The sequence below is a fragment of the Dicentrarchus labrax genome, unplaced genomic scaffold, assembly GCF_905237075.1.
Source record: "Dicentrarchus labrax unplaced genomic scaffold, dlabrax2021, whole genome shotgun sequence".
NCBI classification, from domain to species: Eukaryota; Metazoa; Chordata; class Actinopteri; family Moronidae; genus Dicentrarchus; species Dicentrarchus labrax.
The window spans coordinates 17281313-17353401 of NW_026136722.1; the positions used below are offsets into that span (position 1 = coordinate 17281313).

Below are 72089 nucleotides of genomic sequence, written 5' to 3' on the forward strand. Positions count from 1 at the left end.
TATATGGGAGGAAAGCCTGAGATAGATCAACACTTGCTCCCTGAATGCTAGACACTGCTTGATCCAGTTTAAAATTCTGCATAGGCTGCATTACTCAAGAGTAAAATTACATAGAATATCACCCATCTGTGAAAAATGTAACCATGCGGAGGCAAAACTACTTCACAGTCACACACTAGACTACATTAAGGCCAGATCCACTCTTGGTTGTACTAGGGACATCAGGGAGCGCTGGGAACCTGCAGCATATGCAACGCCGCCTTCTATCCTACGGTCTCCTCTGTGGGGGAGACACCAACTTTTAAAGCGTGGTTAACGGCACCGACTGCATCTTGAAAGGATTCGTTCTCTTAGTGACAGATTGGAGGACTTCAAAAGGATGTGGCAACCAATTATTTCTGTCTTGAAACAGGATGTAGGACAACCTGAGTAGTACTTGGTGGGCAGGACGGGGTGGGACAGGGAGGGAGTTATTTACTCATTTACTTTATTTTATTTATTTACTTGTTTTTGTATACTTTTCTATTTTTTCTCCCATCTATTGTTTATTTACTTACTTGTAGTACACCTTTGTTACTTATGTTACAAAACAACGGAGCATTGAATAAACCAAAGATGGTTGTATTTTTGATATACTGTTTGCTTCACGATAAAAATATTTGAAATATAAAATAATTATAAAATATATCAGGTTACTAAATCATAAAAAAACGGGTTGTAGTGTTGGGAACCACCATCTTACAACACCAAAAACTACCGTTTTCAGCTCAATCTTAACGTTTATACATTAAAGAGTAAAGAAATTCCTACACTCCCTGAAGGCAGCACCGTCGCAGAGGCGCTCGCCGCCGCTCTGCGCTCTGATTGGCCGGCGGCGGCAGCGGTGGGCGGGGCTGCCTGCGGAGTGCGGAGACAATAGAGAGCGGCTCCAGGGACGGTCAGTAGCGGGGAGACAGTGACACACAGACGGAAGGTTTCTGCCTCAGCACCGCGGAGGAGAAGAAAATACAACAACCGGGAGACCTGCGACATTTCCCCCCCGACGGAGAGTCAGCTGGTGTCCGGATGCACTGACGGACAGTGAATGCGGCACGTTGTGAAAGGTAATCAATCAACTGATCATTAATGTGTCTTTACATTGTGTTTTTATTCAGATTCTGCTGCTCATTAATTGATCTGTGTGTGTGTGTCTTTGTTGTAAATCCTCACACTGACCGGGACTCCTGTTGTGTTTACAATCAGGGTTATCGATCACAATCAATAACATTTAAACTGTTTTATTTCTTTAAACTGTGAATCATATTTTAAATTCTTACACACACACACACACACACACACACACACAACAACTTCCATCCAACTCAGCTCAGACTGAGCAGAACAAAAGAGCTGCAGTTTGTGTCCCAGCTGCACGTCTGAGACTGTTATCGATGAATTATTGGTGGATTTATTGATCCGCACATGATCAGGGTTTTATTCACATGTGCGGTGACTTCACATGTGCAGCAGGCTGTGATGGACATAATGAATGCTTTGTGTCTGCAGAGCGGATTCACATGTCTTTGTGCTGCAGGTTTTTTTTTAATGCTGGCAGACTGTAAACAGTGTTATTGATCTCTGATCGAATGCTTTGATACCTTTTGCTTTTATTATTTTGTGTTAATAGGGATTATCTTTATATTCTGGGGGAATTACATCCAACAGCTTTCAGGCTGCAGGGGTTTTTTGTCATCAGGGCTCTGATAGCTTAAATTATTTATTGATTTATTGATCAGTTTATTAATGGAACAATCATCAGCAATCGATGGGTCGTTTTAGGCATTTTTCAAGAAAAAACAGTAAAATATGGATTAAAATTATCTTATAAAATGAGACAATTTGCTGCTTTTTTATTGTCAAATTTCACTAAAAAACATTCAGATTTTAGAGTTTTAAGACGTAATCAATTGTATTTTCACAATAACCAATATGATCAATTGGACAAACAATAAGCAGATTAATAAAAAAAAAAAAATTGATGACAGGATCTTTTGTCTTTGATCACATTTAAAATAAGACTATTGAATATAAAATACATAAAATAAAACTTAAATGTTTAAATTGAACTTGTTGTGTATTTGTAGCATTATTACCGCCTGCAGTACCCCAAACTACCCCTCGGGGTACACGTACGTAGAGACTTTACATGACTGTAAATTATGTTTGTACAGTTACGTTACACCTTTATCTGTAACGGTTCAACCAACTAATTTATCTGTATCCGTATATGTACTCGGAGTGGGCGGGGCTTAAACAATAAGTGGGCGGTGCTTAAACAATAAGTGGGCGGGACTAGCTGGAAGCCTGAAACTGATACGAGTTCATTAGAAGTTGTTATATTTGTTAGAAAACTATTTACAGAATTGCTCAAACAATGTTTTTGATGACAAGAGTAAGATAACTTTTTATACAGAACGTGTTTTTAATAAAAGTTTGTATAATTTTACGAGTACGGATATTGATTTTACTCGTATTTAAACTCTACTGCTTCGTCTGAAATCAATGACCTGTTGCTTCAAAAATTTGTATTTTGAGAAGCAAATTTATGACTATTATCTTCAGGTTTTGGAATTTTATTTGAATATAACGAGACATTTAAGAGACGTCTCGTCTGATGCTGAGAAATTGTGTTTTTCATTAATTTTTTACATTTACAAACTTACTTTTTATCAATTAATTAAAAAAATAATCATATTAATTGATAATAATGAGTTGGTTGCCGCCCTGCAGCAGTTTGAGACGTCTGTCTGGTTTTCTTTGCACACCGACGTTCACACAGCAGACACTATTAACAGTGCGGAGCCAGAAAGAAAAGTCAGAGAAGGAGAGATTAAAAACAGACAAAAAGGCTGTAACCATACCTACTGTAGCGTGGGGATCACGGCGGCAGAAACAGGGTTGGCATTGAAGGAGAGCGCCCACCGATGTGCCGCCGAGCGTGCAGGCACAAAAGCCCCTGGCGTTCGCAGACGCCGGAGGCCGAGCCCGTTAAAGCCTCGCTTGCTTTGATGTGCTCCACAGCTCCGTGAGCGGGAGCGCCGTGGGAGCCAAGCCATCCCCCGCCCCCTCGCTGGAGGACCGAGCCGCGGGCCGCCACACAGGCGGAGAGGCCAGAGTTTGTGCCCGTGACGGCCGGCGGGATGGCGTTTTAGTTGTGCAAACATTTCTGGAGGGAAGAGCTGCTCGTCGGGGCGGAAATAATCTTCCCCTGGTTGTGTTATTTCTGCAGGAAGATTCAGCATTTCGACCACGTTAGTTCACTGGAGCTGATGTTGGTCAGAGGGAAGAACGAGAGCAGGAAGAAAATATGTTACTAAAAAATTTTGCATTATTTTACAAAAAGTTCCAAACAAGAAATGAAGCTAACGTTATCTCCGTTAGCTCGCTACAGCTACGGTTTTAGATTTCTGAAGACGACATCTCGGGCTGTGTGGAGACATTTCGTAGACTATATAATGATACCACATTATCAATCAATATGTGTATCATTTTCTTGATTAATCGATTTAGTTGCTTGGTCCATAAAATGGTGAAAAATTTCTATGAATTATGTCTGCACTTGAAAAACCTGAAACAAGACAGTCAGTGATTACATTTCTGTAGTTTTTGGGCTGAAAAAGTCATTTTCATTATCAATTATTTAATAATTAATTGTTGTTGTGTAAATATGGGAAAAATGTAGATTGCAGCACATTAGACCACAAACAGTTCTCCAATAACCTTATAGTCGCTCAGTGATCAACTGGGATCACTCTGAATTATAATCAATCAAATCGACCAACCCTATTTCTTTGTAAGTTTAACTATTATATTCCTCCTTTAGCTGGGGGACCCCCGACAACCCACTCAAGGACCCCTGTTGGGCCCCAAAACAATACCACGTCGTTTATTAACCCCCGAAATGGGAACCTGTCCCGTTCCCTATTGTTTGTTTACAGAAAACTTTACATTTGATAAAGAATATTTGACATTTTTTCACTATTATTGCTTAAAAAGTGATTAATCAATCATCAAGGTACTTGATATTTCACTGTCGATTAACCAATCACTTGATATATTGATCCAGCTGTAGTGAAGCTTTCCCTCCCCAGTTAAGTGTGTTTACGAGGCTCTTTTACTGGGTCCAGCAGGTCAACAGCTCAGGTAATCAAACAACCTGAATCAGCGACCCTTTATTTGTCTGTATTATTATACCGGAGCAACAATCACAGACAATTCATGTTCAATACTTCTGCTGCTCATTGTGTGAGTGAACAGAGGGGACGATAGGTCGACAGTTAATGCTGAGCAGGTCTATCCTCCACTGGAGTGAGATGTGCAGTTAGAGCTCATAAATCAACGCACTGATTTCATTTACGGCGTCCTGTCGTTATGTTTTGGACTCAGTGAAGCCGGGTTTGTTTTTTCTGCAGCGACGTAACAGCAGATTATTACTTCCACTCAGGATGTTTGTGCTCAGTTTCTGCTTGAAAAAAAACAAACATTTTTACATATTTAATGAAATCCAAAGCCGTGGATGAAGGATTTCTCATTTTTGTTGATTCTCATATATTACTTGAAAAGAAGAAAGAACACTAATCCACACTAGCCGCTAACAAAAGACTGCAGTTCCTCTAACGGCCACTAGAGGCTGGCTCCAGAAGTGAGTCAATCTCCATAAGGCTCCATATTAAAACGCCTGTGTGACAACTGTGCGGGGGTGAAAGTTTATATAACTCACCTGTTTAAATTATAGTAAGGCTTAAAGTTATGCATAACTAAGGCCGTGGCCGCTTGGAGTGACAGGTGAAGCGCACCTGAGACTGATGGGAAAATGATGAGTTTTGCAGGTTTTTAATCATAAACTGAAGTTTTCCTGTTGGTTGCGCGAGATAAAAAACACTTAAAGGATTAATAAAGATATTAGAATTCATTCTGAAGGGAACGAAATTACTTGTTTTAAATTTCATGATAATCCATCGATTAGTTGTTGATATATTTTACTCAAAACCACAAATATCAACCTCGTGGTGGCTCCAGAGGAAAAGTGTGAGGATTACCAAAGTGGGTAGGATTCGTCCTCTAGGTTTCACTAATGTGTGTCTACAATGTTGTAACAATCCATCCAGTAGTTGTTGAGATATTTCAGGACCTCCATAGAGCAAATCTGCTGCTAGCGAGGATAAAAGTGTTGTTTTCTCCTCTTTTTTTGAACCCTTCGGAGGTCTAAAATACTTTAGTTGGGGGGACAAATATGGCTCAAGATGGTAGCATTTGTTCATTAAGTATTTTTTTTAGTTGGCTGACGTATTGATTTAGCATTACAGATGATTAATTAGGTGCCAATGTTTTACAAGTCGATGTTGGCGTGAACACAAATGAGGTGGCAGAGGCAGTTTTTCTGCAGTACTTAATGTGCGTGGCGAATGAGCAGGCCATTACTCAGCACTTCTGTCAGGTCGGTCATGTTTGAATATGTGGTGATGAGATTCGGTAGTAAATCATTGGAGCTCCATTGGTGTTTCCTCGACTCTGAGATCGAAACATGCACAAGGAAGCTTCTCTGTGGAGTTTTTTTAAGGTCCCATCGAGCAGCAGCGAGTCAGCGGATCTGAGCTGATATCTTGGCAGCATATCAGCGATCGTCCGCGGCCCATGAATAGATTTATAAGCAAGTACTCTGATCTTTAAATCTATCCTGAAACCAACTGGAAGTCAGAGCAAGGACTTCAGAACGGGAACAATGAGATCTCCTCTGGCTGCATGGTAATTGATTTACTGACTGTTTGACGTGAGAGCATTGCAGTGGTTGTTTGCTGCTCCAAGTAAAAGCTCGCACAAGAAACGTACTGACCTTTTCATCATTCAGTCATGTTAATTTGCAGTGACTAGAAAATGAGTCAGTCACACATACATTTGTTGCCTATGATGTAATGTCTAGACTTTGTTCTCTCCCTCTTTTATTTACAGGCTTTTTATGTATGTGAGGGTGTAACAAGAGATGAAAAATTAACCGCTAACTACTTTTTTCTCTGTATACAAACAAATCAGAGAAGAAATCAATTAACAGAATGAGGGAACAGAACACAGCAGCAGACAATTAGACTGAAAAACAAGATAAGATTAAAAGAGACAATTGTGTAAACAGACGAGGAGCGCAGATGATGGATGGAAAGTCTTTGTATTCACTTTTTCAGTAGTGTTCAAGGACTTCAAGTAGTTGGCAAAATTACATGTGAACACGGTAAAAGAGGGGAGTACTGCCTTTCCACTTACAAGTATTTATGTGGTGTTCACCCAAAATAATCATGAGATTAACAGTCAAAGTTATCCTTAAAATAAATTATATCATTGTAAGTAAGAGACGGTATGTGATCCATTTGTTAAGACAACCAACAGGCGTGTGAACTTTTGAATTGTCCTTCATCACTCAAAGAAAATATAAGAAAATGTGCATTGTTTTGAACATTTATACCTTTTATAAAAGAGAAATAAAAAAGATTCTATTAGCAAATATTAGAGAAACAATATTTTGTAGACTTTTGTCCGAAATATAAAATAATCTTTTTCAGTCCTAATTGAATGGATAAATCGAGTATTGTGAATTGTATGTATTAATGTGAATGTCAATGTGAGTTCTGTTTAAGGACGTATTTTTAATATCTGTAAAAAGTAGTTTTATCCTATTTAATATTGAGTGTTTGTATGTCAGTTATTAAAAATAGTAAATCTCTGAATAAGAATGGATAGAGGAGACTGTCGGGGGTTACAGGAATATAAGAACCATGTTTATGCAAACTGAACTTTAATGTCAAAACATATTTTTATAGTGCAACATGAAAATAGTTAATTATATTTTATCTATTCTGTTGTACTTTTGTTCTAATTTGTGTGTTTTAACTTTAGTTCCCATAATGCTTTGGTGATGTAAACAGGAAGTATAATACTTACTTAAGCCGTCTGTTTCTTTGCCTATACTTTTCGGCAAATTGGCCTCGTTAAAAGTATGCTGAAACTATCACTGGATTACTTTTATACTGAAGAAAACCTTTCTTTTCTAAGTGTATTTATGGTCTATGTTTATTCTTGGAAGGACCAGGTCACACTGAATCTAAAGATATTGGCATCTTGTTTGTGTGACTTATGACTCCAAGAGGTGTGATTTTAAACTGTCACTGCGTGTCAGGGTTGTTAATTATAAACAAGTTTCTATTTTTGCCCTTTCGGACGAATAACTTGAACCTCAGCTTTATCCTGACGCATTTCAAGGATGGAGATGCCTTTTGCCTTTTTATAAAGAGTTTTTTAGCACCTACACCTTATATATATATATATATATATAGTTGTGAGTCATCAGCATAGCTGTGAACATCAGTACTGAGCTTGTGTAAGATGATCCCGAGTGGTAAAATATAGGGCTGCCCCCAAATAAAGTCGGCTAGTACTCGTTAGTTAAAGCCATTTGTTGGCTTATTATCCCACGTTTAAGATATTAATTTAACTATTTAAATACATATCTATATTTTATCAGCTGTCTGTTAAATGCTCACAGAAAAAGCAGTAATTATTCTGAATGTGTCGCAAAACAACCTTTTTAATTTATTTCAACACAGTATAACATTACACAAGTCTTGATGTTCAAAACACATCAGTGTTGTGTTACAAGGTCCAGGTTGCAACCATTAACTGATACTTTAGTTCCAGTGACATGGTGTTGTTTTTCTGCGGCTATCCGACTAATGTAAAGTGGGCCGACTAAGACTCTTCTCATCGACTAACAGTTTAGTCGAGCATAAGTGGGCAGCTCTACTAAAATACAAAAGAAAGCAGTGGACCTAGAATTGAGCCTTGTGGAACTCCATTTGGAACGTATTTTTGTATTTGGACCAGAACCAGCAGTATGATGAGAGAACAGCTCGAGAACAATACTAATTCTTTCCATATATCCATATAAGGTTATTCTTATAGTTCAAAGAAAGAAATATAGCATGGAATTGTGCATTTTACATCCAAATATGTCACGGTTATTTTCTTATATCAAAGCTAACACACATTTTATTGATAAGCAGTGGACCCATTATTGAGCCTTGTGGTACTCCATTTTGATGTTTAATCAAAACAAGAAGCTGCAAACTGATTTTTAAGGCAAATACTGAGTTTTATATATTTGATTACGATACATAACCTTTCATAAACACATAATAATAATCTTTACACTGATTCCTTCGATTTTGTTTGTCGAATTGTGACCAAGATACATCATAAGTGGGATATTTTATAATGAACAGGTGTTCTTCTACGGTCCACAGGAAGCATTTAGTCTACAAGGAACGGCTGAACACACAAACGAGATTAACCAACAGCCGTTGCAGTCTTGACAAACTGCTGCTGTCGACGCAGGCAGATGAGTAAAAGGTCATTAACGTTGTGAGCTCGTCACCTCTGCGCTATTCCCTGCAGCCTGTTGTTCTCCCAACAGGTGTTCTCCCACGGTGAGCGCGCACCTCCTCCCTCCTGTTTCAGTGTTAACAGGCAGGTAACATTAGCGTGGAGCTACAGACGGAGAGAAAAGCATCAGTGACACAAGTCAGACTGGCTGAGCTCCAGCTGTGTTTCCAGACGTGAGCAGATCATTTCACCGAAGAGAAAGACAGAAAGACGGTCTCACCCCCCTCTCGCCGGGTAGGCAAACGGGTCTTTGGCGCTCCTCGAGGTCCTCCGGGGAGCGGCCTTGGCACCGTTACCCTGAGAAGGAGCACTGGTGCTGCATTGAACAGAAGATGCTCCTAATTAGTGCTGGTTGTGACTTCTTTCATCTCCAGGCTCTTTGATATGACAGGAACGCGAGTGCGCGCGCACACACACACACACACACACACACAGAACTGTCTGCTGATGCTCACGAGGTTATATGGTTGAGAGAAAGGAACTGAGCGTGAAACTGTACATACTGCATGCAGACGTGTCAAGGTTATTATGATTAAGTGAAGCTAAGAATAAAACAGAGCAGCAGTAAACACGTTGTTGCACTCAGATGTTGGAGCTCTCTTCACTGACACCAAAATGCTTTGTTTTGAGCTTTAGTTGCAGCTGTGGCTTTCAGAAATATTCAGAAAGTAAGTTTGAGATACTTCAGATCACAGACTTATTGTTGTTTAATGGTGACGCTTTATTTTAATAGTTCGCCTACGGATGGTTTAACGTATTAGTTGAGATTCAACGACTCTTTTCTGATAGTTCACCACTGTGGTTAAAGGTTTGGTTATGTTAAGCATAAAAAACAACTTGGGTAGGGTATGTTCACAAAATTTCACATATAATGTAACTAAGCTATATATTAATTAACACCTACAGACAAAGTGGAACAGTTGAACGGTTACAAGCACTCAAGGCCGACTATCCAAATAAAGTGCTACCAGTTTAATCATTTTAAGAAACAAAAACATTTTTTATTAATCTATGTTGTTTTTGTACAAAAATTTTTATAAAAGTGCACAAATTGTAGTTGAATTTCCAGAAAATGCTAATTAATAGCATTTCCATCCACGACTGTAATGCGAATATTAGTTGTTAGTCCATCGAGCAGTTTCAGTGGACGTCTGGGCTGCGTCCAACTTTTCGACTAGTAGTCGCACATTTATGATATTAATTTAATTATTTAAATACACACACACATATATATATATATATATATATATATATATATATATATATATATATATTATAACAGAAAAAGCGGTGATGATCCTGAAAGTGTTGGGGAAAAAAACACAAGGAGACCGAACATTAAGTTAATTTAATTTAACATCACACAAGTCTTGTTGTTCAAAACACAGAATAAATATCTTCCAACTAAACGAGAACAAACACTCACAGACTTAACGATATGATGGATGCTTCAACCCGGGAGTCAGAGTCCTGGTTGGAGCCACATTAAATCATCAGTAAAAAACGTTGAATTTTCTTTAAAAACTTTGATGAACAAATTTTACACGTGCATAAAAATATGAGAATGGAAACCAAGTTTTATCAAGTTTTCTAAACAAACATTTTAATTATCAATTAATGGTCTAGATAAATCATTCAGTCTATAAAAAAAAAGAAAATTGTTCATCCCAGTCTCTCTAAGCCCAAGGTGATATTTTAAATGTCTTATTTTGTTTGTTAAAGAAAAGATATTGAGTTTAATTCTTATGTATAAATACCAGAATGTATTTGCTGTGTTTGGATGTCTATTTTGTGTTAATGTTGTGTGTATGAGATTATGTGTGTAAAGACTGTGACAACAAATATCCTGGAAAGGACAATAAATCTTCTAAATCTTATTTTATCAGGTTAAAACCCAAAAATATTCAATTTAATATGATATAAAACAGAACTAAAGCAAATAAATCTCCATATTTGAGAGGTTGAAAACACAATTTTTGTATTAAAAATGACATTAACAATGAATCGATTATCAAAATAGTGCCAATTCTGTTGTCGACTAATCGTTGCAGCTCAACTAAAATGTACAACTTTAATGTGCGGGGACATAAAATCCGTCTCCCTGTGAACGGCGAGCCTTGTGCGTCACATGTGAACAAAGGAAATGGGCTTTAAAGTGCTGCTCTCTGTCGGACCTGTCGCTGTTACTTCAAAGCGCTGACTGCAGAGGTGAGATGCATCATTCTCGGAGGCTGAGTCAGATCCAATCAGAGGTGTCGGTGCAGCGGCGGCTCTTCATTCATGTGGACACAAAACCCATTTTCATTTATTGTGCTGATGATGTGGCCACTTTGACACCGTAGCTGAGGCTTTAAGGCGGCTGTGCCCGTTCACCGGACAAAAACAGGTCATTATTTAGAAAAAGGAGCTCGAATTTTAATTAATCTACAATGAGTGTGTGTGTGTGTGTGTGTGTGTGTGTGTGTTTGCTGCTTTCTCTTCCACTGTGTGTTTTATTGACCTTGTCGGAGGGATGCTGAGAGGACCGGTGATGGACAGCCAGTTGGCTCCTTGGTGGGCGCCGGCTGACTCCTCATTTTTTATCGTCTTGTCGTTCTTTTTATGCTCCCCGCACGCTGTTTGTTTCCGGATGTTTTTGTGGCAGAGGACGGGTAAAAGTCATATGTTGATCTGTAATCATTAAGGTTTTCAGACACCCGTGGTTACCGTGGTAACAGCAACACTTATTGAGCAGCTAATTTGACTCGAGGAACACGTGGTGTGTCTGTTTGTAGACAAACTAACCAGTGTTTTTTTTTATTATTTATTAATCTGTCAGTTATTTTCTCAGTTAATGAAGTTGTTCCATGAAAATGTTGATCACAAAGCACAAGTTGACGTCCTCAAGTGTGTTGTTTTGTCCACAACCCAAAGATATTCAGTTTACTGTCGTAGAGGATTAAAGAAACCAGAAAATATTCACATTTCAGGAGCTGAAACAAGAGAATTTAGTTTTTTTTTTCTCAAAACAATTAATAGATTATCAAAATAATTGGTAATTAATCGATTCTTTGTTGCAGCTAATGTTTACAGTGCAGCCAAACAAACCTGTTTAGATAAAAAACTGATTAAATCTATTTTTAGTTTATTGTTTTATTTTACAAATATATTGATATGTTGGCAATAAACCAGAAACCAAGCAGCAGATCTCAGTAAAGTTGGATACTTTGCTCAGGAGTTGGACAGGAAGAGATAAGATTTTATGGAGACCATAATCAATTCTGCTTATCGGTCCAAGTCTTTGTCTATTCCCTTATTGATTCCTGATCCATTTTCTGTGTGGAAAAAGTAGGACTACACGGGTTTAACCACAGTGTAGGAAAAGAGTAGCGTTATAGTAGTTTGAGTTACTGTTTCCACCTGAACATGAACCTGGTGCTGGTTCTGGTTCAGGGTTGGTTCAATTTGAGAACCTTCTCAGAACCAGTTTGCCGCCATAAAGCCACGTTGTTACTTTATACGTCTCCAACGTTAGCTGTTGTTACCATGGTGAAAAATACTAAAAACACAACCATTGTCTGGTTTTGTCAATGCAACACTGATAAAGAGTTGATATCCACCACAAGCAACTGCAGCACAGAAAGCATAAAAAGGTTTGGTCATCCCCTGTGTCACCATTACTGTGTGTAGTTTGTATATATAGTTATTTATGTTACTGTCCAGTATCAATATCAGTATCAGCCTTTAAAATCTGCATTAAATAGCATCAAAAACAACATCTGATCTCATTAAAACCTTTATAAGTTATATTATAACTATAACGAACGACACAAATCACAGTTGTACTGTCACTGCGACCCGTTCTACTGGAACATACTGTATGTTTTTGTTTGCTTTTATTGTTTTCACACGCTTTACTGGAGTTTTGTGCACACATTTCCCCGTCATGCACACTCACACTGTAGACGGGAGCTGTCTCTGAGGCCGGCGCAGATGGACTCGATGCACAGGACGAGGCGAGCATCCTGTCTCATTCAACACTTTCTCATCCCCGTTAATGAGAGATGGTACAATTCTGCAGCGCCATCAGGGCCGCGAAGTCTCTCCAGTCATTCAGAGATCTTGGCTGTCGTGGATGACGAGCAGCGGTGGACACAGCAGACGAGTGTTGCTTGGCTTTCTCGTGGTAGCAGAAGGAGGAAGGCGAGACAGATTTGCTGAGAGTGGAAGGCGGCAGGCGCGACGGAGCAGAAACACATCGGATCAGAATTAGACGTTTGTTAATGCCGGAGGCTCATTAATCAGCTGCAGAGGATCGGCTCAACAAATAGAAATACGTTTCTCTGCTCAGATCAATTTGACTCGTGTGCACTTTTAATTAATTTCCTTTACCTGCTCAGTTTGTGCCTGTGCATGAAAGGCAAAGGGAACATCCTCGCGTTGTATTTACTGTCTACGTGAGCTTCTGTGTGCCTCTGGAAGCTCACTACAATGTTTAAACTCAATCTAAAGTGAAGACAGATTCAGCAACTGTGTGAATAATTTCTTGCTTAAAATGTTTTCAGACACATATTTGAACAATTTTCCAGAAGCAGCAACAGTTTCTCCAATCAGTTGCAGTCTCTATTGCAAATCATTCAAATAATTTGAATTAATTATCAATAAACACGCAGTACAAACACCATAACTATACTATAGTATAAGACATTCACTCTTAGCACACTAATGGGCCACATATCCTTACATAGAAATCTTGCTTTCTTATCAGCGATGGCAAATCTGATCCAAAAAAACATCACTGGGTATCAAAACACGTGATTATTCTACTGCTAGTGTTTGTTCTCTTTGTAATGAAGCCCTGAGATCTTTAAAAAACCCTGAACACAAACTCACAGCACCATTAAAAGGTTGTATAACAGTTAATTCTGGTTCCAGTTCGTACATGTGTACATACAATACAGTGTGTGCTCTGTTTACAGGGGGGGGGGGGGAGACCTGGGTGGATACTGGTCACATAGTGAACTTTGCTTTCCTTCCTGCTCCTCCCGTTTCCACAGGAACATTCGTCTCCAGACCCGTCCTCGGCCCCGGCCCGTCCCCTCCGCAACAATGAACTCCTCCTCGCCACACGGCTCCCGCGCCTCCATCGACATCCTGGAGGAACTCCAGCTGATTGCGGCGCAGAACCTGGAAAAACTGGACATCAACAAATACTATGAGGTCGTCTGTGAACTGGGGAAGGGCACCTACGGGAAGGTGGACCTGGTCATCCACAAAATCAGAGGTAACTACTGGGGGTCTCAGCTGGATTCGTCTGCACGGGGTTGAAGTAAAAAGCAATATCTGGTGTTTCAAGAGCAATTTAACACCCAGTTTGAAGCTCCTGCTGAACCGATGGGTTTCAGACCGGCTCAGATCTCCCCAGAATTCATAGAACCACGGGGACATAATTATATAACTCTCACTTTAATGTTCTGACCAGTAATGGCTGAAATTTAAAGCAGTGACTTCAATCCCTTTAAACTCTTCATCTTCGCTGACGACCAAAATCGTGGTTCAGAGCCTTTTTTAAACTGCTAGTTTAGCCTAGCAACGATGCAGCAGGAGGTATTGGTTGAATGTGGCGTCGCCTCTTAGTTTTGGTGTCCCGGTCTGATTGTTTTGGGGTCAAGTGGGACAGATTTACTGAGATTTCTCTGTCAAAAGGAAAAAAAAACTTGTAATGGAGACTTTAAGGAACTGAGATTAATAGTGTTAGAAAGTGACTGTACGTGACATGACTCAGCATTTGATTTGCAAAAATGTTAATAAAGCGACAGTGTCTGAAATCATTGTTTTAAAAAGTTAGCTTAGCAAGCTGTCAGTTAAAAGCCCCAGAAATAATGTGAACTGTCAGGAAACCGCACACAGTTAACGTTCTCCAGCCGGCCTGCTGCTTAATTTCAAAATGCACTTTAGGTAAAAGAAAAACCAAAAGAGGGAACGGGGTTGTTGTCCTCTTTTGTGTCTCTACGTTGGGATTCAGACTGATAACGGGGTCATTTGTTCGTAATAAAAGTGCAGCTTTAAAACGCCTCACTGTGGCATCACAGCGGCGTCCACTGAGAGAACGAGAAACATGTAATGGTTGCACAGGTAGAGCGCTTTCATCCGTCTCTCGAGTGTTTACTTAACCAAATCTGTGGTAATGTAGGCCACCACTTAATGGAAAATCTGTCGAACCTCTTCACATTAAAAGCCCAAATGTTAACCATCTGCTCCGAGCTCGTTAATAGTCTCTTGTACGGCTGAGGTCTGTCACTGAGATAAATTCTGACCTTTTCCAGCCTGTAAAGAGCTCGGTCGAAGGATGTCGACCACGTGTACCTGGTGGTTTCATTATCTGCTCCTGAATCCTCCTTTCACAACCATCCGAGAACCAGCGTTAAGATTAATCACCTGCCCTCCGATGTATAAATGTCACGTTAACTGCGGGAAATAAACTGGGGGCTGAGTGTGAAGTTATTTCTGACTTTTTTTAGTCGTAAATGTGCGCAGATGCATTTCAGAGTCTGCGGAGGAGGGGCAGCTCCTCTTGTATCGTCAGCATTAAGAACAAACAGAAACCCTGTCGACCTTTTTTCCTGAAGCGTCTGCACTCGGTAGAAAGCACTTTACAGAGCTGACCCGGTGCTATCGGAGAAGTGTCCCCTTTCGTCTTCGCTGACACACTGACTGTCGGTGCAGGCGGATGTGGCAGCTCTCCAGGTTATCATTAGTGCCCCCCTTCCCGTTACGTTATTATATCACTCTTTTCCTCGTCTTCGGCCTCTCTGATCTCATTCCCAGCTCTTTGCGAGGACACGTTGAAGCACACACACACAAACCATCAGGTTTTATTTCAACGTTTTAATTATTCATCACATTTTGAAATTATTTTAATTGAGTTTCACTATTAGGCGTCCGTGTAATAAATCCCCCCCGAACACTTTAAACATGGTGGAAAGATTTGAGTTACGTAACCTCGCTTTCTTCGTCCCTCGCAGGCACGAAAATGGCCCTGAAGTTTCTGAGGAAGAAGACGACGAAGCTGAAGAGCTTCCTGAGGGAGTACAGCATCTCGCTCTACCTGTCGCCCTGCCCCTTCATCATCAACATGTACGGCATCGCCTTCGAGACCGACGAGTACTACATCTTCGCCCAGGAGTACGCGCTGGCGGGAGATCTGTTCGACATCATCCCTCCACAGGTGAGACCGTTACGTAATATAATCTGTTTATGAGTTTATTGTAACATAATCCGAATATTTATCTCTTAATCTCCCGAATATTGGAGGCAGTTTTTACAGATGTGAGATTACACGTCGGTGTCCAACTGTGCTTTTATTGTGAAGTGTTATCAAAATAAAAGCTCAGAAAATGTGTCACCAGGAGCTCTTTTACCTTCCAGCTGCCTCAGGTGTTATAACAATTTATTATATTTATTATTTAATCTTCCTGTCTCTGCGTTCAGGTGGGACTTCCTGAGACGGTGGCGAAGCGCTGCGTCCACCAGGTCGCCATCGCCCTGGACTACCTGCACTGCAAGAAGCTGGTCCACAGAGACATCAAACCCGAGAACATCCTCATCTTTGACAAAGAGTGCCGGAAGGTCAAGCTGTCGGACTTTGGCATGACGCGGCGCGCCGGCTCTCCGGTGAAGCGCGTGAGCGGCACAATCCCGTACACGGCGCCCGAGCTGTGTGACACCTCGCGACACGAGGGCTTCTGCGTGGACTACAGCACAGACGTGTGGGCGTTCGGCGTGCTGCTCTTCTGCATGTTGACCGGGAACTTCCCCTGGGAGAAGGCCATGCCCAACGACGCCTTCTACGAGGAGTTTGTCCGCTGGCAGCGCCGCCGGACGGGCACGGTGCCGTCGCAGTGGCGCCGCTTCACTGACGAAGCTCTACGAATGTTTCGTAGGCTCCTCTCCATCGAGCAGGAGCGCCGCTGCTCCGTCAAAGAAGTCTTCAGCTACTTCAACCAGTGCTGGATGCTGGACACGGAGAACGGGAACAACGGCGGCGGCGGCGGCGGGGGATTAGCGAGCAACGCGCCTCCTCTGGACATCAGTTCGTCCTCGTCCGAAGAGGACGTGTTAGTGGACAGACTGAAGCAGCAGAGCCTGTCGCCTGCGTGCGTGGTGGCGAAGGGGAGCATCATGATGGACACCCACTACTCCTCCATGTCCGCCAACAGCTCGCCGTCGTCCACCGGCAGCTACGAGCGAGTCAACAGAGAGAACAATGAGAGAGGGCGCATCCTGGTGGCCACGCCCATCGAGATCTGCGTGTAGAGGCGGCCGACGCGGCGTTACAAGGGCCGCCTGCTCGTACACACACACACACACACACACACGTGATTAAAAGCTGCTGTGAGCTGAAGAGGAAGAGTTTCTCCTGAGTTTGAGGAAGAGGAGGAAAAAGTGCGGCGACTTGGTGCTCGGCGTCAGGAATCAACCGTCTGACATCCGTTGTAGCTTCACTGTGGATTCACTCATTTCTGGTGAAGACGAACTCTGAAGGAAATGACCCGAGAGACGTTCACAGACCTCCTGTAATGTGGTTTATTACGGAAATAACAACCGGACGACCTTTAAATCAATAAAAATATTTAGGGGGGAATTAAAAGAAAAAGAATCAATCCATAAGCAATATTCAATCGTTTGGATTAATCAATGCAAAAATAATCTGTGAAGAAGAAGATGTGCTTTCAGTGAGACCGACGGTACTATTGTGTGTTTATTGTCGTGTGTCATTTTACATGTTCGGTAGAAACGTTTCTGTAAAAGTGTTTTTTTTTTTAAATTTGGAGTTAAATTATTTATTTATATTTATATATATAATTTGTTTTATCCAGTGACACCCAGAGATCTTTTTAAATATTTAATTGTTCGACATCTTTCTTTTAAATATTCGCCATCATGTCGTCGTGATCTCCCATAAAAGTAGACGTAGACTGTTTCTATCACCCGAAAATGTCCTTTTCATGTTCGCCTGTGATGCCTAAAACCCACAACTGTACAGTAGCAACCGACAACGTGAGCGGCTGAATTTAACGTTAATTTTAATTAATTTAATCTTCTTCCAACCAGTCGTCTCATTAAACTGCAGTGAAACGCTGCTGCAGCCCCCGTTATCTTAAAACTGATCACATATAATCAGGACAAATAACAGAAAAACGTACAAAAGTATCACGAATAATCCTCATTTTTCTACTTGCATGGTTAATAGAGAAGATTTACCTTTAATTGAGAAGTTAATTAGCGACGTTTATTTGGACTTTTCTCAGTAAAAATAAGATAATTGAACATGAGGATTTAAGAGAGATTAAAATTCAGTATTTTGGATGTTTTATTCCATTGTTTGCTGTATAAATCAGAAAGTTAAACCCTGACAGTGTGAGACAGGATGGACTCAACAACAAACCAACAACAATAAAAAGTCTTTTTGGATTTTGGGGGATTAAAATATTTCTTTTGTGTTTTTCAGAAGTATTGCATGAAGTGATATTACTGTGGTGAATACTTGTTGAAATAAACACCCCGAAGTGAAAAAGGTGGCCTCTGTTCTTTCTTTTAATTCATTTAAAACGTTTTTTAAGACAAGAAGAGCTGATTTAGAGTCAGTTAGTTTACGTTAGCTAGCGGAAACAAGGAGGCAGCTTTGCTTAGCTGAAAATCCACCAACAATTAAATCAAAAACTCTGATTAATACGTTGAATTTTGTTTTTTAATCTGAACAAAAACTGAACTAAAAACAAGAATTTGACGTTTTATGAGATTAGCTTGTAGCTTCCGTCAACCAAGAACCTGCTAATTGTTATTTTTACACTTAAGTTTCCGTACTGATTAAACAAAAGAGATAAAAACCAGTAATATTTAAGTTAATAAAAGCAAAATAAATGAAGCAAAAGTAAAAATAAAAGCAGTAAAGTGATTAAATATAAACATATTGTGTTTCAGAGCTTCAGACTGTAGATGAAAACATTGTCGTGTGCAGTCAATCCACCGAGGACGTCTTCTTCGTCTTCGTCTTCTTCAACTCAAACTCATCGACTCTGTTTGCATTTCCATTTTTAAAACCTCTTCCTGTAAGTCGGTCACATGATTCTGCCCCAATAAACTCTCGCTGCCCCCCCCTCCGGTGAAGCTGTGAAACCACTGAGGCGTTTCTGGCGAGCGAGCGGCGTCTGCCTCAGAAACCTCGCCGGAAGCTGAGTTACGTAACGATCCCACCAGGTAGGATCTGATTTACTGTTACACATAAAAACATCAACCTGAACATCTTTACAGCCTGAAGATAAACTGTATTATTATATATTATAAGGTGTTTTATTAGCTGTAATAACCCTTTAATATTTTATTAATAATTCTATGTGTCAGATCTTTGTAGTATTCTTATACTACTTTAAATAGTAACACTATATAATATTATATTGTATATTATATTATTGTTTATGTAGTTGTTTTTTAACATTCCTATAGTAACACTATGATGATGTTTTAATTAATATATTATTAATATAGTAACTTACTGTCTGAAAAACCACAGAAAGACTACAGAACATACTGTAATTATATAAAAATATAATATATACATATATATATAAGTAATGACTTCAGTGATTCTATATTAACACTATAGTGGTGTAAGAATACTTTAAAACAAACAGTGTCAACATTTAGTTCATTTCTGTAAATAAAACTTAATATTTATTTTAGATTTTTACACATAAACACACAGAATATATTCAGTGTCTGATAAACAGCCTCATAGAGTCAACAATGGTCAACCCTCAGGGAGAGGAAAACATTTAATTTGTCAAATAAAGGTCTAATAAGTATGTTTGAGTGTTAAAAATGTGAAAATATACATAATACAGGATTAAAAACATCAGGAAAACTCATCTCTGACACAATATTCACAGGAAATAATCTCAAAATGCATGCAAATCGCTCGTTTTAATATAAATAATATAAATAAAACAACATCAGTTCTCTGCTGTTTTTGTTCTGCATTCAATATAATATTAAATACACATAAAATATGTTCCACAGTCGACTCAACAGTATTAATAAAGTGATTTTCTTCTCTTGCTGCAGTAACACTGATAGTTCTTTGGGGTTTTTATATAGTTTTTCTGAGGGTCAGTCCAATAAAAGTCCATCTGCGTGGAGAGAAACCAGCCGAGCCGGTTGTTCAGAATATTAATTACAGCGACGCTCACTGATCTCACTGTTTCCACCACGTTTACATATTCACATCTTTCTGTGTGTGTCAGTACTTCAACAAATAAATAAAACATAGGATGGAGAGGACGAGGCGAGGGCACGCCGGGTTATTTCAGGGTACTGATACTGATACCGATCATTAGTAATCAAGGACTGATATTTGGAACCGATATCAATACATCTTAACTCCAGTTCATGTGCTGTTTCTATGGAAGCCCAAAAAGATTCTGTAAGTCATTATAATGAGAAACTTAAATATTCATTTATCCCAAAATAATGACATATTATCCTGAAAATAGTGACTTATAATATCAAAATATTGACTTATTATCTAAAAATATTGACTTATTATCCTTAAATATTGACTCATTATCCTAAATATTGAATTATTTTCCTAAAATAATGACTTATAATCTCAAAATATTGACTTATTATCTCAAAATATTGACTTATTATCCTAAATATTGAATTATTTTTCTAAAATAATGACTTATTATCTCAAATTATTCACTTATTATCACAAAGTTGGAGAAAGTTTCTGATAATAATGACTGTTTAATGGGCTTCCATAGTTTTCTTTGTGTCGATGTTGAAACGCTGTAAAACAATAAAAACCTCAGTTTACTCCTGTATTATTATTATCATTATTATTATTATTATTATTATTAATAATAATAATAAAGAACAGAGGGAATAAAGTAAAACCACAAACTGTCTCTTCGTCGTGCCGACACATCGAGAGAATCTGAATCCTGATGATTTATGGGAGTTTACAAACATCTCGTCGTGTCCTGAACGTCCCCAGACGCTGAATGTTTCTGGGATTGTGGGTAAAAGCCTGCAGCTGGAGCGCAGTGATGAAGAGACGCTGAGGAGTGAACACGAGGAAGATGATAGCTGAGAGGAGGAGGAGGAGGAGGAGGAGGATAAAAGAGGCTTCATCTGCAGCTGCAGGCGTAAAGCTGACAATGCTATCATGCTAATGTGTAGCACAGGGATCTCGTCTCACTCTATAAGACAATAAATATTAAATGTTACAAATGTAGTTCAAATTCATATTAAACAACCAGAAAAAAAAAATAATAATAATATAGGTTTAGGTAGTAGGTTGCACTGGAGAAACTAGCATGTAGGTAAAGATAATTTAAAAGTTTCAGCAAAGAAAAAACGGTTAAAATTGTGATTTATTGTGCAGAATGTAACAAAAGAAGATTTCTTTATTTATTTTTTATTTATTCTTTAAGTCTCCAGAATCATTGAGGTTTCTTTCAGTCGGAATGACGTCGATAATATAATAATAATAATAATAATAATATAATAATAATAATAATAATATATAATAATAATATATAGTATATAATAATAATAATATATGCATATATATAATAATAATAATAATAAAATGAAGATAAAACTAATAATATTCAGTGAAAACAACGGAGCACTGAGATATTAATATAAAATGTAAAGGAGACCGAGGACGGATCCCTGTGGGACACCTTTGGTTTCTACAGAAGCTCAGAAAGGACAAAAGACACTAAAGTAACTTAAATTAAATATCAAACATTCGTGGCTCTGAGTCGATGAATCCCCGTCAATAAATTTATAATGTTCCCTTCACTGTCAATAACTTTCCCATCAGCCTCAGCTGCACTTGTGTAGCGCTAATTAGCATGCGTGCTAACACGCTAAACTTAGGCGTGTGAACATGTCGCCTCCTTACATTAGCATTTAGCTCCACTGTGGCTAAGAACAGCCTCACAGATCCGGCTAGCGTGACTCAGCACATCACATTAATATTAATCGACCATCTGATCACCAGTCTTCATCAATATATTGATCAGAATAAATGTTCTTCATCTTCAGTTAGTATCTCGGTCGTGTTACTCGATGTCGAGCTGGAGACGAACGCCACGGTAACAGGATGCTTCAGCAGGTGAGAGCAGCTCGACGAGGTGATAAACGGCGTCCTCGTGGCGCCACGGGTCAAAACACACGGCAGCCCGATAATGAGGTGACGAAGAGGAGCTGTAGAAGCATTTTTTCTGAGCGCTGTGACGCTGGAACGAGGACAGTCTGTGACTCAAAGAGCAGCAGAGTCGCTGTGCGTCGGTCACAGCTCGCTGCCCACATGTTTCAGCTGCTTTCAGAAACACAAAAACAACTTAATTTACATTTAATTAAAGCTCACTGGATAATTTCTCCTTTTAGATCTGAAAACAAACAGGAGAGATTTTGATTTTAAACAGTGTTTTCTTCACAACAGCCCCAATTTATGAATTAATTTATAGATTAAAACTGTTAGTTTTCAATCTGCTTACATAGATTTATTGTTTATGTTAGAGGTTCCCAACCTTTTTACTTAAGGGACCTTTAATAACACATATTTTATATTTAATGTTTCACAATAACAGCCGATAAACGTCCTGTGAACATCGATCAGAGGTGAGTTTAACATTTTTATGCAATTCTTTATTTTCTTAACAATCAAACACACTTAAAGTCTGTAAAGTAAGTTTGACCATTTCTCTTTAGTTTGACTTTAAAAATAACAATTTCATTTAGTTTTTCTTCACAAAAATAAACTAAATGCTGAACTATACTACTATAGTATATATATATATACTAATATACACTAATATATATCGGCCTACTGTGTGTCTATTTAAAGTTTTCTACGACCCCTACGACCCCTACCGATGAAGTTTCCATACAACCAATCAGATTGCTTCATTTTCAACCAGCCACATCAGCTTTGCCTCAAAACCCTGTTATCCCGTAAACAAACACCCGTTGCTCCGTAAATACACACTGCTGTTTTCAATCAACGGGCTCCGACCCTCCGTACAAACATTAACACGTCTCCAGGAAGAGCGCCGATCCAACCTAGTGGCCAAATGGTGTAATTACAGCAGAGACGTTGACCCAAAAACACACTGAAATCTATCAGAATTTGATCCATTCAGTCTGATAACATTTGAGATTTAAGTTAGTTTGTTAAATGAGCCACTAAAACATTTTTTTACTTTCACAATAAGTGTTTAGGAATATATTGATGTTGTCTACATGCTGCCGCTGGTTCTCTACGTTTTCTTACTCACACTTTATGATTTAGTGGCCGTCACATTAATCTGCACAGATTATTTAATAAATAACTGCACACAGATTTTACAATTAGACTGAAAATGTGCAATAAATCTATATTAGAAGCTAATATGAGACTTTGAGACTCTGTTGTGTCAACATATCTCTGACCTTCACAATCCTGGAACAGCAGAAACAAACTGTATGAACCAGAAGAAATAAGATGTCATTAGATCTTAAACAGGTCTGGATTCAGTTTCTTCTGGTTTCAGTCGACAGTAAAATAAGTTTAACTGCACTGGAAACAAACATCCTTCTCTAACACAAACATAAAAACCCCCTTCAGGTGTTTGGCGAGCGGCCAGAACTCAAACACACACAGAACATTTAGTTCCTGTGTGGGACGTCTGCACAACAACAACAACAACAACAACATTCATCCAGCCTCTCTGAGACAAACACTGAGACACACTGACTCCGTTTTATTGACTTTTATTAAATAACGTACATTTTCTATTCCTCAAATAATAAAAAGTCATGAAATCAAAGTCTTTATTTTTAGACAGTCGATGGTTTGTCGGCGCGGTGAGATGATGGATGGTTAAAGCTGCACTAGGCGACGTTAAAGGGTCAATTCACATATTTAATGTGTGGATTATTCGGGGCAGAGGGGGTTTAAAACAGGAATGAGACAGAAGTTTCGTTCAGTTTCACAGTAAACCGATGAAGAGTCTGTTCGTCTGTTAAACTCTTCATCACAGGTTCGTTAATGAAGTTACTGAGTAAATGATGTGAGCAGATTGTTTCTGTAGACTGAAGAGAATCAGAAAAAAGTCTTAAAGATTGTGTAAATAAAGTTTTTACTGTGAAAAAATACAAATTTTCCTTAAAACAGCCGTTTTTTGAATGGAGACTGGTTAGAGAGAGTGAATCAGAGGGTGTTTTTACCTTAATAATTCACACAAACTGAGCTGACCTCCCTGCTAATAATGAAACAATGAACCTAGCTAACAAACGATACGATATTCTTATTTTATGCTTTCAAAATGGTAAATTACCCCCCAAAAGTGACAAATTGTTTTGTTTTAAACCTCAAATATTCAATTTAAAGTGATACAACAGAGAATATAACGACAATCGTCACATTTAAGAAGCTTTAAACAGTTTTTATTCAACTGTTCCAGCTCTAAAAATCGCTTTCGTTTGTGGTCATATTTATTTAACTCTGGCTTAGTGCAGCTTTATGTTACATTTAAATCATTTTAGATGAAAGAAAAAAGGGACATAAATAACAACTGATTGTGCAAACAACAACTGTTCATGCAGCCGGGAAATAAATTATGTGTTTATGTGACTGAAACACTACCAGAAAATACAAAAGTAGTAAAAAGAAGAGTTCTTATATAAAGTTTATATTCTATACAACGGATCCATAAAGCTCATTTAAACTCTAATATAATAACTATGTTTAAATAATAAAACTGTATTTGTGACGTCCAGGTGGAGCTTTAATAAGAGGAATAAATAAACACACACACACACACACACACACACACACACACACAGAAACAGAACAAAGACTTATAAAAGTTGTCGAGTGGCCCCTGGTTGATTGGTCTTTAATGACGAGTGAGATCTGAGCAGAAGGTTTTCCCGCCTCCCGCTCGAGGAAAACGCGAGCGCTTAGCGTCCGTTAGTGTCCGTTAGCGTAATAAAACTGCAGCGGTGAAATCAGGCCGTTCACGTAGCACCCTGAGGAGATCTGAGGATCGCTCTGGAAACACAAACAGGGACGTTAAAACGGGAAGAAAATATAGTTTCTGGACATAAAATTCTTTTATTGTTGTTATAAATTAGTAGAGCTGCAACAATCAATAGTTATTAATGTCGATCAATCCCCAACAAGTAACCTTTAATGGGTTTATACATTAATCTCCGTTAACTATTACCTATAAACTGTTACTTTTAGTTAACTATTACCTATAAACTGTTACTTTTAGTTAACTATTACCTATAAACTGTTACTTTTAGTTAACTATTAGATATTAACTGTTACTTTTAGTTAACTATTATCTATAAACTGTCACTTTTAGTTAACTATTAGATATTAACTGTTACTTTTAGTTAACTATTATCTATAAACTGTCACTTTTAGTTAACTATTACCTATAAACTGTTACTTTTAGTTAACTATTACCTATAAACTTCTTTTGTTACTATTAGATATTAACTGTTACTTTTAGTTAACTATTAGATATTAACTGTTACTTTTAGTTAACTATTATCTATAAACTGTTACTTTTAGTTAACTATTATCTATAAACTGTTACTTTAGTTAACTATCATCTATAAACTTTACTTTTAACTATTACCTATAAACTGTTATTTTTTTAACTGTTACTTTTAGTTAACTATTACCTATAAACTGTTACTTTTAGTTAACTATTAGATATTAACTATTAATTTTAGTTAACTATCATCTGTAAACTTACTTTTAGTTAACTATCATCTGTAAACTGTTACTTTTAACTATTACCTATAAACTGTCACTTTTAGTTAACTATTAGATATTAACTGTTACTTTTAGATAACTATTATCTATAAACTGTTACTTTAGTTAACTATCATCTATAAACTCTTACTTTTAACTATTACCTATAAACTGTTACTTTTAACTATTACCTATAAACTGTTACTTTTAGTTAACTATTACCTATAAACTGTTACTTTTAGTTAACTATTAGATATTAACTATTACTTTTAGTTAACTATCATCTGTAAACTTACTTTTAGTTAACTATTACCTATAAACTGTTACTTTTAACTATTACCTATAAACTGTTACTTTTAGTTAACTATTAGATATTAACTGTTACTTTTAGTTAACTATTAGCTATAAACTGTTACTTTTAGATAACTATTATCTATAAACTGTTACTTTAGTTAACTATTACCTATAAACTGTTACTTTTAGTTAACTATTATCTATAAACTGTTACTTTTAGTTAACTATTAGATATTAACTGTTACTTTTAGTTAACTATTAGATATTAACTGTTACTTTTAGTTAACTATTAGATATTAACTGCTACTTTTAGTTAACTATTAGATATTAACTGCTACTTTTAGTTAACTATTAGATATTAACTGCTACTTTTAGCTACCTATATGCTATTAACTGTAACTCTGAGCTAACTATTAGCCGTTTCTAATTCTCTGCTCACTTAATTAATTAGTTAATTGACTGTTGCAGCTCTACAAACGAGCTATTACACTTAAAGTTGTTGAAATGATCAATATTTCTCACCTCCAGTGCTTCCCAAATGTATTTCACGTCATCTTTTGTGTCGCCTGTTTCCACCTGTGAACAGTTTGTTCTGTCGGACACAAACACACAAACAACGACAACAACAACAACATCAGCTCGACACAAATAAAGAGAGATTATCAGATAATGCAGCAAAGAGAAGATCTGCTGAATATCACAGAACACAACTTGTAAACTGTATTTTACTAAATATGTATCAAATATAACAACATATTTGGTCAAAATTGTTTAAAAATGCACATTTAAAAGGTTAAATTCCACCAAATATGTAGTCACTGTGCCTTTGTAGGTCAGTATAAAGTTTTAAAATTTAATCAAAATCATGAAAAACAGCCTCAAATCAAACAAACAGGAGTGTCCACATACTTTATCCATTCTCCTTTTAGCTTTCTTCTACACTGAAACCAGCATTTACCACTTTATTATTTACAGATATAAACATTAACTGTGCTGCTGCTTCCTCTACAAGCTGCTACACACACACACACACACACACACACACACACACACACACACACTAACACCGGAGTACAGCAGCGCCCCCCGGAGGCCGTGCAGCTCCTCACACTTCCTCTCTGTTCACCTTGTGCTCTGGACATCTGATGGAGAAGTTGTCTTCGTTTAAGAAACAGCCTGAAAAACAAAAAAAAACATTGTTAAAACATTCGTCATTTCAGGCCGAGTGAGAACGACAACCTTCCCACACGAGTGAGTCGAGATCTCGACTCATCCGTCACCTTCACAGGCGGGAAAATATATATTTTAGTTGATTTCTGCCACGTATTTAATTCTGTACCTGACTGAATGGCACATCTGTAGTGATAGTTCCTGGGACAGCCCTTCTGGAAACATCCCATTATTGCACCGGTTTGTTGGCACGCTGAACATTTCTGAAAGCAGACGCACAAAGTTTATCTCTTTTTATCTCTTTATGTGAAGCAGAATCATATTAAAATAACTTAAATAACTCTATATTTTACATCTATTTCAATAAATTACTCATGTTTTTATGTCAGTTACTGGACATTTATTGTTTTTTTTTTGGTTTATTTTGGGTAAATATTTTAAACGTCTGAAGCTGAATGTAACAGGAGGCTTCAGATGTTTAAAGTGCTTTTAATTTGAAATTCTCTCTTTTCCTACAATAGTGTTTTTCGGGTTGTAACACAAAGAGGGAATTTCAAGCTAAATAAAACTGTAACTTTTCAAAATATCCACTTTAGAGCTCATTAATAATTTAGTGGATCGCCAGAAAAACTATTTTTATTAGTAATTAATTATCTATATAGTGAAAAATGACTCCACATTCTGTAGTTTCAGCTTCTTGTATCTGAAGATTTGCTGCTTTTCTTTTTCTTTTCTTCGCAGCCTCTCTGTGGTTAGTTTCCATAGCCGGTCTGCTCCGACCGAAACTGCTGTTTTTATCATCTACGTCAGTGAATTAAGGATTTATTTCCACCGAACCAGAGTTGGTGATTGTTGGAAACACTAACAGAGACAGTTTTAATCAGTTTTATTCTGTTTCTGTCCACGTTGAATGACGTTACGATGATCTGAAGGTAAAAAGAGTGTTTCTGTCTCTGGAGTCTGGTGGAGAGTGATGGTGATATTACGGCTGTTTGTGGTTGAACTAAAGGTCTATCTCTGTAGGGATCCTTTCCATGATGCTGTCAGACACTGACAATAACAACCTGAGTGTCACTCACTGTTTCTTGTGCGAGCCGCGCCGCCTCCTCCAACCCGTACAACTTCCCCCGTACCAGAAAGACGCCGGCGGACCAGATACCGCAGTCCTCGTGGATCCAGCACTCATCCAGACGAAGAGACACCTTCGGGAGAGAACGGTCGCCCTCGGAGGAATTGACGGGTAAATGTTCTTCCTCTTTCTGCTCGGTGCCGCCGTTCTGGTTCTGGTAGTCCACGTGCGGGCTGGTGGGGCGGTACGGGCCGTGAAGGTCCCCGAGCCCCATGGCGTTTGCCGTGTGACCGCACAGGCAGCACAACAGTGAGTCCTGACATTGGCTCTCCGAGCTGAAGCGACACAGCTGGAAGCAGGAGGAGTTGGGAACGAACCCCGACAGAGACCTGGTCTGGTGTGGTCCTCCTCCTCCTCCTCCTCCTCGGCTGCTCCTCACCGCCGCCTCTTCCTCCTGGTAGTTGACGACGATGCACATCTTCTTCTCCATGTGAACAAACGGGCAAAAACTGCCAGATTTTTTGTCCTTTTTCTCCTCTTTAACGTTTGCATATTTAAGTTTGATCTCCGGCTCTCGGGGAGGAAACTGAGCCGACGCTCCGCTCCGCGAGCGCCGCTTCTTCTTCCGCCTCACGACAGTTTTTGCGTTTGCCGACTGGTTCCTTCGCTCCGTTGGGACGCCCTTCTGTTTGGTTCTTCTTAACTTTTTAGCTTTCCGAATGGCGAGGGGCTTCTTCCGTTTATGGTTGACGCTCTTCGCTCGGGGCACTGAGCGGCGAGGCTGCGGCTCTTTCTGCGGCGGCTTCCTGTCCACGCCAGACTCCTCTGAGTTGCTGCTCGCTCTCTGCGACACCTGTGGCTGCGTCACCGACTCGTCTGAGCTCGACAGCCTCGCCGCGTACTCCATCATGTCGTCGGAGTCGCAGCATTCGTTGTAGATTCCCACCGCGTCGTTCTTGGCTCGCCTCCTCAGGCTGTGCCGCGACGGGCTGCAGGTGAACTGTGGCATTTCCGAAACGGGTTTCCGGATTCTGGTGCTGCGCCGCACCTCTCGGGACGGTTTCTCGTCCTCGCTCTGAGGCGGAGTTTCTCTCGCCAGACTCTTCTTACAAGGAAAGTTCTTCTTCTCGTTCGTGACTGAAACCTCAATGACGTCGCTGTCGTCGCTTGAAATGTCCACCGGAGATTCGGCGGGGTTGCCGTAGACCGCGCTCAGGTCGGACAGCAGGACCACGGGCCTGGTGTGGTGCACGGGAATGTCCACGGAGCTCTCGGAGGAGTCCTCGGAGTACGAGCTGTCGGGACTGGGCGAGCTCAGAGGTTGAGGAAGGTGATAACAACCTCTCCCCTCGTCCAGCGAGGACACGGCCGGCGACAGCGGCTCCACGATGTGCCGCACGCTGTCCTGGATGAACGGGGTGCATAAGAGCGGCTCCTTCGCCGAGGAAACCAAGAAAATCACGTCCGAGCCGCTGTCGCTCTCCTCCCCGCCGCTGCTCTCGGGAACCGGGCCGCCGCTTTGGTTGGGCCCGTAGAACCCCGGGTGCCACAGGTTGCTGTGCACGCCGTCGCGGTACAGGTCCAGACCCGGCGCTAGCGTCGAGTTCATGTAGTTCCCCAGCGCCTCCGGGCCCTGCTCCATGTCTCGGCAGTGGACGGGCGCGCCCGGCTCCGGGTGCAGCTGCGCCGACAGAGAGCTGAAGGAGGACGAGGCTCTGGATCTGAACGGGGAGCTGATCTCCGGGCTGCAGCTCGCCGGGCGTCTGTGGTACCACTCGGGCTTCTTCGCCAGGTCCATGGCTTCAGTGTGGCTGCGGGTCAGAGGGGCGACGGAGAAACCCTTCGACAGGTCCATGGCCATGAGAGATGGATCCTGGGAGGAAACTTCCATCACTGCAAAAACACACAGAAAGACACGACTGAGATCCCCTAAAGGTCAAAGTTCATCAGCATAGAAACCAACAACAGAGCCCAAAGAGACGTCTAACGTCGAATGTTCAGTTTACAGAGAATCAGGACAAAGAAAACTTTATTTTAAGGAGCTGAAACAAAACATTTTATTTTCTGTTTTTACTATTTTGGTTTGAAAAATCAATAAATCAAAAATCATCAATAGTTATTTTGATTTTGTCATTTTTAATATTTGTTAATATTTTTCTGTTAATGAATCAGTTGTTCTCAGACTGTGCTTCATAAATCCACTGTGGGGGGTCGAGGTTTAACGGTAATGAACTAAAAACTAAAACTTAGTGTTTTAGTTTTAGCTCCTGAAATAAAACGAGGAGGTTTTGGTTTTTTATGTTTGTGTTTGTTTTATAAACATATTATGAACCTAAAACTATGTTTGTTATATTGTGATATTTTATTATAAAGTTTATTCTGCACTGTTGATTTATACACTGACCTTTATGAACTTTGGGATCTAAATAAAACTTGATTTTACATTAATCAACCAAAAATAGTAAAAAAAAAAACATTTTAAATTCAAATTAAAGATTTTGTCAGAATTCACTTAAAATGAAAACTTTAAAGTTTTGGGAAGTTTGAGGAGATTTAAAGACTCGAGCTCTGGGAAGTTGTGATGGGTTTTTCTTTTACATTTAATATAATATATGATAAATTGATTAATCTAAAAATAAATGCCACACTGATCAATAATGAAAACAATTGTTAGTGAGAAGATGAATGTTGTTTTACAACCTTTTTATCTGTTTTTAAAGAGTCAATATATTAATAATAATAATAATAATAATAATAATAATCTATGAGACATTTTTGGCTCCAAACTTCTCCTGAGCATTGTCCTATTTATTTAATATTTTACTGTTTTTATATATAAAGACAAAACTGAAGCTGTAAATGTTTTTTATGGCTTTTGATTATTCTTAGTGGGTTTTAATTCTTTAATCTTTTAATTGTTATTGTTCTTACAGGTCTAATTCTGTCTTTACATTTATTTGTTATTGCCTTATATTTACATATTATATATATGTATTTTTATTGTCTTTTGCACTTTGGTCAACTCTGCTTGTGATTTAAATAATATTTTTTATTATTATTGTTGTTGTATTTATGCTACAGCAAACTGTACAGATATTTTATTTTATTTATTTGCATCAAATCAAATTAAGTTTATTATTATTATGTGACATTGATAATAATAACAATAAAAAAACCTAATAATATAATCTAATCATGGTGATAATAACCAACAATAAAATAATAATAATAATTTATATATTTTATAATAAACTAATAATAACAACAATAATAATAAAAACTATTAATAATATTAATATGAATGAACATGCAGGTAATATTTCCTTAAAGCAGATATATTTAATCATTTTAATAATAATAATTTTAGTGTATTTTAATGAGATATAACAGTTTACTAACATATGAAGGTAAAAATAAACAAAAACAAACATTAAACTGGATTTAACTGTGAGAAATACAATAATAACAACATAATAAAATATATATAAATATAATCAATAACAGATGTTAACAGGTAGGCCCGAGCACCGCTGTTAAAGGTGTAATAAACAACAACAACAACAACAACAACAACAACAGCAACAGCAGCAGCCAACCACGGTTCTCTCCACCGGTGCTCTCACCCCTCCGGTGGCCGGAGTTCAGCGCCGACAGCCCGGGCTCTGAGGATGAGCCCGCCCGCCCCCTCCCCTCCCCTCCGGTAGCTCTGTTAGCTAACGCGCCTCTTCAGGCCCCTCATCGGCTCACTGGAGGTAAACAACAACAACACTTGTTCCCAGAGCGAGGCTCGATAGAGACTCAGACGGCGGAAGGACATTTGAACGGACGAGCAGTCAGCAGGGAACCAACCTCCTCCTCCTCTTCCTCCTCCGCGCTGCTGCTGCTGCTGCTGCTGTGTTTTAAACTTCTCATCATGGACACCTTCTTCCTGCTGCGTCAAGCCGCCGAGGAAACTCCCGGATGACGCCAGAGAGCGAGAGCCGCCGCGCCTTCAAAGTAAAAGCTCCCATGTTTTGTGTCGTTGAACGTTATTATTAGTGTGTGTGGGGGGGGGGTTCTCTTTGTTGGTTTTTCTATTTTTAAAATAATAAATGTAATGAACTCCCCAGGTAGAAGTCATATAGAGGGGGAAAATGGTAAAATAAATAAAATAACATAAATAAGTGGAAGAAAGAGAAATTATATTTTAATATGCAAAAAACTTCAATACAATTTAAATAAGTTATTATTATTATTATTATTATTATGTTATTAGATAAATACCAGCAGGATGCCAAAATAAATAATATTTTTTAAAAAAAGTATGAGTAAGGAAAGACCAAAATTAAAGAAAGAACAATAAAGACAGTTTTTTTTATGAATAACAACTGGAAAGGAGAAATACCTTAAGACTTTCTGAACAACTTATACTGCTTTATATCGTAATTAAACCCCCTTTAAGTGAATTAAATTTAACTTATCTTTTAGATTTACTTTGTTTTTGTCTCTTTTCTGTTGATATAAGCTGCTAAATAAATTCTTACTGTGCTGCAGTTACTTTAAAAATGTAATCAAATACAATCACTAATTACCGGGTAATAACAAATAGTCAATAACTTAATCCAAATATCACAATAAAGTAAATAGAAACAGTTAATTTTGATTAACTTTATATACAATAAACTTTTATCTTAACCTTAAATAACTGATAAGTTTGTTTGTTTATATTCTGTATATATATATATATATATATATATATATATATATATATATATATATTCAATAATCTGACTCTAAGATAATCAATAAATGTAGTGGAGTAAAAGTACTTTAATACACTCAATACAGCACTTGAATAAATGTGTTATTTTCTTACTGTATTTTAATTAATAAAATGTTTGTTTGTTGTATAAAAGCTCGTTAATCTACCTAATACTTATTTTATATAAATATTATTTTATTAAATATAATTTCTACTATATTCTTTTCAACTAAAACTCTAAAAACATCTCAACTGTGTAACAATAACAACTCTACAATCTCACGCCATGCTAGGCTTTTATTTTGAAGTATCCACCCGGAAACCTGACTGTGTGTATCCAGATAACTTGACGTCTTCTTCTTCTTCTTCTTCTTCTTCCTCCACAAATAGTGATGAAGGTCTGAAACAGCCTGAATATATTTTTACAATAAAAACACAGAGAAACAGTTTTAATCTGCCGATTTCATTTAATTTATTATATTAATACAAATATATAAATCAGAGTCCACTGACAGAAATGTTTAAGATTTTAATTTAAAAAGATTTAATTGATGTAAAAAAAAAACGACAGTTTAACGACACGTACAGCAGAGGATGAGGACAACAAACAAACAAACAAACAAACAAACAAACATAAATATGATAAAAACATGTAATCAGACTGAAGTGTTACAGCAATAAAATGTCTGTACAGATATAAAATATATAAAATAACATAAACACTTATTTCTTTATGCTGATGGTAAAAACTTAATAACAGTTTCTGGATTTATTAAATAAAACTTTTTAGAGGTTACAGGAGGGAATGATTTGTCTTGTACTGAGTACTTTTATTTTGAAATGTGGAGCTATCAGGGTGCATTGTGGTCCAGAGCGCGGCGAGCCAGCCTCAGGTTCTCCCTCAGCTCGTCCAGCTCTCGCTCGCTGTCCGCCCTCGCGGCGCTCAGCTCGGCGTACGCGTCCTTGTACGTCTTCACGGCGTTCCTCTTGTCCTGTAACGGAGACGATCAGGTCGTTAATTCGTAATAATCGACCTCATTGACGACTGTAAACGTCAACAACAACAACAACAACAACAACAACAACTTCATCATCATCTAACTGTATTTACTGATTCTGGAGGCTGAATGAATGTTTGTATTCAGTCCTGATATTTATGTTTGTTTTGTTTGTTTTTGGAATATTTGGTTTAATTGTTTAGTTGTTTTTGTTTGTTTTGTTGTTTTTGTTTGTTTTGTTGTTTTTGTTTGTGTAGTTGTTTACTTTCTGTGGTTGAGGAGGTTTGTCTCAGATGCAGTCGAGGGTTCAGACATTGTGAGGTTGTTTATTGTTGTTTGTGTTTATTGTTGTTTGTGATTATGTTTTTTATGACGTTTTACACTGAAACCGACGACATTGTGGACAATAAAGTTTTTGTATTTGTCTCATTTATATTTTTGTTTTATGTAAATTTATATATCTGCGACTTTAACGTGTGTAAGTTTATTTTATTCTTTATTTGTTATAAGTGACGTAATTAAAGTGAAATTGTTCTGAGGTTCAAACTAAACGTACAAAAGTAAATTAAAGATGAAACAGATTTTATTTATTTACAGAATATAAAATATAATATAAAATCTAAATTATTATACTGAAGTAAACACAAACTGTAAATATGTGTGAATGTGTAAACTTTATTATTCATTCAATCATTAATCAGAAAAACTGAATATTTTCTAATTAAATAAAGTTTTATTTTATTTCATCATCGTGATAATCGTCAATATTCTGTCTCTCCAGCACTTTATTGATTGATTGATTGATTAACAGACAGAAATATTAATAAAAGCATTTTGATTTAATTTAGGAAGTAAAATAATTAAAATAAATAATTAAAAGAGGAAAAACGTTTTATAAAAGTGAGAAAAGATTATTTAAAACAAGTTTTTAATGAAATCTTATTATCAATACGTCTCAGTTTTATTCTTTATGCTCGTGTGTAAATAATAATAATAATAATAATAATAACAGATTGTTTACGACCTTTCTGTCCTGAAGCGTTACTGTTCAAGTTCAGATTTTAAGCTTTTTTAAAAGTAAATTAAACCAAAAATGTTTATAAAATGATTATTTTCATATATTTTTATATTTACTTTATAAAACATTTTATTGTTTGTTGTGTTTAAAGAAAATATTCAAAAAATAGAAGAAAAGGAGACAATTAAATAACAAACTGTCTTCCAGAAAGCTCAGGTTGGTTATTATTATTATTATTATTATTATTATTTATTATCTGTGTGACTCTCACCCGTTGTGCCGACTGCAGTTCGTCCTTCAGAGACGTGACTTCCTGTTTCAGACTCTGGACTTCGGACTCTTTCACTCGCAGGTTGATCTGAAATCAAAACTCTGAATTAAATAAAGAATTTAACTTTATAAACTTTAAACATCAGACGAGGATTCACAACAACTACTGACGGTGAACAGCAGGCGGCGCCACACGCTGCTCAAACCCTGTTTCATTCTCTAATAATGAAACAAATGATTATTTCTTTATATAATAATTACTTTTATTTATTATCTGTGACTTTAAGCTACAATAATAACACAATAACTGTTTGTTTGGAGCTCCTGATCGAGCCGATCACCTTGTTATTGTACAAATATTGATTATAACCATATATAAGTAAAAGTGCTACATTAAGAAAATGTTTCTGTGGCTGTGATTTTATTACATACGACAGATTTTTACTGATTTAAATGCAGTTTAGTTTAATTTATCATCATATTTGATCATTTTATACTTTTTTTTATATAAAGCTGTAATATAGCTGGAATTGAATAAAAACAAAAAATCTTAAGTAAATTACTTTAAATCTTTAGTTAAGTACAAGTCTTAAATTCTATAAATGTAGTTAGTCAGTGAGAGAAAACACTGAATTTATCACAAAATAATCCTGTTAAGTTTGTTTGAGTGTTATAAATTATTAAAAATATATAATACAGACAAAGAATTGTATATAAATATTATATAAACAGGAAATAATCTGCTCAAAATTCAGCCAAATGTCTTGTTTTACACAAACGCTCACTGTTTGAGTTCAATGTACAGTTTTTAATATAATATAAAATATAGTACATAAAGTTTATATAATGATATTTGGGACTTCGGGTTGGTTCTTCCCGACTCTTCGTCTCCACTCACCTCCATCTCGTACGCGTCCGCTCTCGGACCGAGCGGCGTTTCGTCCTGATGGACCAGAGAACAAAGTCTGGAGATCTCAGCCGCCAGGTGACCGTTCAGCTCCTGCACAACAACAACAACAACAACAACAACAAAGTTATTGATTTATCTGTTATTAATTTGGTCCTGATGGAGATTAAATCACAGAGCGTGTATCCGACCTGGTTTCTGGTCCTCAGGTCTTGGTTTTGCTGCTGGCACTGACACAAGGCCTTCCTCTCAGCATCCAGAGCCTGGACAAGATGTCCGTTCTCCAGACACTTCAGAGAGAACTGCTGGGACAACGCCTGGAGCTCCCGTTGGTACGAGGCCAGCTCCTCGCTGCACGAACGTCCAACACAGACACGGAGATCTCGTCAGAACGCCAAAAATACAACAAATAAAGCGCCGTAAATCGACGTAGACGTACCTGTGCTGTCTGTAAACGTCCTCCAGGTGAGCGTCTCCCGTCTCTGCCCGACTCCTCCTCTGCTCCTCCTTCTCCAGCTCCAGCCGGTGAGCGTTCCTGATGGCCGCGATCGCTGAGAGGAGGAATGAAGTGACACGAGTGAGGATTGTATTCTGGATATCAGAGACTGTTTGAATGTTTTCCTGAAGTTACAAATGTTCTTACGAGAACTGTAATAAATATACAACAACTAATAAAACTCACTGCTGCTAAAGACAGATTAATAATCTTCCTGTACAATAAAACTCTGTTAAAGACGGTTTACGAGATCAGAACATCTGCTGTCAGCGAGAGCGTCTCTCCTCACCGGTCGCCGTGGCAGCGCTCTCCTCCTCCAGCAGTCGGTCTCTCTCCACCAGGAGGTGCTCCACTTCCTGCTGGTGTCGACGCTGCAGCTCCTCCACGACCTTCAGATGACACTCCTCCACGGAGGCGAAGCCGCGCTCGCACGTGACCTGTAGGAGCAACAGACGACCACAGACTTAACCTTCGTCAGAGTACAGGAAGGTCAGCGTTTAGGGTTATGATACAAAGACACTCCGCCTACCTTCAGCCTCTCCATCTCCTCCTCGTGTTGCATCTGAACAAAACTCATCTTCCCTTCAAACTCGTCTTTCATCGTCTCCTCCAAGACGGACAGCTGCTCCTCCAGCTCCTTCACTCTCCTCCTCAGCACTAAACTGGGCTCTGCCTCGAACGCCGCCGCCGTTTCCTGGTGGGACGTGTCACTTGTCTCTTTCGTGTCTTCGTCCGCTGTCTCTGACTCACCTTTGACACATGACGGTGGGATTTCCATACACTCCACCATCTCTTCTGCTGTTTCAGGCGTCTTTTGTACATTTTCTCCCCCGGTTTCCGTCGCCACCTGTACCTCAATATCTGCGTCTGTCTGGCAGCACGTGTCCATCTTACCGCCCACTGACGGCGCCTGCTGTCCCTCCCGGTTCGACAGTCTCGCTCTCAGCTCCCTGTTTTCTTCCATCAGGTCCACACAGTTGCTGCAGATGAGAGACGCGGTGAGAAGTTTCTGTTTGGTTTCCTCAAGCTCCCTTTCGTGTTTCGAGCGAAGGCGGCTTAAGTGGCAGAAGTATAACGCCTCAGTGGCTGCGGAGTGGATGAAACCGGACCAGGGATGCTCCGAAAAGTGGAAGTTGGAGAGGCGGTCCGCCATCAGCTGGAGCTGGTCCTGAGCAGAGGGGCTGACGGAGGAGGCGAGGCGACTCAGCAAAGAGATTTTCATCTGTGTTAAGCCTCTGAAACGTTTGATCTCACACAGCTCGTCGTTAAAATCTGACATCCTGCTCTCATCCTGCTTTTTGGCTTCCTCACTTGCAATATTCCAAATAATATCCAGATCTTTCAGGCCTTCCCTCCCTTCATCCGCCCCAGACAGAAGAGCTAGAAGCAGCATTTGTTTCTCCACTATCATTCGTTCGGTCACCTCGCTCAGAAGCTCTTCTACGGGTTTCTCCTCGTGTAGCTGGGACGGATTCGACTCCAGTTTGTTGAGCAGCAAACTCCAGAACTCCTCCTCCCACTTCAGCTGACTCGCCACCGAAGGCTTCTCCTCCTCTTCTCCTCTCACACCAACGTCCAACCTGTCGATCACCTCCAGTAGTTTCCCCAAAGCGTTCAACCTCATCACCATCCCCTCGATCACCTTCTGGATCCTCTCTTCACCAGAAACGCACCCGTTTCTGTCTCCGTCCTTCGGCTTCTCCTTCTCCAGCTCCTCGTTCAGCCTCCTGATGTCGGCCTCCGCCTCGGCAGCTGTCCGACGGTGAAGCTCCTCCGCCTTCTTCAGCTCCGCGTTCTGCGTCTGGAGCGCCGCGCAGGTAAGCTCCGATTGGTCGAGCTGCCTCTCGAGCTCCGTCAGCTTGGCCTCGGTAGCCTCCAAACAGCGGAGCAGGTTCTCCGCGCTCTCGCTCTCATCCTGTGCGCTCTCCTCTGGGACGTTCAGCTGCAGCAGCGCCTCCGTCTCCCTCAGGTTCTCCTCCAGGGAGGCGATCAAGCTCTGGGCCTCCAGGAGCTGCTGGTTCCTCAAGCTCAGCTCCATCTCCAGATCGCCGCCCCCCATCTGTCCCAGCTGCTCCACCTCGGGGAGGTGAAGGGGTTCGGTGTACCTGCTGTTGCTGAGCTCAGCTTTCAGACGCTCTATCTCGCGGTCCGCCTCTGTCAGCTGGTTCAGCATCTCCTGGTTGCGCTGGTTGAGAGCCTCGTTCTCGCTGGTGAGCAGCTCCAGCTCCTGGGAAAGCCTCCTCACCGTCTCCTGGTGCTCCACACAGCAGCTCAGAGAGTCTCCGTCTGCAGGCTCCTCTAGAATCAGTGAACTATACTCGCTGGTATTTATTTGTGTTTCTGAGCCGGGAACCTGCTGACGATCTTCTCCGTCCGGCTGGTTCTCGACGTCTGCATGTCGTTCTACGGTCTCTCTGTCGCTCTGGGGGAAAACGTCTTGGCTGTCGGATGCAGGGGACAGTAAAGATGTCAAATCCCCCAGTTCTTGGAGATTTCCCTCCGTGTCGTGCAGCCAGATTCTGGGTGTCTGAGGAGCTAAAGAAGGCGGTTCGAAGCTGAGCTGCTGCTGCATGTCCTGTCTGATGATGTTCTGCTGTTGTAAGAGCTCTCTGGTTTCTTCGTACACGTCTTTCAGGGTCTGCGTGTGGCTGTTTAACGGCTGGTCGTTTGTGTCTTCTTCAGAAGGAAGAGGAGGGTCCAGCTTTAGGAAACAAAACAGAGTTTAGAAAAGATTAGCGACCGTATGTTAAAGCACACAGACTGAAATAATGACATATATCAGACCTGATGCTGATGATATCCCGCTGTACTCAGCTGAGCCTCCAGCTCCACCCTGCGACTCTCCGACTCGGCCAGCTGAACCTTCAGATCGTCAAGCTTCAAAACACAACTAGTTAATATATAAAAGCCTCTCACGTCCCAGATCTGTAGCTACAATACAGTCCAATACAAAACTATATAATCAGGATCCTGCATCGGTTTTTGTCTCCAACTCCTGAGAAAAATGTCTTTTTAGCTTATATGTTCAACTTCTTCACCAGCTAGTTGCTAAAAGTTTCTTTCTGCAGTTTGTCGCTTTTATCTTTTAACCATCTTCAAATGTGGTTGTTTTTTCAGAGTGTTAACAGATAGCATATCTAAGTACAGGAAAGGAGGAAGTTGACCGAGGCTAGCTCAACTGTTATTGGAACCCCGACTGTAGGAAGAGTCACTATAGTCAGTCTGGTTTCACCACTGTAACTGTAACTGGTTGGTAATTGGTTAGTGGAGACTTCAGCCACGCTAACAGCTCTGTGAGTCACTTACAGCAGTGGTTACATGTTTAGCAGGTATAATGTTCGTGTTTAACTAACTTAACTTAGTGTGTTAGTGCACTGAGATTTGCTAACTAGCACAAGTACAGCTGATACTGACATTTTAAATAAAGCTTTATTCAGACTCACTTTCTTCCTGTAGGTCTCCAGCAGTTTCTCCGTCTCCGCAGCGTCTCTGGCGTCGGTCAGCATCGGGACGGTTCCCTCCAGTCTGAACACCGTCTTCTCCACCAGCCTCCAGCACTCTTCGATCTCTTCCTCCACTCGCTGCTGTGATTTTGGACTCATTGCCCTGACGTTGACGTCCGCTGCTTCATCGCTGGTCACCTCCCGACCCAGAGAGATTCCCAGCATGCTCTCATACCTCCTCCTCCTCTCCTCCCGCCTCTTCCTCCTCTCCAGGTCGCCCAGCTCCAGCGAGCACAGAGGTTTAGTCCTCGGAGGGTCTGCGTCTGGAGCCGGTTTGTTCTGAGGCCTGAACTCGGCCCAGTCGAAGGTTCTGTAGCGTCCTTCCCGACGTTTCTCCGTTACGGTCCTGTGTTTGGGGCGAGGGTCTCTCTCTGCAGAGAGGTCGGCGGAGGGGGAGTCCCTAGTCACGTCTGGTTTGGGGAGGGCTTCAGGGGGGCTGCAGGGAGCGTGTTGGCCCGGTAAACTGCACATGGAGGAACAGTTAGATGGAGAGAAGTGAAATTGTTATTTGATTAGTCGATCAACAGTAAAAGTAACTGTCAGTGTCATTTTTCAGGGTTTCTTGTTCTGAAAATGTTCTGCTTTTTAAATCGCAATCAATAAAATAACTTTGAGTTTTAGACTTTTGATTTAGATTTTAAAATATCAGCTCAGATTCTGGGAGATCTGCTTTGAAAGCTTTGGTGACTCCTAGTTGAGGTCCTGACCCCATAGTCACTCTCATCAACTGTCTGAGGCTAAAATAAGTCATTCCATTTAATGTTTTACCCAAAAAAAGGAGAGATTCAAGAGAAGTCTGAAAAACAAATACAAATGTGCATCTTCTCCTTCTTTGTCTCTAATGAATAATCTCACACCCCCTCAGATTAATCTGATGAACCGTCTGAGGGGCCGGAGCACCAGGTTGGGAACCACTGGACTAAACAAACATTACTGGTTAAAGAGGGTCTGAGTGAGACTTGTACCTGGCTACATCGGGGGCGTTGGCCGGGTGTACATTCCTCATCAGAGCCTGGATCCAGTTCTTGCGTATCCCTGAAGTCATGGCCGACAGCGTGTAGACATCCTTTGGCGTCTGTGATGTAAACACAGTGAATTTGTTGTGAAAGCAGCAGATTAAAGGTTTCGTTCTGTTCAGCAGGAACTGTTTTATCTTACGTGGATCTGAAAGCCGTAGTTCCTCTGGACCTGGTACTCAGACACATTATAACACTTTGTGAGGTCGATTTCTCCTTCGAGATCTGAAGCCTAACGGAGAGAAAAGACAGCAGATCTCAGAAAAGGAAACGTTTATTATTTATAATCTATAAGGAAAACTAATGTGAAAATACCTCCTCGGCTATGGAGTCCTTGTAGTACCTCAGACTGTCGGTCGACAGCACAAACCAATATTTCTTCCACTAGAGGGAAGCAGAGGATCAATGAGAGGAAACAAAGAGGTTCAACAACCTGAATCTGAACGTAAAGAATCATTTTAATGAAGAAAATAACATCAATGATCCTTCGAATGATTGTTTACCTGATCGGTTTCATCCAGTTTGACCATCCAGCCCTTTTTGAAGTTTAATAAATCTGGCTGTAAAGACGACAAACATGTTATCAGATGTTTTTTTATTCTCATAGTCTTTATGAGAAGTGTTCAGAGTGCGAGAGGTCTGTTAACATACAGTACGGATTGTGTTCAGGTCTTTAAAGCGTAGATCTTGAATAATAATCTTTAGAATTTAGAAATAAAATAGAAAATTTAATCTAGTTTCATTCACAGAAATGACTGAAATACTGAGATTTAACCGTACTGTGTTTATTAAAATCAAGAATGACTCGCTGGTGAAGCTCTGGCGACCCCTGTTGGACACAAACGATGAGTAACTGGTTGTAAAAGTTAATGCTGACTCACCGTCATGACTGTGTCTGACGTCCTGCGGTCCAGAGACCTGGATCTTCTCTGAGGTGGGGGTGCGGTGAGCTGGACTATGTCTCCACACGACTGAAGCTTCTGTGGGGAAAAAACACTGAAATAAAACAACTGCTTCCTGTTTTATAAGAACCCAAACACAGGTACACGGGTCCAATCTTCGAGCTACGAGACTTTAAGAAAAGAAGGACACTGAAATCTTCTGCGAGCAAACACAAGGTTTAATGGTTTTAAAAGCAAGTTAGATAAAACTTTTAAATCTTTTAAAAAACGACAACCCAACACGCCTCAGTCAGCTTTTATAAGTAGCATCTTGTTTCTGATCAGAAGCAGGTTGATGTGAAGACGTGACGTGTTTTCTGAACCGGGCCGGTGGCAGTTTGTCAGTGCGGCCTGCATTCCTTTAACCGGAGTAACCGATAGTCTGGATCCTTGGCAGGGCCGTCAGCTGTGAGGATTAGGCCTCTGTGGAGCACCGCGGGGAGCCCAAACACTGCCTGTTAAACTCTTCCTCACATCCCCAGTGAGCTGCACAGGGACGGCTGCGTTCTGGCTCAGGAATGCCTCAAAAGGTTTTTTCTTTGCTTTCACACATAATCCCTGATACTGCGTGGCTTTAAAATGATGCTACGAGATTCCTGCACGCGTCTCACGGTCAGGTTTCACGGGATCTGGATTGACACAGCATTTAATGAAACAAGGGTGCAGGTTTTTTTTGTTTACTTGATCCTCTGCTATTCAAAAGATTCATTCTTCCCTCTTATATAACCACTTTAATGGGAAAAAATGACCACTTTAATCGTTACAGAACATTCTTTGTGTGTGTTTTTTTTCCTCTTACTGGCATTTACATTGAAAACTATCCAAGGACACAACACACGGAGGAACACAGCGATCTGGCTGCTGACCGCTGCAGACAGAGCCAGTCCTCTGTTTGGTGAAGAAGCCTCCCAGAGCTGTGAGGAGGAGGAGGAGGAGGAAGAGGAGGGTCTGAGGCCTGAATGGACTCTGGACAGGACTCTCTTTGACCTTCTCCTGGCTACCAAAACAATCCCAAAGACACATAATTCATCACGTGGGGATAAAATGTGCTGCTGGTGTATTTAAAGGGCAAATCCTCTGGAAACGAGGCTGCGTGTTTAATCAAAGATTAACGGTGACGACCATCTGTGTCACTGTCAGGGGCGAACCGCTGGTTTCCTGAACTGAACCACGACCTCGTTCCTTAAGGACCTCTTCACTGTCACTGACCCCTGATTCAGTGTGTAACAATAACAGCTGATAAACTGAAACAATGAACCCAAACAGTGAACGCAGCAGCTGCAGGAAGTTTGTGTAAAACGAGCGATTCTTGGATGAGTTTTGCATCAGAGACGAGTTTTTTCTGATCATTTCAGGAACTTTTTATACAATTCTCTGTTTGAGTTGTTGTTGTTTTTTAGTTTTTAACTCTCATACAGACTTAACAGACTTCTGTTTGGATGAATTCAGTGTTTACTTCTCATTGTTTTAGTAGCTTTTATTATTTATCAGCTCTTTGGTTGTTGTAACTGAGGGTGAAGGCTCTGTGAATACAGTTTGTGTTCTTCAAAGTGGAATGAAATTATATGTTTTAGGTAAGAATCATTTCCCTTTTTTTTAAGAAGTTTTTCCTGACAGCATTTATGGGAAACTGCGTTAGTTTACTTCCTCAAAGGGAGCTGAGCTTCAGTAACACTGATTTAGTCCATAAATAAATAACTTTCTTCTCACATTCTCAGCCTATTAAAAGAAGAGAGTATAAGTGTTTGTTGTACATGCAGTCAGCAGTTATCAACCACAACAGCAAATGTAAATGAGTGTAGACGTCTGCAGTATTTCCAAAATAGATTTGATACCAAAGGTTTGCTGGAAGAGGAGAGAACAGCTCTGGTAAACCTGCACTGAGGTGTTACAACGAGCAGCTTATCTGACCAACAGTTTCAAACTAAACAAGAACCCAGGTTTTAGTAATCTGAGGGGCTAAAATACAATAAAAAGTAATTCATTTCCAGGTGTTTCTAGTCTCTAATCTGCATCTTAAACCTCTTAAGGCCTCCGAACCCCTGATGAAGCCTCGTTGACCTCCGGTGGGAATAAGATATTAACACAGACTGTAACTCCTCTGGAGAGGACGTCGGCCCTGAACGACCATCACCAAGCTCAACTGGCTCTCTTTCTGTCACCGAACAACGGAGATCCTGAATAACTGGAATCATGACTCTGAGATTACCAGTTAAACCAGGGTTCAGGTTCCTTCTCAGGAAATATCTGTTTCATAAAGGAGCTTTAAACACGTCTTCAGTTAACTTTGAAACACTAAACTGTCTTTAAAGGTCCACTGTGGAACGTTTTGCACTTTCTTAAACAAATAACTTTCTTAAAGAATATTTAAGTTGAATATTCTGTTATATGTTAATAATTTCATGTAAACATTGTCAACTAAGTCCAAAAATGAACAACAAAATAAAGAATAAGAATAATGTCAAAACTAAACGCCCCTTTTTTCATTAAATACTGGAAAAACTGTGTTCATACGGATTTATATTGGATTCAAAATACACAGATAATACCAATATAACAACAATAACAGCTGATAATATGTCCATTAAGCTCTAGATGAAAGAACCACAGAAACAGAACCTGATTTATTAAAAATGGTATTTAAACACAATCTGATAAAGAAATTTAAAACTATAAACAGGCTGATTGTCACGTGGCAGAGGTTTTATATATTTCACAGTACGCTGCGACTTATACTCCGCCATCTTTAACTTCCAGCACTAATTATAATAAATAAATAAAAAAAAGGATTTAAAGCCACGATGCTGTGATTAGAAGCAGCGACTAACAGAGGATTTACAGCTCAGAGTTCGTCTCTTCTGACGGAGCGATTTAAAAACCAAACGTTTGTTTCTTCCACTGTACGTTCAATATGTGTTTCACTGTGAGCTGTGGGCTTTATGTAACACCACACACACACACACACACACACACACACACACACACACACACACACACACACACACACACACACACACACACACACACACACAGAGACAGACAGACACTCACCTCTTTAATCACCAGACAACACACACACTGACTCTGCTTCACAAACAGATGTGCACTGTGATAAAAAGCTGCTAATGGAGGCTGTATGTTGAGTTTATCAGGGTCATTTTGTAGGGTGGGGAGGGGGTTGGGGGGCGGGGGGGGGGGGTCGCAGCTCCCGACCTTTACGCTGCATCTCGTTTTAGCTCTGAGGAATCCCTGGAAAAACTCTGTGAGAGGAATGTCGTCTCCCAGATTACAACACGCTAACAGGAGGCGGCCTGAACGCCTTCAGGGCATCAAAACCAGTTCTGTTCACAAACAAAATGCAGCTCTGAGTGAATCACCGCCTCTCTCCCTCTCTCTCTCTCCCTCCCTCCCTCTCTCTCTCTCTCTCTCTGTGTCCCACCTGCTGACACACACACACACACACACACACACACACACAGCTGGAGAAGAGACACAAGCCCCGACACGGCGAGACCCACTCGTCCAAACTCTCTTTACTTTCTGTTCAGACTCAGACTCAATGTGCGATCAGGTTTTTTTTTTACACACTTCACTTCGACCAGCGGCGTTCGATCACGTACCGAGTGACGTCGTTCTCGTGGTTAACACCTGGTTGTGTGTGAGTCACGTTCGTGTCCAGTCCGGCCCGCGGCCCGACCCAGAGTGCAGCTGGGTGCAGCGGCTGGTCTGAATCATTACACTCTGACGATAATCAGCATTACTTATTCCTGTTTACGACCATCACGTGGTAGCAAACGACCACAGCCGGGAAACGGGTTCATAAATGTTTCACTTTGATGTTAAAAATATGATTTTTTGTACTCATGTTCCTACAATAAGCTGTCATCCACCGTCACTAACATCAATGAGCTCTTTTCTGTCTTATTTCACTTGATCGGACCTTTGTTTTCCTTCCATTTGCCTCGTTTTGTTATTAAAATATCTAAAATAAAAACTATAATAGCTGCAGCCTTTTATTATTATTATTATTATTATTAGTATTGTTATTGTGCGCTCTGGGTGGCGTCACTGCGTTACAGTACGAGCAAAACATGGTGGCAATGAAGAGGAGCGGCTAAAAACTAACAATAAAAATGAGCATTATCTCAAAAACTACCAAAAAATGTACATAAATCAAATAACTCATGTTCACGTTTTTACATTTAGAAAACTTTCATCACTACGTTTTTTGTTTTTATTTAATAAAATCTGATGAAAAAAACAGGTCAAAGTTCTGTTTTTTTTTTTTACTTTATTCAATTATTATAGTTTATTAACTTATACAACCTCTTAGCTTCGGTTGTACAGATTTTAGAGATATTAATAATTTCAAGAAATGACGTCACAATAACCAAAATGTCGCTGGAGGGACAGACAGACACTGTAGTATAAATCCATCCCATAATAATTACTCATATCTATCACTGTGTGATTCCTGGATTTCAATAACTGGTCAATATTGTGACATTAATGTTTTATATTCTGTTGCACAAAGGTTCGAAATAAAAGGAGAAAAATAATCAAATCTGATTAAATAACGTTTTATTTGTTGAGAATTTAAAATGTATTAATATTATTTATGTGAATTTGAAGTTACAGACAATGTGTTATATGGTTGATATCTAAACTGTAATCAGGATATTAATATTAAATAATTACCTATATTGGGATATTAAATATTGTTTTATTGCCTCAAGACTTTATTAAAGGAATAGTTAAATATTTTGTTTTCTAGCCAAAAATGAGATTAAATTATTGATCCCAGCAGGTCTTTGTAGAGTCTCCGCTGGTTTCCTGTTAGACTCCTCAACCTGTTTCCTTTATGAATTCAACAAACAACAAATAAATAAAGTGTTATAACAGGAGCGAGGTTAACTGAAGCTAACTGAAGCTCACCGGCTGCAGCTTCACATTCACCCCACAGAGCGGTCGCTGCTCCACTCGTTGAACTCGAACTGTTCCTTTAACACACACTCTGGGATTAACTGTGTAAAAAGGCGACATTATGAAACAAGCAGAAACTTGCAGAAATATTATAACCTGTTGTTTGAATGATTACTGAACGTTGTTAAAGGAAACGCCTCCTGGGTGACTAACTTTTGGAAAGTACTTTGGGCACAGCCAACTGGGAGGAGACCCCAGGAGGACATTGCATTACATTACATTATATTATATTATATTACTTATTCAGACCAGCTACCACACATTAACCCCACTGTGACTCTCAACGGGCCATAAATGTGCTTTTAAACATCATCAGAGCTGCAGATTATTAGATATTCAGAATAAAGTGGTTGAGAGTAACTAATTTACTCGAGTACTGTACATAAGTTCAGCTTTAAGGTGCTTTACTGGAGTATTTCAATTTTATTCTGCTTTATTCTTAATTATTAACTGTTAATAGTTAGTCTGCACTTTGACTTTAAGTATATCCTGATGTTCTGATGTTAATACTTTTGTACTTTTACTTCAAGTAAGATTTTGAATGCTTTTACTTGTAGTACTTTTACACTGTAGTAATGCTACTTTTACTTAATTAAAGTGTTTAATTAAATGCTCCAAAACAAAAGTTTTCAAACGTTATTTTAAAAAGATAATTCTATAAATAAATACTGGTGTAACCAATCAGACTCTTTCTGCCCCTAATGAACGTTTATGAGTTTTATTTATTAGCGGTTTTCTTTTTACGGCACTCCGGCTCCATATTTGCCTTAAACCCAGTTTTATCCTCCCAACTTTGAGTTTTTCCACCTCCTCTAACGACAATCCTTCTTGTTGAACCCTGAGAGAAGTCTGACAGTAACGTCTTACTGTCGGTTAGCTCTGACTACGAGCTCCACGCCGCTGTCTGCGCTCTACTGAACCAACAACCCGAGGATGGACCCACGTTATCCCCAGAAACTATTTCCAACATACACAATTATTGTAAAAAGAGCTGCTGTAAACGTGAGTGATAGTGAGTGTCAAACACCGGTTGGATGAACGGAGGGATCAAACGCGTCCTCTGTGCGGTTACCTCTCGTTTGCTGGCGCGAGCCTCGCTCCTGCCCTCCCTGGAAACAGCTGCCCCTCCTTCCCGCTCCTTCTCGGTGGTCTCCAATCCCAGCAGCCTCTCTGCCGGCCTGCACAAACAATTAGTGACAGACTTCACCTGGGACAAACACAGCGTGTGTGAGGCTAACCCTGACCCCGCTAACACACAGGTGGGTTGTGACATAATAACAGCACCTGTGCAGCAGGAAGCAGCCCAGAGGACCGTCCGTCAGCGCCGCCATTGTTGCTGCTGAGAGACTAAATAGGAGCTGACGTCCTTCTCGCTGCCGCCAGAGGAATGAAACTGATGTAACGTACACACGACTGTCAGATCACAGTAACAGATTTATTATAATTCAGTGGGTTTAATTTAGTATTTTGATCTGAGGTCTGTTTTTAATTCCATTAGAAAAAGTGAACAGCTATAAAACTGAATCTGAAGTTAGTGTAATAATTAGTCGATTGGCTAATTCTGATCTTATTAATGGTATCGTTAAATATTAACCACATAAAAATACCAAAACACCTGCTGCAACTTATTAAATGAGAGGATTTACTAAAATTAGTATTTTTTTGTTCAGACAAAATAAATTATTGTAGGTATTTCTCATTATTTGATGACATTTTTTAGAGCAAATCCGTTAATTTAAAAACAAGCATCCAGTGGTGTAGTTGTAGATTGCAACTCCCTTGCTTCACCCTTTATAGAGCCAGTGTTTGTCTGTTCTGGGGATCCTCTGTAGCATACCTATATGAAAACATAGCTATAAATATAATATTCAGTTTTCTGCCAATAGATCCTCATAAATTGAACTTTAAGATAAATAATGAAACCTCCCGTGTTGAACTCTACCAGGTTGATTTGGAACTTTCAGTAGATTATAAATAGATTAACTTCTGCTGCCCCCGAAACTGAGCTTTTAAACCGAAGTCTGGTTCCTCTGACGGGCAGGCAGACAGTCGACGTTAAGGTCCTGAGAAACAACGCTGCAGATATCTAATTACAGCAGCATTTGGGAATTTCTGGCCTTATTTGGGGGGCATAAGTATTTTCTGTTTTTTGTTTCCCAAAAAAGGCAATGAGTGAAGAAATGATGTATTCTCCCAGTTTACATGCTGCTGGGGCAACAAACTGGGAGGGTTTCTTTAAGCTAAATTTAAAAACGCAGCAGTCAGATCTCTAATGGAGGGGTAGAGCGTGAGCCTTTGATCTGGTGTTTAGCGGTGTGTGATGGCTTTATACTGGGGGGGGCAGAGAGGCATTGGATGTCCTTTGTGCTAATTGCTTGCACATTTACCCCCTTTTCCCTCTGCCAAGGCGCTTTTAAATGGCTGTTACACACAGAATACATGCAAACATATGAAAACAAACAGTACAGAGGAGTTACTGGTTGCTAATCTTCCTCCCATGATTCAGTTCTAACCTTTTGTCCCGGCTCTGGTTCTTGTTGTCGGCTGATGTTTGGATGTTGTTTGACTCAGTCAGCTGGTTGCTTCCACCGGCCACCAAGTCCAAGCAGCCGACCGGGTTAACGAAACCTCCAGCCAAGGTCAGAGAGTCCCTGGAGGCCGGGCACAGGTAGGTAGACGTGCTGCCTGGACGAGACGAAAGGGTTTCAGACTGTTAGACATACCAAGGGCAGGAATACGCCACTAAATCCAGGCTGAAGTAGCTGTTTTTGGACCCAGACTCTCTTTAAAAACAGCGAGCAGCCAACACGCCGGATGAAATCATTCTTTTAATTTAATCACACAACACTGTCAGGGTTCACACTGCAGCCAGTGGCACAAAGCCTCCTTTGTTTCCCATTTTATTTAATGCTATAAAGTATTTTCCTCATGTTAAAGAAAGCAGCTCAATCTGTTGGTTTGGATAATGAGATAAAACACCAAATATTAGATTAAAACAGGAGTTTAAGAGGCACGTCGGCTTATTAAAGCTCCAGCGTTTAACATTTAGGAGGATCTATTGTAATATAATATTCATAGGTACGTTTCCATTAGTGTATGATTACCTGAATATAACAATCAGTGTTTTTGTTCCTTTAGAAAGAGACGTCTTTATCTACAGCTGCAGTGTGTCGACCTCCATGTTTCTACTAGAGCTGTGTCTCGGAAGAATCTGGCAATATTATACGTATCGCGATACAGGAGCTACGATTCAATTCATTGCGATATATTGCGATACTGTAAGCAAAGGCGATATATTTTTAAAAATAAAATTCTACATCAAATCTTTAAAAAAAGTTGTTTTTTGTTTTTATGCAACCAGAATTTATCAGGTTCGACATCGTAAACCTTTTAAAAAATCAGTAGTTCCTACTCTATTTCTATCTAACTACACTGACAAAATCATGAATAAAAATAAAGACAGTTGAACTGGACTGAAGAAAAGGAAACTAAACACGACTTCAACTTTAAGTTTTTTCTCTAATACGTCATTTTAAGGTAAAAGAAGAACCTGAAGTTACAAACTAATATAAGAAGATTTTTTTTACTGCAACGCTGCTAAAATAACTTAACTAAAAGCAGCAGATGTCCGATCTATTTCTCAGATATTCAGAGATCAGTGTGACCCGTCTGGAAAACACCTCCAAGAGTTCAGTGACAGAGCATCATTCATTGGTCCCGGTTTGGCTCTCAGAGGCTCTAATGAAGCAGCCCATAGGCACAGTCAGCAGGAGCTAATCCGGGGCCCTTTATTACAGGACCTCTCCAGACCCGCCAATAAGTCTGACGCCAGATGAGTGCCGCTGTCCCGCTCTGTCACAAAGCTCCAGCGAGGACGAATACCTGTCCTGGACGAACCATAAAGCCCCATTAGGACTTGTTTAAAGGCTGTTTTATGATGCCTGAAGGTTAGAGACACACACACACACACAGTCAGTCTGTGTTTATGTAACTTCCTGCTACAACTCCTCCAGCTCTCCATCCCACGTTGACCAATCAGAGCGCGCGGCCCCGGTCGAACGAGGGGTTAAATGAAATGTATAAATAAGAAGCTGCGAGCGTGTGAACATCTGCAGGATGTTAGGACAGTGCGAGAGGACAGGAAGTGGGCTGTGATTGGCTGAAGGACATGAAAGCCTGTGTGTGTGTGTGTGTGTGTGTGTGTGTGTTTAGCTTCTGCTGCACCTGTAGGGGTCTGCTCCGGGCCCAAAGAGGGATCAGTGTCTGGGACAGTCCACATGGGGGTTAGACCCGGTCCCCTGCCCCGCTGGTCTTCCTGCCACCGACCGCAGCCGGACTCTGCAGCGTTCTCCGAGGACGGAAAACTTGGATCAGTCGCAGCCATCTTTGCTGGACTCGGTTCCTGATGGTTCAGTTAGAAAAACAGAAAGATTTTGTTTATTTATTTTCACTTTTAAGCCTTTCAGAGCAACTTCAGTCTGATATCTTTATCCACGGTAGCAGCTGGTTGACATTCGTGGACCCAGAGGATGAATCCTACTGACTCTGGTGATGGATTACCATGAAACTGGTTCAGATAATCACATATTGTAATAATTTTAGTGATCCCTTCATATTTCCTCAAACTCCAGCAGGTCAAAACCAAATACCTGCAAAACTACTTTAAAGCTATAATATGTAACATTTCCTCATTAAACAGTGTATAAACTCTGGCTCTATGTTCTTTGTGGAGTTAAGTTGTCTGAGGCCACATTTGTTTAGATCTCTTAGAGTTGAACCTGATGAAGGATTTTAGTTGTCAGACGTCTGGATGGATCTTCAGTTATCAGAGAAAACAAGCTGAGCTAATCAGACCAGAAGTTCTGGATCAAAGTGTTCCAGCATCATCTGAACACACAGTGTGTATTTAAATGTGTACCAGAGCTTCCTCCGCTCCCCCGACTCAAAGCCGCTCTTCTCTATCTCGCCCTGCGCTCAACTCAGATTTAACTCCACTAAAACTCCAAAAATAGGATAAAAAAAGCTGAGTTGTATTTAAATTTAAGCTGCATGATGAAGCTGCAGCAGGAGAGAAGACTTCATGACTGCAGAGGAAGCTGCCATGAGCACATAATTCATGAGGTTATTATAAAGATCAGCTCGCACTGTACGACTGTGCAGCGTGGAGATGATCCCGGGGACACTACAGTGGTACCAGTGGAAGGTTTATTCACACATACTGGATGGATGGAGCTGGAGATATGTTCCCCGCTCTCATGTTCTCATGTGTACTGACGTTCGCTAACCTGGGTGGCAACGGGTTCCACTTTGCGTTTCTTCTTCTGATTCTGCCTGTTAGTCCGCAGATAGACGGCGAGCTGTTCGCTCCACCTGGTGAACGGAGACAGAATCAGCAGAAACACGAGTTAACATAAAGGATCCAGTGCGGGGAACCTTCCTTACAGCTGTAACTTCTACAGTGTCACACCGACCCATTAATGATCTCTCTGTTGTCACCGCGGATGAATATTTCCTGCTCCGGCGTGGCGATGCAGAGCGCGTTCCTCTGGCCCGTCCTGGGCTCCGCGTCGGCGATGTCCGTGCACAGGTTCAGGTTCACCGTACCCTGCGGCAAAGTGCTCGGCTGGAGGACAACAGAGAGCAGTTTGTGGCGTTAAGTGTGGAAGGAGAGAGACGAAGGGAATGAGATTTGAGGGGATCACAGAGAGAGAGGGGGGGGGGATGTGTGCATTAGAGGCTAAGCCCAAAATCATCTGCTGCTGCGGTTCTGCACACGACATCTGGCCTAAAGATGCCCCGCTTGATCCCAAACGTACTGTAAACGCAGACGCATGCAGAGAGCAGGATTTACAGATTTATTTTGAGTTCAGTTACAGTTTCTCACCAGTTCGTCCAGGGCGAAGCTCAGGCTGCCGTGTTCGTACAGGATGAAGAAGCGTCGCTGCCATTTCTGACGTAGAGAGACGACAAACACGATCAGTAAAGCTTCAGAAGACACAGATCACAATGAATAGGTTGGATAATGTTTGTGTGTCCGGCCTACCCTCGACCTCTGCATCGGGTTGTCGAAGTCTGTCCCCTCAGGAGCCAAACACAGCCAGCCTCCGTAGATCGGTTTGGCCTTTAATTCATTAATGGAAACAGTTTCAGCATCTCAACAGGCTGTTAACGGCTAAACCAGTGGTTCCCAACATGTTCCCTAAAGGCAGCTCTTTTTCTATTGTTGATGATCCGACTGACTAAATAACATATTTTATTGATATTTTCTATTTTATTCAATGCATAACAATAACAGTAAAGAACAACTGATGCAAAAACTGCTGGAAATTTGTGTTAAACGATTCAAAAATGCCTTAAAAACGATTCATTTGCTCTTCGAAACTCATCAAAATCGCCAAACATTTATCTTTAGCAGCAACTTTCGGGTTTTATTTGCTTTAATTTATTAATTTATTCATGTTTTTGGTAAACATCGTAGTGCTGCACAGTTAATCGAATACTAATCGCGATCAAGATTTTGGTTTCCCACAATTTAACGAACGCGATCGTCTAACGATATTGACGTTTATAATGCGTGCTCGGGTTATAGGACGCTCAAACGCTTCCTAAACTAGCAGCCAGCCACCACTGGTGATCCAGATGTTCTGGTTTCTTGCCGCCGCACACAGCTGCAGCTTCACATTAAAAGCATTTAACTGCAGCAACACCGGTTGACTTTTATTTTGAAGTAAGCTAGTCCCAGAAAGTGTAAAGTGTGAAACCGGCTGCTACCGTTCAACAAAAAAGCGTCTACAAAGGAAGATTGTTTTTGATTTTTCACATAACATGAAAACAGTGTGCAGTTATTTTACACTATTAAAAACATTTGTAGCTGAAGAAGCCCCTCAGCCGTTCCTCTGTGAGCTCAGGTGACTGTAAGTTCTCAGGTTGAGCAACAGCAGCGAAATTACAGGGAAAACCCGGGGGCAGCGGGGCTCACAGCAAAATAACATACTTTAACAATGTGAGGCATGTAGGAAGCTGTCATGGTCGTCCCCTTACATCACCTCCACATGACAGACAGACGTGCAGGAACAAATGTTTCTCAGAGGTTGGAAACAGAAAATAAACGTCTGTTTCTGCTGAAAGGTTCAACGATGTGTGGACGGAGAGATCGACTCAATAACTGATTAATTATTGTCTTACATCCAGTAAAAAGCAAATATATACTTAATATTAATATAATTAAATATATATAAGGTGTCTTTGGATTCAACTGAAACCAGCAGATCTTTAAACAGAAGATTTTGGTACTTTACTTAAATATTTCCATTTTATGTCACTTTACACTTTTTCCCTTCTACATTTCTGATGAAAACACGCCACTATATTTATTCCACTGTCCCATATTTACACTATTTACACTATATTACACTATATTTACACTTTATTTACACTATATTTACACTATATTTACACTATATTTACACTATATTACACTACATTTACACTATATATACACTATATTACATTATATTTACACTATTTACACTATATTACACTATATTTACACTATATTTACACTTTATTTACACTATATTTACACTATTTACACTATATTTACACTTTATTTACACTAAATTTACACTATATCACACTATATCACACTATATTTACACTATTTAAACTATATTTACTGGATGTAACTATAGACTCAACTCACAATATTTCTAACAAAATGAGATTGAAGACAAATTCTGACTTTCTCAGACAAAAAATCTACAAAATATATTTTCTTTATCAAATTATAGACTCGGTAGAAGAGGTATAAACTGTGCAAAACAAAGCATTTTTCACAAGTCTTTGCGCCTCGATACCCCGATTCAATTTATTCAACCTTCACATATTTGTATCAGGAGTTAACAGACGATATTTCTTTATGTTGCTGATATTTACAGACCAGTAGAACTGGATTGGTACGACCGTTTCCACCATTAATAACTGAAACAAGGAGACAGCGTATATAATTAAAGATAGTGAAATCTAATTCAAACCATCATATATTTATTGAATAATCATTTCAACAAAACTACGAAAATACATAACCCTCACCCGCTGGCTGACCCTACTAATAATATGTGTAAAGTCCCTAAATTGACCACAATTATTGATCTCTACGCAGCGATATTGATTAGCTCAGTGGTTCCCAACAGTTTTCCTTATCTATGGCTATATATTGATTATATTCAACAGCTGATAAACTACAATGAACTCAAACAGTCAACACAACAACTGCAGGAGGTTTGTGTAAAACAGAGGTTTTGAGTTGAGTTTTTCTGATATTTTTAGTAACTTTTTATACAATCTTCTGTCTTTATTATGTTTTTATTTTATTTTTAACAATCATGCAGATTATATAATCAGTATGTTATATATATATATATTGTTCTAATACAGCTTGTGTATGTAGCAGGTTATCAGAGTTTAGATAGTAAATAATACAATTAAATAAAGTTATTTTAACTCAATTTTGTTAAAGAAAGTTAAAAAACATTGTAGATTAAGTACTTAATAATAAAAATATCAAAATGAAGTCATTAAAAAAATTAATAAGTTACTTGACTTGAAAGATGTTTTTGTTAAACTTTCTTTCTATGTAATTTTTGAGTTTTATTTAGTTTCACAGGAATAAATGAAATGTTGAGATGTAAGTTTTGTTTCTAACCCGCCTTTAAATCAAGAAGGCGCTCGCGACCCCCTGTGAAGCTGTGGCGACCCCTAGTGGGGGTCCCGACCCTCAGGTTGGGAACCGCTGGATTATAATCGGTTAACAAACAGTTAAAAACATCATATTGTGATTGACGATTATGTTGATATGATCATTTTTGCAGCACAAATAATAAATAAAAACTATTATTAGACAGTACTTCATTATAATGCTGTTTTGTCACATATTTTATTTTTATAAATTCAACATTCATGCTTTATTTATCCTTTTTTTTTTTAACTTAAAACGTAAAATAATAAACAAAAACACACAAAAAAAGTATTTTTTCAGAGGTAATTAATGTGTAAAACTACATTAAATGAATAAATGTCTCATTAAGTGCAGTCCTACCTGCTCCATGTTGTGGTCGTTCAGCAGATGCAGTTCCCGGGACTTGAAGCAGTTCTGACATTTACTTTTATTAAAGATGTTGGCTTGAAATTTGTTACACGGACTCGACCCTTTTTCCCCCGACATGTTTCAGTCTCCTCCACCGGTGAATGATCCGCTCACTGACCGCTCTCCGCTCTCCTCCTCCGGCTAACAACCCGCTCACCGACCGCTCTCCTCCACCGGTGAATGCTCCCGCTCACTGACCGCTCTCCGCTCTCCTCCTCCGGCTAACAACCCGCTCACCGACCGCTCTCCTCCACCGGTGAATGATCCCGCTAACAGCCCGCTCTCCGCTCTCCTCCTCCGGCTAACAACCCGCTCACCGACCGCTCTCCTCCACCGGTGAATGCTCCCGCTAACAGCCCGCTCTCCGCTGTCCTCCTCCGGCTAACAACCCGCTCACCGACCGCTCTCCTCCTCCGGTGAATGATCCCGCTAACAGCCCGCTCTCCGCTCTCCTCCTCCGGCTAACAACCCGCTCACCGACCGCTCTCCTCCTCCGGTGCTCCGGAGCCGTTGAACCTCAGCGAACATCTGTCAAACGAGCTCGAGCGCTGCTGTCGTCATGGCTACGTCAGCTCAAGTGACAACATCCGGTCAAAACCTACAAAATAAAACTACAGCAGTTATTGTCTTCCCTCTTTGACTGTAAATGATTATGGTATATACAGTTATATACTTTATATATGTTTAATTTTACCTGTCCCTATAATGTGATGTGTGTGTTTTTGTTTTATTACCACGTCTTTTACTTTGTAATCGTATATTTTATATCTATTGTTGTTTATTGGTGGTTTATATTTTTGGGGTTGAAATTATAATTTCTCCAGTTGAAATATTTGTACAGTAATAAAATGTTTGTACATTTGAAATTTGATCAATAAATTTTTTTTTAAAAAATGAATAAAATAAATGAATAAAATACATTTTTAAAACTGTTTCTGTTTTAAAAAACAAAATAAGATCTACAAGAAGGATATTACACCAAGTGACCGATATAACTAATAAGATAATATAAGATAAGCATTTCTTCATTCAAATTACTATTTTTTAAATTATTAATTAATCAATTTGGTTTTCCAAGTAGAATAAATGAAACTATATCTAATATTAATGTTACAACCCTGCTTTGTAAATGACAATAAAACAACCTTGAATCCTCCAATAAGATAAGATCAGATAATATAAGATGAGCCTGTATTGATTGATTGATTGATTGATCAAGTGTATCTAAACAAACGAGGAATTTGACTCTCAGTGTTCTTACACACAAAACACAGGAAGACATTAGATTAGAAAAAGTTAACAAATTAAAAAACAAGGACAACAAACCTGAGCACAGATAAAATGAACAGACAGTGTCAATACAATCAAAGTGTTCTGTAAATGGTGTTTTATATACATGGAGTGGGTGGTTATGGACCGTATGCATGTATACATGTCTCTATACAGTGTGGAGGATTTATAGATGGATGTTATTTTAAAGCACAGTCTGTATTTTAAACTGTAAATATATAATTTATAATGTGTAGGTAAGTGGATGTTTTATTGTTTCAGGATTATTGGCTGAGATTCAGGTGCAGTTTTTGCAATTGCTACCCACCGCTGCTCATGACATTTATGTTGTTTTATTATTATTAATTCATTATTTTTCCTTTAAATGTAAAACTGTTCAATTACGAACAATAATAACAGAAATAAAGAGTAAATAAAACAATAAAAGACGTTTTATTTACAGTTTACATACATGTATTAATATAATAATATAATATATAATGTTAAAATGTTCCTATTAGTATTATTAACAATACACTAATTGGAATCAACTTTGACGTTGTTGCAGTCTTTTTATTTGATATATATTCATCGGCAATTAAAATGTCTGAACTGCGGACATTATAAAACAGCACATTTGTATTTATATAATAATAAAAAATAAACAGAAATGTTAAAACGAATCTGAAAAAATCCCCCAAATAATAGTAACAAGCGTCCTTGATTTCCTTATTATTATTATTATTAATAAATATTATTATATATGTTTATTATGTTTTATAGCATCTTTGGAGAAACATCTGTAGATTTGTTTGCATTCACTATTTATTTTGAAAGTATGAACAGGAAGTATTATCTCCACCTTGACACTTGATTTAAGCAGAAAAGTGTAATTTAAGCAGCTTTTTAGTCTTATGAATGTTTGATTATTACCAAAACTGATGCAACTAGTCTTATTTGTTATATCTCATTAATGATGTAACAAATAATATATTGTATATATTGTTATTAATAATGATTATACTGATAATAACACTGTTGTCTCTGTGGCCACTGGAGGGCAGTCAATACAAAGAGTCAACTGCACCTGAGTAAAGACAAGAAACAACTTCTAACCAACTGAAAACCTTTAATAAAAATGAATCCCACACAATCAGACTGAGTGGATGCAAGCATTTATTCAAGGCGATGGCAGTGGCAGGGATTGTACAAACTAAAACTGTTTCTTTTAAATGTCTGGCCATCCAAAAAACGTATAAAATACAGCGGCTGTTAATTAATCAGTTGATATGTTCCAACTATTACACTAAAATACAGTTTTATGTACTTTGAAAGGGAACATATTGTTAGTGTGCGGACGTCCGAAACGTCGGACTAAATGAGTCTGGACACTTTTCGTACTTTTCAAGCAGATCAAACTTATTTTGTAATAAATTAATGTTTTTAAGTTCGTACATTTTCTTGCAAAAAACAAAACAAAAAAAAAAACATCACACAGAGAACAAAGCTTAAAAATAATAATAATAATAATAATTCATTCAGTTTTACTATCTACAAACGTAAAGGTGCTTTTCTTAACATGTGCATATCAGCTTTTATTTTGAAAAGGAGACCGTGGAGACAGATTTGATTGGTTCTTATTGCTGGTGACTGTTTGTTAAGCCCCGCCCCCTTGGTTACTGTTGCTAAGCACAGTTTACATTTTAGCTTCTTTTTATTAAACAATTTAAACAACAGGCTTTTGACTGAAGACCGAGGAAGACAAAAGCAGCTTATTTGTAGCCGGTGACGACTTTATAAGCTGAAATAAGTGTTGCTGGCAGATTTTTGGGGACTTTTGAAGCCCCGAAAAATATCCTGTTGGACGGAAACAAAACCCTAACGCCCCCTGACGGCCTCATTTCTGAAAATATACACTGCTATTTGTCCTTTGACCATGTATATTTCACACTATTAAAGTTTGGGATTAAGAACAATGGCTGAACCCGGGTTTTAGTAGCTGTAGCTAGCTAGCTCATTAGGCTAACGTTAACCATACTCGTTTGGCGTCTCCGACTTTTTATGAACGACTCCAACTTTTTTTAAAGTGAATAAATCTGGTAAAAGTGGTCTTTAATGTGCAGTTAATGGCTACATACATGAAATTGTGCTAAAATATTTAGGCTAAAGCTAACAGGTGCTAAAAGGCTAGTGTTGACGTTGTACTGCGGTTTAGAGCTAACGTTAGCTGAGTTAGCCAAAGAATTACAAGTATGATAAGTAAAAATGTGAAATCAGAGAATTATTTTAACCCTTCTGGCTGCTTAACTTACACACTTTTAGGGAAAGGGCTAACCGATGTATTTGGCACACTGAGCTACTAATGTTAGCTCGTTAGCATCCAGGACTAGCTTTACGGATGTCGCGCTGATTCGGAAAATATCTCCAGTATGCAGAGTGCGTCCCACCTCGCAAAGCGCCGACACAATCACATGGTTTGGTCATTTTAATCACTAAATTAACTTCTGATGGCGAGAAATCAAATGTGTAGATTTCAAATATTTGGCAGCTTTAAGAAAATTAACTGCGAATTTAAAACGTTTTCCACGACTGAAGAACAAAACGCTGACAGACGTCTCGATAAATCGGGAAAATCCACATTTATAACGCCGCTTTCTTGAGCTTTTGATGTTAGCTTCCCCACCTAAATAAATGGACTTCGTACGGCGGCGAATACGACCAACCTATTTACACGTATTGCTCTTACTACAGCCCTAGTTACGGTTGCTAAGCTACCATTGGACGCACGCTGTTTTGTGTGTGTGTGGGGGGGGGGGTTTAAAAAACGGTCAACGAACGCTCCGAAAAAGTTTGTTTAATATGTTTCGACCGATACACAATAAAATGTGCGTTTCAAGTAGTAGCTTCCAGTGTGACGGCCAATGTCGTACATCTCGCATCTTTAGACGTTTATTTAATATTTACAAAGTGAGCTTTGAAGGCCGAGGAAAGGTTCGGTCTGTGTAAGCAGCTAATAGTATAAGTTTAAGGATAATATATGAGACGTGTAGAGGAAAATATTACTTTGGAAAAATAAATAAATAAATAAAAAGGTTGTTTTTTTTTTCTCTCATAGCCACAAAAGATAAAACAGAAATAAATGTTTGTGCTCAGGAGGGAAATCTAAACATTTGACTGTTGTTTTTTTTAGTGCATACTTGATAGACAGCTACTCTGGCAATGTCAGGCAGTATTAGTTCAGGGTTTTTAGGATAAGATATATGTCACATTCATTCTACTACAAATGTAATACTACTGCATTTCTTTTAAAATTCAGAATGAGATAAGTTCACTGTGTGAGTATTAGGCTAAAAGCTGGGAGTTAGATATTATTCAGTACTGAAGAAAACACACACTGCAGTCCAGTTTAAGTAGAAGATGTAGTAAAACAAGTCTCTTCCAGGTCTAGTCTCTAAGGACACGTTCACGACATTCAGAGGAGTAAAGAAAACAGAAAAGAAGGAGGATGTGCTTTCAGAACTCGTGTCTGTGATACATGTCTGGATCGTAGTATTTGGTGACCACCACCCTGTTGGCGAACTTGCGGCCGGTGAGAGCTTGCATGGCTTTCTGACAGTCTGCAGCAGAAACGTACTCCACAAAGATCTGCAACGGGAAAACAACAACGAGTCAGGGTACGAAGTGAAGGCGAGAGACGGAAGTGGGGAAAAGGTTGACCCAGGTTCTGGCCGAGGCTAGCTCAACAAAAAGGGGCGGGACTTAGTTAATTTTATTAATTAATTACCTTTCCGCAGCCGGGGACCTCCACGCCGTCGACGGGTCGGGGGATCTCGATGGAGCGGACGCTGCCGTACTTGCAGCACTCCTCGCGGATGTCCTCCAGGATCTCCTCGTAGTCCTCGTCGTCCACCAGTTCCTCGGGCATCACCATGTTGAGAAGGCACAGCACCTCTGTGGGCATGCCGGAGTTCTGCAGCCTCTGGAGCCCGGGGACCTGCAGCGTCACCGGGGTCTCTATGATGGAGGTCTGCAGGTGGAGGAACAGCCGGTAAGATTTCACAGAGGAAATATATTTCCCATAAGGCCTCCTGCTTCCTGCCCCCCCCTCCTGGATAAACTCTCTGTTGACCTTTCGCTCACTCCATCTGCCATCGAGTCTTTAAACTGTAGCTCACAGTGGAGAATAAAGTGTTTGTTTACAGTTTTATACTAACAAGCCTCTTTAAAAGCATATTCCAGTCGTAGTAAATAATAAAATAAATCACATTTTTACAGGAAGCACCAGGATTTCTAACCATAAACTGCATAAAAACATTTATTTAATACAATGTACTTCTCTTTAATGGTGTTTCTGAGCTCAGGTCGTTAGTGCAATAAGGTGGAAGCAGAATCCTCCAGCTGTTATTGTGGTTTGAAGGATGAAATCTGTGTTCTTCATCATCTACTATCTGGATGCAATGCCTTTTATTTAGTACGGTGGCCCTGAGAGCTCAAGTCCAGTACAGTGTGCAACTTATACAGTGAGATCCACCAGTGCACAGACACTGAGGAGGGACAAAATGTGAATATTTCTTAGATTCTGGATGTTTTAATGTGGAAATTTAATTTAGTTTCAAGCAGATAATTAATATATACGTCTTAATAGGCATCTGCAGGAGATCTTTAAGTTACAGTATGTTTATCTCTCAGGGCCACAGTGATTTACAGATTGTCATTAGGTTTATGAGTGTAATAATATCACAGTGTATGTAAGAGGGAGCTGGTTGGATACTGATGGTTGTTCTACTCACAGGATTGGCGTTTTTAGCTCCCACGCTCGCCCTTTGGACTATCAGCTTTTTGTCGCCCAGTTGCATCCCATTGAGCCCAGCGACTGCCTGATGGAGGAAACACACAAAGGACTCAATCTATAAACACCCTGAGACACATTTATACATCTTTTACTGACTTGTATTTGCCGGTTTGCTTCTCTCAAAACAAAACTACCTGAACTGTAAAACAAACATCATGTCTCTCTCTCTCTCTTTCATACCCTCCTGCTGTTCCTCAGCTCTGTGAAGTATCTCCAACCCACTAATGTGACTTTGGCGAGGTAAAATACAGACGGCTGTTTCCCCCTTTTTATCCGTGCGTCTCTCTCTCTGCTGCTGCCGTTGTTCGCGTTGTTGTGCTGCAAAATTCCCCCTCCGGGACAAATAAAGGTCTTTGAACTTGAACGGAAACTCACCTGATCGGTGGCGCTGACGTCGACATATTCGCAAAAGGCGTAACCTTTCGACAGTGACGTGGCACTGTCCTTCACTAGGTTGAACGCTTTGAGGGGCCCGAATGACGTCAAGAGCTCCTTTACCTGCAGAAAAGAGTCAGACGACAGGATGTGAGGGCCGATGGCTCGTAGTGACCGCGCAGTAAACCTACAGAGTGAATTATAAATCATCACAAACTAATAACAGGATTACTGGAAAACAAAGAAAAAATGTGCGCAATTAAATAGTCGTTTGTGCAGCTTACAGGAGAGACGGTGCATAAAAAAATTTTCTTTTGAGGGGTTTAATGCTACGTATAACTATTATTGAGACGTATAAATTATATTGAAAGAATAATAATAAGCTCATATTATATAAGTTAAAGGTAAAATAAAAATAATCTAGATAAAAGTGTGACTCTTTATTGTATTTTTGCCGACTACAGGCAAAAAAAAAAACTGTTTCTTACCTTTACATTAAAAGCTGAATACAACAACAACAACAATCCCCAAAGTCTTAATGAATCCTGGCCTTAACCCAAAATCCCCGGGGGGTCCTAAAACGCGCTCCAAAAGCATGATGGGTAGAAAGAAAGCAGCCAGTAAGGGAGCCTTGCTGGCTAGGAGTGTATCCGTGTGAGGACCAGAATGTCTTACTTGCCTTGTGTTACATGTTGGCATGGCAGCAGTAGATGAGTACTACTGAACAAATTATGAGCGCAGACTTAACGATCTTACAGGCCCCTAGCTGGGGACAAAGTGGGGGAACAAAAATGAAAGAGCTGTGAGTATCAACGCAGTGGCAGTGACTGCAAGTATTAAAAATAAATGAATATATATATATAAAAGTCAGTGAATAATATACATCAGGTGCTCTGTAAGCTGTGAGTGACACAGAACGGACAGTTAGGATCAAATTCAGTGTGAATCAGAGGAACTTTACACCCTCTGCTCACCTGAGAGCACAGATACTGTGGAGGTATTAGACTCGTGACGGCCTGTTTATCAGCAGATACTCACTCTGAGTTTGGATGTTTCTCAAAGAAAAAGTCCACTTGTTCTTTTAGTTATGATTCCTTAACAATAATCAATGGATTTCTGGAGTTTTAGTGACTTTAGTGACTGATAATTTTGGGAATGATCAGTTTTAGAATAACAACTTTAAAGAGAATAAGATTCGTACACCAGGATATCTCTAAAGAACTTCATTATAATGTCACAGCACTACTTTGTGTGCGCCAACTTCCTCTTTAGGTGCCTGATTTTACCCATAATTCCTTCCTAAAACTGGGCCTAAACTAATTGGAGGACAACAAGTTTCAAACAAAAGTCTCTAAAACTGCTTATTCCATCATCCTCCTTTAATAACTGTGTTAGTACATGTGTTAGTTTCTGATCACTACACATGTTTTTAATACAGCACACTGATCTCTGTTGTGTATATACAATATATATGTATATATACATTGTTAATACATGCATATATATTGTATATATTGTGCTGTTTTAACCCTGTTCTCTGTATTGTTTCCTGCATTAGCTGTATGTATGTTTCACTATCAACTGGTTGGTTCTCAATTGACTTATCTGGTTAAATAAAGGTAAAATTAAAATAAATTAAATAATAATATAACCAAACCAATACTGGGATATTGATATTTGGAAGTTTAAAGAACTGATAATGACCTATTTTATTAGTTTATCCTGTTCATGTTTGTTTTTTAAATAATTGTGTTAAAAAATAAAACCAGTAATAGTGGAACTGTTTCTAAGTGACGTTTTTTTTAAAGGACCGTCAGCATCTCGCTTACAATTATTACTTTCACTGTCGATTAATGTGCTTTTTCAATCAATTTATTAATCGTTTGGTCCCTAAAATGTAAGAAAATGCTGAAAAATACCCACTAAAGTATTTTTATTTCTTCCCAGGATGGCGAAGTCATGACCTGCACTGCTCTGGTTCTGATTGGCTAGGAGTCTTTGCCTCCATTGGTTTGGTTGGTTAGGACAAAAACATAATTTTCTGTAGTTATTTTATAACACTTGTGTATATTTTAATGTTTATCTGATCAGTTTGGTTTTAAGTCGTTATTTAAAGCTATAAAAAAAAGGTTTTACAACTAATTTAAACTAATTAAAACAATCCAGAACCACTACCACAGTTAGCAGAAGATTTCTTAAGGTGGACTTTTTCTTTGACAATACTGACTCATAATGAATATGCAGCAACTTTCAGGCCTAAATATCACACAGAGATAAATACAGTTCATCAGCCTGTTGTGTAAATATACTGGACTTTGCTTACCTTTCTTTAATCAGTACGCTTTACATGAGAAAGGTATACGCAGTTTACTTAGATCATACTCATCATATATGATTAATGACATGATATGATTAATGTTTGTTGAGGCAAAATAAGAGCTTATTTAACTCAGATACATATTAATACATTAAATATTAAGATATTTATGTTTTATGCTACGGGGTCACGTCCTGTTTCTGGCTCTGATAAACAGCTTTTATTACTTCTCTAAGAAGATTTTTTCATGTCATAAAGAAATGTAAAAGTTTTATTTAAAACGTGTGACTCAGCAAGTGAGAGAAAAAAATGAGGAAACACGAGTGCACCCGTTCAGTCTGTCTGCAGGTAAATACCTGGTCATCGTTAAGGTAGTTGGGCAGCCCTCCTATAAACAGTTTGTGGGGGGAATCGGGAACGACTGTGGAGACGACGCCTGCGGAGAACAAAACAACGAGGAAATAAAACACGCTTTCACCGTCGTATGATACATACCGTAAAACTTCCAATAAAAGCAGGGTCCCTAATAGACACAGGTCTCTTTTAAAAGCCTGGTGTGTCTCCAATAGAGGCCTAGTCTGGATTTTATAGAAATTATCTCGATGTATAAAACCTCTGAAAACCCACTATTGATCTCCTACACAAATATAAATGTTTAAACTTCTGTCAATATGTACATAATGAACATCGTTAGATCAGTTTTAAATTCTCCACAATTCAATCGTTCAATATATTTTACGAAAACGATCAACACCAAAGTATAACGTTAATTCAATCTGACTTACCGGTAACATGGTTAACAAGAGAGAAGGAAAAAAACCTCTGAAGCATCATAATCAGCATGTTAGTTGTCAAATTTGCTGAACAAAACTCAAGAGAAGCAGCAGTTAGAGTTTAGTTTAGTTTAGTGCTAAAGGAATTAAAGGCCTGTCCCAAATAGAGGCCTGTCCCCAATAAAAGCAGGGGGAGTTCAGTGATTTAAGCAAATAAACGCCCGGGCTATTATTAGTTTTACGGTGTAAAATGTGTCGGTGCTGCTCGGTAACAGACCCGGGACGTGGAAGGCGGGCTGCTCCGAGATTCCGGGTAAAGGCCGATAGTCGTGAGGTCTTCTAATCTTCAGCGATTGACCCTGGAAAATGATTCCATCGAAGGCCATGGCCTGCGTCGTCTCGTCCACAGACCGAAACTGGAAAAGCAAAAATCATGTTGAGACTTCTGCTGCAGGTCGTCCGCACAGGAACACAACGCACACTTATAATAAAGTCAGAGAGAAAGGTTTCTACTTTGTCTGCATGTGTGTGTTAAATATCTATAACAGTAAATGTTAAATTCATAAACTTATATCAGATCCAACAGAAATCCTGTAATATTATTTGGCTGTTTAACTTTAAAAGTTTATTTGTTACCTTTGGACAGAGTCAGGCTAGCTGTGTCCCTCTGTTTCCAGTCTTTATGCTAAGCTAAGCTAACCAGCTTCACAGACAGACGGACATTGAGAGAGATATCAATCTTTGCATGTAACTCTGGGCAAAAAAAGACAGTAAGTATTAATCTTTAAAGACTTTGTGAAGGAACATATTGTTTTGAGATTGCAGCACGAACCTCGAGGAAAGCAAAGTTTTTATCCTGATTGATCTGCACGGCGAGTACAGGGTTGCTCGGGGCTTGTGAAAGACCTGCGAGTCTCATCTGAGCGTTGAAGAACTCCGCCATGGACTCCTGAGGAGGAAGAAAACAAACCTGCTGGAAACAAACACAGCGGCTGGATCGGCGCCAAGCGGGCGGTCAGAGATCAACCGGAGGCGGTTTACCTCAGTCACTCCGAAGGGAATATTCCCAACATAGAGGCGTCGGGCTTGTCTCGTCATCTGACTGCCAACTATGGGCACTTGTGTCGGAGCCGCAGCCACTCCGGTGGTGGTGGACGTCGCCAGCAGAGCTATTGTTGGTATCTGCCCGGCCGCTGAAGGAGAGAGCACGTAAGGATCATCGCCTACAAACTGCCCCCCCCCCTCCGTAACCCTCCATTACTCTATCAGGGTTCACTCATTATTTTATTTAATGTGAGAAATAAAAATAAACAGCTGTTCTGTTTCCACCTCGAGTCCAGTACCAACAAGTTTTATGACTTTATGATTATTATTAATGGATTTAATCACTTTATTGCAACAGTAACTCATTACTAGTGATAATATTACTCTCCCCAGTAACTTGTTGTGTTATAATATTACAGTTACTCCCCCAAAAAGTAATTAGTTACAACCTTACTTTTGTAATTTAAAGAATCCAATCAGATCGTTGAATTTCTGTAATCGTGGAGGAAACATTCAAGAGGCTGGAAATACTCGATTACTTTAATTTTAACAAACAAAACTGGATTTTAATCGTCTTAAGTCTGAATTTTGGGGAGAAAGTAGCATAAAGGTAATATAACTAGTAGTGTAACTAATTACTGTCAGCAGGGAGTAATAAGTAAAGTAATAATATTACTTTTTAAAAGAGTAATAGATTACATGTTTTGAGCAACTAACTGATTGAAAGTATGCCGAATTAGCTATAAGCACTTCCTGTTAGTATTGTGCCCAACAGAAACACACACAACTACCACCGGATCACTTTAATACTGAATGAAACTTAAAAACGTGACGTTTGTAAGGGGAGTTCTGTAGTTCTAAGAACTGGCTTTATACACGATAGGCCTCAGGAATAATCACATACTCTGAGAGTGAAAGGTCTGAACACAACAACCCTCCTGACAGACGTCTGAGGGACTAAACCAGCACAGAGAACAGGAAACGTACCTTGCATAGCTTTATATTGCATTGGTGTGATGTGTTCAAAGCCCGGAGGAGGAACGTCCCAGTATTTGCACGTCCTTTTCTTCCTCGTTCGCCTCGGAGAGTGACTGGATGCAGAGAAATTACAAAATAAAATTACAAAATAAAAGCTTCAGGCAGCGAAACATGTGACAGACACAGTTAGCAGCTAGCTGGATAGCGTAGCGTAGCATCGAGCCGCTAAAGAGACGAATAATTCAGCTAAAAGAGGGTAAACACTGGACTGTAGCTGGTTCTGGTGCAACAGAGAGCTGGTTCTGGTGCAACAGAGAGCTGGTTCTGGTGCAGCAGAGAGCTGGTTCTGGTGCAACAGAGAGGAGAGAGCTGGTTCTGGTGCAACATAGTGCTGGTTCTGGTGCAGCAGAGAGCTGGTTCTGGTGCAGCAGAGAGGAGAGAGCTGGTTCTGGTGCAGCAGGCTGGTTCTGGTGCAACAGAGAGAGCTGGTTCTGGTGCAACAGAGAGCAGAGAGCTGGTTCTGGTGCTGGTTCTGGTGCAACAGAGTGCTGGTTCTGGTGCAACGAGAGCAGAGAGCTGGTTCTGTGCAACAGAGAGGAGAGAGCTGGTTCTGGTGCTGGTTCTGGTGCAACAGAGAGGAGAGAGCTGGTTCTTGTGCAGCAGAGCTGGTTCTGTGCAACAGAGAGCTGGTTCTGGTGCAACAGAGAGGAGAGAGCTGGTTCTTGTGCAGCAGAGCTGGTTCTGTGCAACGAGAGCTGGTTCTGGTGCAACAGAGAGCTGGTTCTGGTGCAACAGAGAGCTGGTTCTGGTGCTGGTTCTGGTGCAACAGAGTGCTGGTTCTCGTGCAACAGAGAGAACTGGTTCTGGTGTAGCAGAGAGAACTGGTTCTGGTGCAGCAGAGAGAACTGGTTCTGGTGCAGCAGAGAGCAGAGAGTTTTTGGTGCAGCAGAGAGCTGGTTCTGGTGCAGCAGAGAGCAGAGAGTTGGTTCTGGTGCAGCAGAGAGAACTGGTTCTGGTACAGCAGAGAGAGCTGGTTCTGGTGCAGCAGAGAGCTGGTTCTGGTGCAGCAGAGAGAGCTGGTTCTGGTGCAGCAGAGAGCTGGTTCTGGTACAGCAGAGAGAGCTGGTTCTGGTACAGCAGAGAGAGCTGGTTCTGGTACAGCAGAGAGAACTGGTTCTGGTGCAGCAGAGAGAACTGGTTCTGGTGCAGCAGAGAGAACTGGTTCTGGTACAGCAGAGAGAACTGGTTCTGGTGCAACAGAGAGCAGAGAGCTGGTTCTGGTTCTGATGCAGCAGCTTTCACCCACTGACCTGTGCTTCTTGTGGTCCCGGGAGGAGCTCCGGCGGTCCCGGCTCTTCCGGTCTCGGCTGCGGCTTCTCTTCTCCCGGCTGCGGCTCCCTCGGTCTTTGCTCCAGCTGCGATGTTTATCGCCTCGACCCGGAGAACCACTGCGACTCCTCTTCTTGTGTCTCTCTCGTTCTCTCTCTGCACAGCACGAAATTATTACTACAATTAAATACTCTAATAATAATAAGAATAAATAACAATAAATAAATAATATATAATAATACAACTAATGTATAAATAATAATAAAAAAATAATAATTAAATAATAATTAAATAGTAATTACATAATAATAATAAATAATAGTTCAATAATAATAATAAATAACAATAAATAATAATAATAATAATAATACGACTAATGTATAAATAATAATAATAAATAACAATAATAAATAATATATAATAATACAACTAATGTATAAATAATAATAATCAATAATAATTAAATAATAATAGATAATAATTAAATAATAAATAATAATTAAATAATAATAATAGATAATAATTAAATAATAATAATAATTAAAAATAATAATAATAATAATAATTAAATAATAATAATAATTAAATAATAATAATAATAATAATAATTAAATAATAATAATAATAATTAATAAACTTCAGACTTTAAACACTCTGTTTAATTATTTACTTTCATTATTTTGTTGGAAAGTATTCATATTGTGGTATTTCTACTTAAATAAAGGATCTGAGTACTTTTCTTTATTTAATGTAACAGTAAGATTAACATCTCTCTCCTCGAGCTTTAGAAATCCTAACAGGTCATTTTTCTATCTTTATTTATATTTTAAAAATTCCTCGTATGTGTAAAAACGTACTTACTAACAAAAAAGGTTAAACTAGAACTGAATACAATCACACACAGGGCTTATAGACAAACGCAGAGACAGTGGAGCGATGAGCCGCCATGTAGCTGCACTCCAGGAGCAGTCAGGGGTGTTAAGTGTCCAGGAGGTGGAACTGACACATATAATTAATCCTATAAATAATAAAGGCTTAATTACCTAATAAATACTTCACCTCTCTCTCTCTGATTCCTCTTTTATAACCACTGAAATCTCTCCCGCTTTAATTACCAACACTGATGTTCGTCACTCGCTGCAGGTAATTACATTTTTACTGTACAAAAGTTTCCGTTCTGTATTAACTACATATTAATTACATCTTAATTATATATTAATTGCAAGCTCTGACGCCCAGGAGAAACCACTGCTTCCTGTTTGTCCTTCATGACGGTTTAATGTGGCCTTTATGTTCTCGGTGAGGGGGGGCGTCTGGTAGAACATGACCGAAGACCTTTTAATGGATCGATAGGAGGTTTCTGTGTGGTTCTGATCCACCCGGCGGCTCAACGCTGATTAAATGTCAACTTATAGATGTGTTCTTTTATTCTTTAATACCTCCTTTTCTATTACTTTTCTTTCTTTCTTCCGTGTCTGGGAACCTTCTTTGTGTTGAATGTCACTTCAGACTTTAACCGCTTTAACTCCCCGTACTCGGAGTTTGTTCTTTAGGAGTTTTAATTATTAATAAACTAATGTTTTAGTTGTTAAAATGTTGGAGAATAGTGGAAAAAAATCCCCATCACAGCTTCCTATAACCCAGAGTGACGTGTTTAAATGTGAACTAAAATATACTTTATTCAGTTTTTATTGTAAAGAAAAGTAGGATTTTCTCACACTGGAGAAGATTGTTAATAGATGTATTAATAAGTAGAGCTGAGACGTTATTAATGTTGTTTTATTGTGAAATTCTGTATTAATTTCATTAATTATGGATGCTGTTTTTATTAAAGCAGGATATTCTCACACTGGTGATGGAACAAGAACAATAAAGTTATTAATTTATTACCTATTTCCATTTTTATTGACTAATAAAGTTGTCTCATGATTTCATTTCCAGGCGAGCTACATGAACAAGTTTTATTATTATTATCAGTATCATATATTTAATTAATTATATATCATAATTAAATATCCTTCAATAGAGCAGTGGAGCTGTTTTGCCTCTGGTGGGCGCTACAGAGCACCGTAGTTATGTTTACTGTATATACTTTTATATCCACCTGCCTCATGTACATACAAATACCTGCACATTAATATATATTTCAGCATCATTTGCACTATTTTCTACAAATGTTATTGCTTTTGTTTGTTTAGAACTGTACATACTAGTTTTTATCTATTTTGTTAAGCTTGTTGTCCTCTTTTTATTTATGCTTATTCTGTCATATTCCTTGTATGTATGCCAATAAAAGTGATTCTGAGTCAGATTTTGTATTAATTTTAATAATAATGTGTTGCAACAATGAATAATGGATGCCAGTTGTATTTTTCAGTTTTTATTAAAGCAGTAAATCCTCACACTGGAAGAGATGGAACAAGAAAATATTAATAAAGGGATTCATCTATTACCTATTGGAGATTTTTGCAAAAGGTAATTGCAGAACTTTTTATTTTTAGGCGTGCTACATAAATTATCAGTCATTATATATTTAATGAATTCATATATCATAATTATATATCACCCAGTAGAGCAAATAAGTTGCTGTGCTGTGAGATTTCTGTTTTAATTTTAATAATAATGCGCTGAAACAATAATTAATGGATGCCGTATTGAAAAGTACATAATAAAGATTCAGAAAATGTCTTGTGAAGTAGTTTCTGCCTATATGTGTCTTTACAGGAAAGTAAAACATTTAAAAATGTGAAATATCTGAATGGAGTTTGGTGCCTTGCTGCCTCGCGCAGGTTAAGTTCCCAGTGAAACTCACCGGTAGCCAGACTGCGTTCACTACTGTGTACAGATTTAGCAGCGGCTCTAGGATGAGGACGTTATTACCGGCATCATGAGGCTAATTATTAATTCTGCTTATATGAATAATAAGGAAAACAAGCTGAGTCATAGCTCGTGAAACTACACGTTAAAGTTGTTGTCGGGTTATTCATTCATAAAATAATGTAGCTAACATCACGCACTATAAGACGCGTTGCTCTGCTAGCTTGAACCGGGGCACAGGCTGACCGTTCATTCTTACCTTGTCGATTCTCGCTCAGTTGTTTCTCAAATTCCTCGAAATCCGACATTTTTACCGGTAATTTCGGTGTGTAAAAATAACGCAGGTCTGTCACGTCTGAGGGGAACGATAAACCAACCAGCCCGCTGTGTCAGTGCAGCAAGAAAAAACCCACCGAAACCTCACCGGCTACAGTACATCCGGCTACTACCTTCAAAATAAAACCACTGAACCCGCTCAACGGCAACTCACACAGTATGTCCGGTTACAGCC

At 39.3% G+C, this 72089-nt stretch overlaps 4 protein-coding genes across 4 annotated transcripts; 1 reads left to right on the forward strand and 3 right to left on the reverse strand.

The window, feature by feature from the left end:
- Positions 1-911: 911 nt before the first annotated feature.
- Positions 912-18022, forward strand: LOC127357151 (serine/threonine-protein kinase SBK1-like). Its single transcript, XM_051389375.1, has 4 exons — positions 912-1103; positions 13503-13729; positions 15471-15673; positions 15937-18022. Exons 2-4 carry the CDS (start codon positions 13555-13557, stop codon positions 16759-16761), a joined length of 1203 nt encoding a protein of 400 aa, XP_051245335.1. The 5' UTR covers positions 912-1103; positions 13503-13554; the 3' UTR covers positions 16762-18022.
- A 5236-nt stretch (positions 18023-23258) lies between these two features.
- On the reverse strand, positions 23259-31759 carry LOC127357148 (transcription factor 20). Its single transcript, XM_051389372.1, has 6 exons — positions 31656-31759; positions 27817-29699; positions 26907-27000; positions 26694-26743; positions 26090-26159; positions 23259-24556 (listed from the first exon to the last, which is right to left on the reverse strand). Exons 2-5 carry the CDS (start codon positions 29695-29697, stop codon positions 26118-26120), a joined length of 2067 nt encoding a protein of 688 aa, XP_051245332.1. The 5' UTR covers positions 29698-29699; positions 31656-31759; the 3' UTR covers positions 23259-24556; positions 26090-26117.
- A 1235-nt stretch (positions 31760-32994) lies between these two features.
- Positions 32995-56380, reverse strand: LOC127356017 (myosin phosphatase Rho-interacting protein). Its single transcript, XM_051387405.1, has 22 exons — positions 55777-56380; positions 52723-52800; positions 52564-52629; positions 52151-52302; positions 51965-52049; positions 50904-51081; positions 49193-49364; positions 47752-47857; positions 41637-41735; positions 41259-41315; positions 41071-41139; positions 40898-40987; positions 40705-40814; positions 39680-40202; positions 39021-39113; positions 36766-38937; positions 36526-36673; positions 36180-36291; positions 35932-36091; positions 35732-35833; positions 34835-34921; positions 32995-33539 (listed from the first exon to the last, which is right to left on the reverse strand). The coding sequence occupies exons 1-22, from the start codon at positions 55900-55902 to the stop codon at positions 33399-33401; spliced, it is 4926 nt and encodes a 1641-aa protein (XP_051243365.1). The 5' UTR covers positions 55903-56380; the 3' UTR covers positions 32995-33398.
- A 1872-nt stretch (positions 56381-58252) lies between these two features.
- On the reverse strand, positions 58253-72005 carry LOC127356019 (splicing factor U2AF 65 kDa subunit-like). The gene is made up of 11 exons (XM_051387406.1): positions 71838-72005; positions 68743-68917; positions 67442-67545; positions 66452-66603; positions 66243-66359; positions 65688-65826; positions 64994-65073; positions 62321-62443; positions 61884-61970; positions 60878-61120; positions 58253-60738 (listed from the first exon to the last, which is right to left on the reverse strand). The coding sequence occupies exons 1-11, from the start codon at positions 71884-71886 to the stop codon at positions 60607-60609; spliced, it is 1401 nt and encodes a 466-aa protein (XP_051243366.1). The 5' UTR covers positions 71887-72005; the 3' UTR covers positions 58253-60606.
- Between the last annotated feature and the right edge of the window lie 84 nt (positions 72006-72089).

Coding starts and splice junctions, on each gene's coding strand:
- LOC127357151 (XM_051389375.1), top strand. CDS start 13,555: ATGAACTCCTCCTCGCCACACGGCTCCCGCGCCTCCATCGACATCCTG. Junction 13,730..15,470: donor GGTCATCCACAAAATCAGAG/GTAACTACTGGG, acceptor CGTCCCTCGCAG/GCACGAAAATGGCCCTGAAG. Junction 15,674..15,936: donor TCGACATCATCCCTCCACAG/GTGAGACCGTTA, acceptor CTCTGCGTTCAG/GTGGGACTTCCTGAGACGGT.
- LOC127357148 (XM_051389372.1), bottom strand. CDS start 29,697: ATGGAAGTTTCCTCCCAGGATCCATCTCTCATGGCCATGGACCTGTCG. Junction 26,744..26,906: donor CAGATGTGCCATTCAGTCAG/GTACAGAATTAA, acceptor TTTGTTTTTCAG/GCTGTTTCTTAAACGAAGAC. Junction 26,160..26,693: donor TCAGATGTCCAGAGCACAAG/GTGAACAGAGAG, acceptor TGTGTCCGACAG/AACAAACTGTTCACAGGTGG.
- LOC127356017 (XM_051387405.1), bottom strand. CDS start 55,902: ATGTCGGGGGAAAAAGGGTCGAGTCCGTGTAACAAATTTCAAGCCAAC. Junction 41,140..41,258: donor AACTGGATGAAACCGATCAG/GTAAACAATCAT, acceptor GCTTCCCTCTAG/TGGAAGAAATATTGGTTTGT. Junction 38,938..39,020: donor CGGGATATCATCAGCATCAG/GTCTGATATATG, acceptor TGTTTCCTAAAG/CTGGACCCTCCTCTTCCTTC.
- LOC127356019 (XM_051387406.1), bottom strand. CDS start 71,886: ATGTCGGATTTCGAGGAATTTGAGAAACAACTGAGCGAGAATCGACAA. Junction 61,121..61,883: donor GAGCTAAAAACGCCAATCCT/GTGAGTAGAACA, acceptor CTCCACCTGCAG/ACCTCCATCATAGAGACCCC. Junction 60,739..60,877: donor AGGTCCCCGGCTGCGGAAAG/GTAATTAATTAA, acceptor TTCCCGTTGCAG/ATCTTTGTGGAGTACGTTTC.